This window comes from Amblyomma maculatum, chromosome 1, assembly GCF_055883805.1.
Source record: "Amblyomma maculatum isolate TAMU_Amacu chromosome 1, ASM5588380v1, whole genome shotgun sequence".
NCBI lineage: Eukaryota > Metazoa > Arthropoda > Arachnida > Ixodida > Ixodidae > Amblyomma > Amblyomma maculatum.
In genome coordinates this window covers 72,486,416-72,558,504 of record NC_139344.1, presented here as the reverse complement: position 1 = coordinate 72,558,504, position 72,089 = coordinate 72,486,416, and the positions used below count along the sequence as shown (strand labels likewise).

Below are 72,089 nucleotides of genomic sequence, written 5' to 3'. Positions count from 1 at the left end.
GGGTTTTCTCACATATCAGTTTACATTTGCTCTATGGCCACCACTGTGCATGGTCTCATACCACATTTGCAAAGATTAATTACCTTATCTTTTCATCGTGTGTTAAGCATTATCACATGGGTATTGGTTCTATAATGCTGACGTTGATCCAGTATGAAAGCTCTGAGGCATGGATGTAACACCTGACTTGTTGACACTGAGATCACATGTAACTTAATCTGAATTCATTCCTTTTCTGCTTGGATTGGATATGCTGTTTGCATTCAGAGATTCACTACTCTGCTTTACATCTATGCAGAGTGTTACCTTAGCTTTGCAGGATAAGGTCATAACAGAATGGTTACAGTCTAAGCGGGCAGCTTAATTCATTTTGTGCAATGACTAGCAAATGAGCTGCCAAGCCTTGCAGTGGTGACTAACTGCTAACTATTTCAAGATAAGAAAGAGTGATTTGGGAAGCAGAGTGTGTGAGCTGAAGGTCTCAGTGTGCTTCACAATTCATGAATTCACAAAAATATTGTACACAGTGCAATGAACGGTATGATGGCAGTTTCACAGAGTAACATCCATGTAATTCAGTCTGTTTTACTTTCCTATGCAAATACAAAGAGCCTTAAAAGCCCTTACACACTATAATATAAACCTCGGTACCACAGTGGCAGTTTTGTTTGCAAGCATTGCTGTGCTTATTAATGACAATTACATGGGTCACAAAAATACATTTTAACGAGGTGTAGCTGTATATGTACACTTATTTCTTTTTTAGTTACAGTAATGACACAAACAGCCAGGCTGAGTGTTTTTAAACTGTGGGACTCAAGAAGGACATTTCTCTTTGGAAAGTGTGCAAGATAGTTACAACACTGTGTTTCATGGAACAAAAATTTAATCAGCGGAAAATATGTCGGCTTAACTTGCTCTTAAAACTTTTACACAACACATTAAAATCCGTCTTGTGGAGCTGGCAAAAACACTGCTAAAGGACAAGAACAGTAGGAACCCTTACGGAAATCCCATATCTGCTTCAGATATGGAACATATGCTGCCAAATACAAATATGTAAGGCAACAAATAAGACCTTATCTGGGCCAGATAAGGTCATATATGCGCAATATGTTGCCCTTATATGGCTCAGATTTGGCCATATCATGCAACATATAATCCATATCTGAACGGGTAACGGCACCTTATATTGCTTGATCAGGGGCATATATGGTATCCTCGCGACCTTATGTGGCCTGATAAAGGGCATATATGGCATCGTCATGACCTTATATAGACAGATCAGGGCCATATGCCTGGCATCAACACAACTTTATATAACCTCATCGGGGCCTTAATAATGTAGGCGCCATAGTGATTGCATATTAGCAATATATGGCTTTCGTCTACCTTCTGCAAATATTCAATATTGGCATCATGCGGTCGACCTTCAATTTTTCTACACTCAACATGGCCTGCATGCTTAGTGTTAATTGTATCCAATTTAGAAAATAGCTACGACTTTTATATTTCAAATATGCAGATTTCGCGGCACTGTAATTATTACACCATGTGTTCCTTAATGCAGGAGGGCGCAGGGTTATGGCTACATGCTCCTCTTTCCATCTACTAACTCGCATTTTCATTTAAAATGCGGCGGATGTCCGGTGCACAAACGCATGGTCGGTTAAGTTGAGCGATTCAAAATATCAAGAAAATGATGGCAGTTCAGTATACGGCCCCCTCCGAGCTGTCTAGACGGTGACTCACCCTCAGAGACAGCTGGCGGTGGCTGCGTGGAGGGCCGCACTGGCTAGACAGTGACTCCTCCTCTCCCGCGCTCCCCTCTTCCCTCTTAAACAGCGGCGGCTGCGTCGCTGGCTCGCATTTCATCTCTCCTCCTCGCTGCCACGCTCTATACCGCGTAGGCCGCGAGCTCTCCGTTTTGTGTGTGCTTGCTTCTTTCCCCTCCCCCTTTCAACTCCGTGCGCCTAACAGTGTTGCCAATTTAGCTACTTTGTAGCTAGATTTAGCTACTTTTGGATTCAACTAGCTACCAAGAAAGTTAGTTTAGCTACGAGTAGCTGTTTTAGCTCTTTTCTTCAAAATCTAGCTACAAATCTAGCTATTTTGGTGAAATATAGCTTAAATCTGGCTACATTTCGGAAAATTACTATTCTGGCGTGAAAATTCTTCCCCCAGATGCTGCGCATCATGCTACACATGATAAAACTGACGTCAGGCACATAGCGTCATCTGGTAGTTTTTAAACAAGACGCAAACCAAAGATATCTTGCGAGAAGAAGGAAACACTTGAAAAGAGAGAGGAGGATGCAATACAAGGCGCCACTTAAAGGGTGTTGTTATGCCTCGCCGCCTCTGCCTCCATGAGCTTCCTCCATGTCTGCCTCAGCGGGGGAAAAAAGAAAGCTCACAAAGTAAAGAGAGGCGAGGCGAGGTGAGGCGGATCATGCGGCAGCGCAGCTTCTGACGGTTGTCGCCTATCGCGCAGCGCTTGGGGCTTCGATGAGCATCGATGTCGGGCTCGCGGTACACTATATGCATGTGTGTATGCATTCCTATTATTTAAACTCTTAACGTTCTTTGCACGGCGATCATAAGGCGCCTGGACTGTCTGATTCGACTCTCTCTGCGGATCATGCGCGGTCAGCGCCGAGCCGATGAAAGAGGCCAAGAGGCCCACCGGTCTGAGTTACGCCGAGTCGCGGACTGAAGATATCGCCTGGACAGTCATTAAAGCTTTCATTACTCTCCGTTCATAGGCTTCTGTGTACGTGCAAAAAGTAAATAAATGTCCATTCTTTATATGTTTACAGAGCAGTGATGCATTCCCACCTCGTCTTCCTAAATTATCGGAATCAAAACCTGAGCACATTTATCATTCGTTATTAGTTAGTTAGCACTTGTCATGCGTAGTCACTGTAGTCACCTGCAGGAAACCGTATCTTGGTAGCTGTGTTTAATTTGTACAATAATAGAGCTGCCTATAAATGCGTTATATATGCAAAATATAAAATAAAATTTCTTGGAAAAAATGTAGCTACTTTTAGCTCCTTGCTAGATTTTTTAGCTACTTTTAGCTACTTTCACGCTGCCATCTAGCTACTTTTGCTCATCGACATTTGGCAACACTGGCGCCTAAGCACTTGTCTCGTTCCTTTCGCGGTGGGAGACATCGGAGTTCGGTGCGGCTGGCGGGCGTGCTGCATGTTGTGTATGCTGGTGTGTGTGTGACAGCGCCTGTTCGCTGTTAGCTGTGTGCATGTAACAAAAATGCGACAGCAAACCTACAAGAGCTTCAGTCTGACTGTCGGCACAGAGGAAATTACTGTGTCCCACGGCGGGTGGAAGCTGCCTCCCCAGCCTTGGGAGCGAACCTGATGGTCGATTGAGCTTTTCGAGGCTTCTGCCCTGGGTGGCCCGGCCAAATCTTCACCATTGCGTCGGATCGCACCCTCATCGTGCCGCCTGATCTTCACGCCCGATCACCAAAACCGTGAGCGTGAGACTTCTTGTCGGGAACTAGCACTTGCCAGCCTCAGGATATTGTTCGCTTTATTATTTTGATGGAAAAATTTTCCAATCAGTAAATTGGATGGTAATTGCCAGTATGTGATATTTTTCCGTACATTTCGTTGCTAATTTGTCTTTCTCTCCAGCAATTTTAACAAATTTCAGTGGGTGGATAGGGTCCTTCGTTGTTTATTAATATTATTATTTGCACTACCTAAGTAGCTTCATTTGCACTACCTAAGTAGTGTGTGTTTTATTGCCCTGCGTTTTAGCGGTACCTTTTCCGGGTATCGACAAACCTTTATTCCCTTTCAATAGTCTAGTTCGATTATTAGCCGTTTATTTTATTTAGCTTCGCAAGTAAACCAGCTCAAACTAAAAGCATTTACTGGTTAAAGCTCTGTGTATAAAAGAGTAGAATAAAAATGTAATATCTAATTTAATAGATTAATGTCTTTCACTTTAGCTTCTCGTGTAGACATTATTCTGTTCAGATATCCCATTAGTTTGTCATAGTATCGCGCCTAAATCAGTAGAATCTCAATATTTACTAACGGATGAGCATGTCTTTGACCCTCGGTATACACACGTAATTCAGGCCTGTCTTTGAGCGATTTCATATACGGCAGGAAAAAAAAGAAAACCATTGGTTTCAAAGCTATTTTCCTGTAAGGTTTGAAATAAAATAGGAAATTCAAGTTTCCCTTGGCAAACTTGATTGAGCATGCGTTTAGCTGGAATACTGAAATTGTCTTGTGTGTGTTGTAATAAAGTGTTATGTTGATATGCAGATATATAGATCTATAGTTCAAAACCTACATGCCATGCGGGCTAGATCTTTAAATCAGGAATTGGGTAGATAAGGCATATCTGACCAGATATGCCTTATCTGGTACTCGAAATCAGGAATTGGGCAGATATGCCTTATCTGGCCTAGATCTGTCCTAATATACCATATCTGCCCAATTCCTGATATACCTGATCTGGATTTTTTTTTATAAGTCCAGATATGGCATTTCCGTAAGGGAAAGGATAAATGCAATTGTACTATGTAGCAATTCTTGTTCTCCTTGTTTCTTCATGCAGTTTCCTCTTTTCTTTTCCCACAAGCTATCCCCACAGTGCACTGGGATCAAGCCCTTTAGAATTTACTCAAAGTCGCGACAGGAGAAAGTACAGGAAGCAGTGTGTATGTGTACTTGTAATGCACATTATACTTAGCCATCTCATATACATTGACCTCAAAGTCCCCGCTGGGATGGCGCAGTGGTTACGGCACTCGACTGCTGTTCCCAAGGATGCGAGATCGAATCCCGGCCTTGGCAGCCGCTTTTGGATGGAGGCGAAAAGAAAGGCACCCGTGTGCTGTGCGATATCAGTTCACGTTACAGAACCCCAGGTGGTCTCAAGTTCCGGAGTCCTCCTCTACGGCATCTCTCATAGCCCAAATTGCTTTGGGACGTCATACCCCACAAACCAAATCAAACCATGGGCCTCAAAGTGCTGCTTATTCTCACCATGATCCCAGAAGCATGCACCCCCCTTCCATACAAAGCATCTGATAAGAGACTACAAGACAGCTTCCACCATATCAGTTAAAACCACAGCTGCGTCATGACTGTTTCATTTGAAGCTGACCACAAGAGATGCCAGCAAACCATGCATACCAAGTATTCCGGCTAAATTTAATCAAACCTTAAATTAGGTAGAGTGGTCTAGGCTAGTGAAACCAACCGAGAACTATTCAGAGTTGATTGCCCTAGTCTCCAGTGGCTTTCCATTTGCCATGGTTTTTCTGCAGGTAGTAAAAACTAATTAGTGACTTATTTATTGGCCCCAGGAACAAAGCATTGGTTCTAAAGTTGTAGATAGTGCTGAAAAACAGCTACCCGCAATGTTTTCTTCATGGTATGATTTCCATAGCTGGCTTCCAAATCGAGCTACCATACGACTAGCTGCTCACACATATCTCTCACCCCCATCATGCAAAGTCACACCATGGAGAGCACTTCAGACAAAAGCCGATTTCATTGTCTGAGCCACGTTTTGGGACATTGAAGAGGAACTGCTGTCATGCAGACACTTTATTTATTGTTGCTGTTCAAGACAGAGAAAAAAAAAAGCAAAATAGAAGGCACCTTGGTGCAAACATTTCTGTCAGCTGTTTTGGAAGACAGTTTACTACTTGCTTATTGATACTAATTGTTCTTGAAGCCAATAATTGAAATTTTAACTGTATAGCCTTAATCATTATAAGGTTAAATAATGAAACACCAGCCTAGGCCAGGAACTCTCAACGGCCCGCAGCTGGATTAATTCACTGGGCTAGGGCACATCGATTTTCTGAAAGCTAGGACACCTGGTATATAACACACTGCATGATGATCTTTTATTTGTTTTAGTTGTTTTAATGTCATAGCCACCTTCTGTTTTAAGTACATCACACAATATGCTAAGTACTGATTTCAGGAACTGTAGGATTAAAATAATGAGTTTTATTGCGCAAACAATTCTCAAATGAAAATAAATTGCATTCACCCGACATCAATGCTTTCATAAAGCAGCAGCACAAAGAGAGCCCTGTGGAACAAACGTAGTAACAACATGGCAAACTGCAGCTAATGTAAATACTTGCCGTCCTGGGCACTAATTATCCTGGCATTCTATCCCTACATAGCAATCGCCAATAGATATACATGTTTCGTGCCGAAATCTTCATGCTAATTAGCTTGCATGTTACAGCTCTGAACTGCATCCAAGAAATCAATCGGTTGTGAGTGAGCTGTTTTTCTCTTCAGGCAACGCCTTGAGTCTCCATTTCCTTTTCACGCATCTGTCCCATATTTCATTTTAATTTTCCTTTAGGGGAATGTGGTGGAAGGCAAAAGAGAGCTTGCATTTGTTTGAGGCTAATCATTAGTATATCCTCTTCCATAATTGTTATCTTTCCCGGGTTGCACTAATTCAGGCTCCACTAGATTTTTTTTAGCCTTTTTTCATATTGTATACATGCCCGAACCGTCATATCATTTTTTTTTAATGTTTCTTTCAGCATTCATGACTTTAACGCCTGGTGAATGTTGCCATTGGAGATTCTCGTCTTTTATCCTCACTGCACACATATACCTTGGCATCAAAGGGACCGGTGCGTGCTACTTTTGCAACTAATAGCTCTTTTGGGCTGACTTGCGCCCACAAAACAATAAAGCAAAACGGCGTCGTCAGTAGTAGCAATCGTGCTCATCGGTCTTCGAACCGTAAGTGCACGTTCATTCGACAGTTCTCAATTTAAATTGGGTGTACAAACATCTAAATAAATCAGTGAAGGCATACTAGAAACGCCAGAAAAGTAGACAGACGATGAGGCGGCAGCTACGAACCGTGCGAGCAAAGGCCGATTCAAATTTACTGTGGTGGCCATGTAAGCACTCAAGAATTGTAGTGAAGCGCTACTCATTTGGCAGCTGACGAGAGCCCATGATCACAGAAAAAAGCACGCCATGGTGATCCCGAGGCAAGCGAATAGCGCCGAGGTACAGTGAACTAGAATTTCTAGTTCACTGTAGCCGACGTGCCGAAATCGGTAGCACCCCACAACACGGGTGGCGCGCCAGCTTTGAATTTCATTTGAGGGAGCATGCTATTGGACAGAAGGCGATGCCCGGGCGCGCCAATCGAGACGCTGGAACCGTCCGGCTGAACGGCAGTCAGCAAAACGATCGTACAACACCCCTTCCGCACCACGTCTGCAAGCGGACAGAAAAAAAGGTGTGATCTTACCCCTTTAGGGGGGTAAGCCCACTGACGCACTGGGGAGCCCCTTTGGGTGCAAAGTTACACCCTCGACGGGGGCTTAAGTGTGTCTGGTGTAAAGTTTACGCTACAACGAGGCTAACGTTATGCCATATGGTGAAGTGCAAGTATATGCTTCTGGGGAGTAACGTTAGCCTTTCTCAGAAGGACTAAAGGTTAGGCCATGAAAGTGCAAAAATATGCTCTAAAATCGGGTGCAGGTTTGCTCCCAGCTGGAATAAGCTTATGCTTAATCATAAGGCGTAAACTTACCCTCACAGGGTCTGCTTTTATGCCAGCGTAATGAGCTTACTACAGCACCCCGTAAGTGCATCTTTGCACCCTATGAATGGGCGTAACTTTGCACTTTTACGTTCATATTTATGCTTCGTTTGGAAGGGTAATATTACCACCCAGAGGAATAAAATAAATTCATATTATAGTGTTTTTTACACCCATTTAAGATAATGTTCTTTTCATTCGAAGGGTACGTTTGCGCCCTTCTAAATATAGTCTAGACGCACACTGGTCGATAGTAATTTGAAAACAACCACACTTCGACTGATTGTGCAGTCAGTCACAAGACATCGCCGCTATCGAAGCGATACGAGACATACATTTTCTTTATTTGCAACGCCAGCGACTCCGTTTGGCATATGTGTGGTAATGCTGCCTCCGCTGCAACATTAGACAGCCTTAACATACGCCCTATACAGAAGAAAAACGTTTGGTGAAAAGATGTATGATGTCTTCTTCAGCCGGTCACAGACGCCCTCGCTTCCGCAATGTTGGTTTCTTCGTGCTAGAGCGACATATTTGTGACGGGCCATGTAGCCATTCAGGGTGCAGTTCGCACACCGATATTAGTACATGAGAACGGAAGGCAGGGTTTACTTTTTATTGCGTTTGAAAATGGCAGGATAACCGAGCAGTCTTTTGTCATCGTCGTGGTTGAATCCATACTCCGAGGGAACCTGTGTGAGAGAAAAGCGAGAGAAAAATTAGATGTGAGGGAATAGACACATTTACAATGTATACACATGCAAGCGATGGAAGCACCTCGGCGACTAAACTGCGGCGGCGCGGCAAAAAAAAAATGAAAGAGTGTTGGAACCGCGTCGCGGCTGCAAATACAGCACGCGCTTTCTCTTGCATGGAGAACATTTTTCCAGCACCGCACCCTTCTTGTGGCCGCCAAGCGAGAAAAATCTGACGGGGCGGGTTACCGGGGATCGCTCCTATTTTTTCTGCACAAATTCTTTCGCAGTAGTGGTGCCGGCCTGTTTTCCAAGCAGTATATATAAGTGCTGGGCTACTTTCAGCTAGCATGTGTAGTGATATGCTTGAGGCATCTGTGGACACACCCTGATATACCTTCCCCCTGCACTTGACCTGCTTCATACATGGCAGCCCTGCATTCAACTACTGCTCAGAAAATAAGCCCACTGAACTATTGTGAAAAAATGTTTGCTGGAAATATGCGAGGGAACCTCAGCAAGCCGTCGCGTCAAGGGTACTTCACCTGGCGGTCACAAGAGGGGTGCGCAGCTGAGAAAAGGTCCATTATTGTACAGCAGGCCAGGGCGTCAATAACTGAAGGGACGTTCGTGAAAAATCACGCTCAGAAAACTCCTCCATTTTCGCAAGCATGGCCATCAAAAATGGTAGATGAGGGGGCTTTGTGCAATCGCAGGAAGCTACTGCAAAAATGTCCATTATGAGACATGAAATTAAGCTGCGCGAACTGGCCTGAAGTTCAAAGCTGTGTGCATGATTCTGTTAAGTGGTTTTACTGTAGGAGAAAGGATATGACACAATAATTAACAACGCAAGCTCTCAACGCCAGATAACTCTGAAGGACATGTCCCACAACTAGACCAAACTTAGGTATGCCTAAATAAGAGTGCAAGGAACAACAAGGAAACACACAGAAGAATGGACGGACACAGGCGCTCAATAACAACTGAAATTTTATTTCGGAGCACAACATATATATACATAAAGGTGTGAAGCCAAGGTGATGCTGTGCGATCACCGAAAACAGTCTATAGTAATCGCCCTGGCTCCACCTCTTTATGCATGTTTATATATGTTTTGCTCGGTAATAAAATTTCAGTTGTTCTTCGTCTCACAAGTTATCTGTAGCACTGCAAAAGGCAGAGGAGTCCTTGCAATTGTTCTCCTTCGCCCCTGCACACTATAATAGAGAATTGTGCTTTTATACTGTTACCTCCGCCAATTTGGTGGCAAGAGCCGCGTAGGAGCACAATTGCATATTGCAGTGCGCGTGATCCTGATTACACTGAGGTGCCTCTGCCTTTCGCAGTCCTGCAAGCATCTTGTGAGACGAAGTATAGTCAGCGGCAGTGTCCATCCATTTTGTGTGTTTCCGTGTTGTTCCTTGCGCTGTTTTTGAAGAATGCAGTACCCACTAGCCCGGCATCTCGCACTTGCAAACTTGGGTAACCACGAATATTGATTACGTAAGTGCCATAAGAAGTCAATTGGTCCGAGTTTAGTTAACCACCAAATTAGCTTGATTAAACTGTATCCTGATGTAAACAATTGCAATTTGAAACCACCTTAATATCACAAAATCAGTTTTAAAACTTCTAGTTCACCTTCGCTGAAACACATGCTATACGTATGGGTGGTCACTCAAATGCAGTCACGCCTGCTGATCATAGAGATTGGGACCACTCGAACCTCGGACTCAACACTGTGCTCACTATTGCGACGCATGCTGATTAAACGAGTACCGGCTTAAACCCACAATAAGGGCAGCAAAAAGTTTGAAAAATGGAACTTACAAGCACCATGCGCCGTTTTACGTTGACCGCTGCCGCCGCACCTGCTGCTGTCGCCCATCATTGACATGCGTGATGGAGTCCGAAGCTGGTACACGGCGCCACCGCAGCAGCAGCAACCTTTCAAGTCCATACTTGTTCTCAACGCTGGCCCAGCGAATCTGCTAATGTGAGCTCTCCTCCGCTGCTGCTTTTGGGCAGCCCAAGACTGTCGCAGCACTAGAATATGCGTACCTCTTGCTTTATCCAAGCTCCATGTCATCGCTGATTGCAGTCGTCGTGAGCTGTGCCCTTAACAGAATTCTGCCGCGTCAGTTAATTTAAGATTATGTCTTTACAGGGGGTAGTTCCCTGCAGTGACAAATATTTACAACTCAAGGGCAGTGCAGCCCATAGGCATAAGACTGAGACCGCTCGATGCTTCCGCGTCTGAACAGGACATCGCTTCTGCTGGAATGACTTATGACCCCACGGAGCCTTGAGACGAGTATGTGTTCAGAGCCACCATGTGCTCGCCGTCGAAAAGAGGCACGCATTTTAGGCTCCCTGGGACCTGTCATATTGTTCACAATAAAGTCTTGTGTACCCCGCCTAGGCACTGTGGAAGCTACAGCCAAACTGGTTACCGAAAGTCCGGCGAAAAATGACTTCATGCTGTGAAGAAAAGAGTTCCGGGGAGCAGCAGGTTCTTCTGACTGTTCCTTACCACACCTCCATCATTGGCGCTTGAGATTCAGTGTCCAAAATTCTGATGTTCACTGGAGGGGCAAGCTTATCAGGACAAAAGAGCATGCGTCACTTTTGCACTGTGTCATACGGCGAGCGAAGGAATCAATGCCCAGTTTCCTGAATTCTCGGAACTTGAAAGGATAAGTGACCACGTGCAAGTATCACAGGCTGTACGTGGCTATGCAGCCAGCTAGCTGGTCTTTTGTAAGTTTTCCACTCAGCTTATGCTCGAAGGCATCGTGTCGCACAATGCTGCTGCAAAAACGTGTGTGCTGCATTGAAAAACGCGAAGTGCCTGGTGTGCGGCATGGCGGAAAACATGCATGCGTCGTGTTTCATCACAAAAGCGCCCGAGAAGCGGCGATTGGAACCACCCGACAGCCTGGTGCAGCAAGTACGAAACACGCCGAAGCACTGCGAAAAAAAAGGAGCCCTGGTAAACTAAGAACAACAGAGCTAGCTCTTGGGGCACTTTGTACACCTTAATATTAAAAGAACCTACTGAAATAGGAACGAATGAAAAAATTATGAATGATGACATGCAAAAATAACGTCTCCTGCAATATTAATACTGAGCACGACGCAAGGTGTACGCGTTCTGCTTTCTTCACTTTCCAAACTGATTAGCCTATTTTTGAAAATTGAAAAAAAAAGGAATGAAGAAGGGAGCATGTGTGCAGAACAGTAAGATCAAGCAAATGAAAACCTTGGTAGAGGCAAGACGAGTTATTTACCGCATTCCGATGGCCCGTGGAAAAGTGCACTTATAGGACAGACAGCCAGGTAGGTCGTTTGCAGAAACATAAAAACTCTCTTAAAGAGGAGACCCAGGAATATACAGGGCGTTGCACAATTACCAGCGCGCTGTAGAATGCTCCTCCAAACTAAACCGAAAAATCCTCGCAGCTCGAATTTCGCACAGAAATGGAATTTTGCCGTTACTATTTTTAATATTAAAGTTGTTTGGCGTACTTGCCTGATTCGATCAGAAGTCGAATGTTCCCATAATATGCGGCGGCGGCGATGCAAGACAAGCCACTGCCTCAGCGATAGCACCGTCATCGCCGCCGCATACGATGGGAACATCCGACTTCTGATCGAATCAGGCAAGAACCATACCATCGACAAAATGCCATTTCTGCCCGAAATTTGAGCTATATATATATATATATATATATGGACCATATTACGCCACGCTTCCCGGTCTCCCACTAACATATATATATATATATATATATATATATATATATATATATATATATATATATATATATATATATATATATATATATATATATATATGTGTGTGTGTGTGTGTGGACCATATTACGCCACGCTTCCCGGTCTCCCACTATCTTCCTAACATCACATAACTTCATCTGCAGCGCCTCGAGGATGCCATCCAACCATCGCGTTCGCTGCCTACCCCTTCTCCGGCGACCCTCAACCTTTCCCAACATCAAATCTTTCTCCAGCGACTTCTCTCTTCTCATCAGATGACCAAAGTAGCTGAGCTTTAACTTTAAAATTTGACCCTCCAATGAGCAGTCAGGGTTTATGGTCGACAATATCGACTGATTTGATCGTCTGGCCGTCCAAGGAACTCTCAAGAGTCTCCGCCAGCACCACCAATTCAAACGCGTCAATTCTTCGGCGGTGAGCCTTTTTCACAGTCCAACTCTCGCATCAATACATCACAACTGGAAAGACCATAGCACGAGTTATACGGATCTTGGTTGGCAGTGTAATGTCTCTGCTCTTTACTAGGCGGTCAAGGCTAACCATTGCTCTCTTGCCCAGAAGCAGGCGTCTCCTAATTTCATGGCTGCAGTCTCCTTCCGGGGTAATCTTGAAGCCCAAGAAGAGAAAATCTGTCACAGCTTCCACTTCTTGTCCCTTGATGCTCCAGGACTTGATAGGGGAAGACGCCATGATCTGTGTCTTTTTAATGTTCAATTTTAGGCCTATATATATATATATATATATATATATATATATATATATATATATATATATATATATATATATATATATATATATATATATATACGTGTGTGCGTGTTCATTTGTAAACTAAGAATGGCCGACTGACATACTTTCCGCGGTACAGTAAATACGGGTGAAAAAAATCCTTATTTTCAGTGTAGCTGGTCGCATTCAACAAAAAAACGAGTAGAAAGAAAAAACTTTTGATGAAATGTGTCCTCGAGTGTCACAGCTTTCAGCTGCCCACCAGCCTGCCTCTAGTTAACGCTATAAAATTAAATAATTTCAAGCCAGCATGACACCAAAGCTGTAGACGCGATAGCGCCTTTAACACGGCGTGTTCATTCCGCGAATTCTTGCCGTTAAGAGACGCAGAGTTTTGCAATGTGATTAACGCCTTTAGTTTGCTTTGTTTGGAGGAACGGAAGGTGCTGTATCTGCCTCACTTCTCGGTGAAAGGCGAACTTTAAAATGAAAGGCATAAAACCGAAGGTAGAGCTGCCCAAATTTTTAACTGGCGTGCGCATGACGACCTCCTTTTCTATGCTCCTGCGCCTTAATAAGGACAATACTTGCCAGATGATCAAAATTACGCAAGAGCTTGGTGAGCCATTTCTTATACTTGACTTTTCGCAGGTTAGCTGCTCTGTAACGCTCAGAATCACAGAAAGTACTGCCGTCACGAATGTCAGTTAAGATTTCGGCAGCTGTACATATGTCGTTGGTTCCAATCTCTGTCGCAAACTAACCTTCAACATGACTAGCAGATGGATGCTAAATGTGACGCGAAAAGGGTATGACACCACCCTGAAAGCTGTATAAGGAACCGATTTTATCAAGATTTTAATATAAATCAGAGCATATATTTTTCCACGAGTTGCGAGTTTCGGCGACGACCATGGCAATGGCGATGCCTTTTCGGCCGAACGAGCTGTATGCGCTTCAGGTAAAATCAAATATGTGCATAATTTTGTTGCTGAACACAACCAGCACCTCTTTCTCTCTTTTCTTTTAATCCACCTTCCTTCGAAGCTTCCCAAGCTTCCCCTTAAGGTGTGGTTCAGGATTCTACCAAGAAGCGTGACAGATACTGTGCCTTTTCTTTCCTTTAAGCAGCTTAGGAATTACGTTTGCAGAACGGCCCGTGACAGTTCGTTATGCAGTCGGAGTGGCTCCACTATAAGCCTGAAACAGGCTGTGCACTGCCAGAGCATTACTCCCACAAACAAAATAAAAGTATCTGCAGTTTCATTACAATTTAGAAGCAGTTTTGCAGTCATGACGTCACCCCATAGAAACTACGACACACCTGCAGCTTGCAGTTCCTAACTGGGGAGAGTAAACATGGAGAGGGACCCAAACGCAGCCAGAAAAAAAAACGGTGGCGAAGGTGGCACAAAAGGCGTCCCCTCTCTGAAAGCGACGGTGCAGGACATGATGGGACAGAATGCTGCACGAGCGCCCCATCGTGACATGTGCCCAAACTAATCAAACCGCTGTCTAAGGGGCACGAACACACACACGAACACACAAACGCTGGTAGAGAGGGTAAGTAGGGTTACAGTAGGGTGCAAGTTTTCTAAGAGGGGGTAAGTGAATAGGGACCTGCTTCCAGCAGGTGCAAAGTTACCCCCAAGGCCCTCTAAAGGGGGTAAATGACCATGCTATGCCCTTTTTACCCCTTTCGCACACCCTTTTTTCTTAGAGCCGCATATGTGCGGAGCGGGTCTAAAAAGCAACCGTACAGCGGCCCTGACGGCGACGCGACGCAGCAGGCCGCACCCAGTGCGCTTCCATCGAGCGGCCGTGGTAGGACATACATAACATAAATCATTAAAAGAGTGTCGCGCCGCATCCCAGACCTTGGATTGCTTAACCTGGGCAACATACCCACAGCACGAGCCCCTTTCGCTGCTACATGTTCAATGTGATCCCTCCATGCTAGATGGTCATCGTAAATCACCCCTGGATACTTCAAAGACTTAACTTGAGGAATCATTTCCTGCTTAAATGTTACAGAAAGATTTACCGGATCCTGAATTTGGAAAACAAGGAAAGCGCATTTTTTAAAGTTTAATGAAAATCTTAAGTTACATAACCAATTCTGAAGGAAGCTTAGGTACGATTGCAGGCGCCTGTTGAGGGATTGATTGTCAGGTGCAGCCGTAAAGAACGCGATGTCATCCGCATAGACATACGTGCGAACGTCTTGATGAGTGGGAATTGAACTCATTAAAATGTTAAAGAGCACGGGCGAGATGAACTGCCCCTTAAGGAACACCTCTGGTTTGGTGATATCTGCCAGAATGCACACCATTCAATGAACAGTAAAATTGTCTGTTTTGTAGGAATGTAGATATCCACTCAATTAAATATTGTGGAAAACGTAGAGTTTCTAATCTGTGTAATAAAATTCGGGGCTCTACACTATCATGAGCCTTCTCTATATCGAGAGTCACCAATGCAGCATGCATTTGTTTGCGCCGCGCAAGAAGAATTCGACTCTCAAGGTCGGTATGCGCATTCCATATGGAAAATTTTGCGCGAAATAAGATTTGACAGGGACTAAGAATATGTTTTTGTTCCAAAAACTTGGTAGCCCGTTGGAGAACGACCCTTTCAATTAATTTTACCAAGTTTGATGTTAATAATATTGGTCTAATATTGCCCAAAGTATAGCCACCACCATTATGTTTCACTAAAGGAATCCCTTTGGCTAGTGTCCAGTCACCATGGTATCCAAGAATGAATAATTGAGTAATTTACCAACTCTAACAAGGAATTTGGAGATACCTCAAAGAGGATCTTAAACATTTTTGACGTTACTCCATCAGGGCCAGGCGCAGCAGCTCGCAATGTGATTACAATCGAAGAAAGCTGCGAAAATGTAATTTTAGGGACATCCTTAACCGTATCTACTGGGCCTACAAACATAGGGGATTTGGAAAGTGTTGACAAAAAACGCTTTTTTAAACCTTTAGCGATGCTTTCTACTGTTTTGAGAGCTTCTTTAGGAGTCGAAACACATGAGGGCAAATTTTCTGAGGCAGGAATCTTTTTCCGTGATTTTAAAAACCTGAAAAGTGCACGTCGGTTATTAGATTGTGAAAGGTAATTGAAATGCCCAGTATCATAATTATCTTTCGCTTGTGCGACTGTGCGTTTAAATGTAGCTGCAAAAAATTTATAATCATGACAATATTTGGGGCACTGGTTGTGAAGGAGCCTCTTCTAGCAGCCTTTCTTCTTCTATAGTCACGCAAACAATCTGCATTCCACCATTTTGTTGATGTATTGCCTTTTGTTGCACGCACTAAGAATTCACACTTCTTACGACAGGATGCAATAGCCTGGAATAATGTTTGCGATTTTAACTCTTGCGTAGCCTCAACCACTGACTCAAGAGACCAAATCAAAAATGAGTGAAACTGGTTATAATTAACGTATGATCTCAACTGAAATATCGGCGGAGTTAAACGGCAGTTAACCTCAAAAACAATAGGTATATGGTCGCTAGAGGTGCCACCATCAACTGTCGACCAATTGAGTATAGAAACACTAGTGCTGGAAAAGGTTAAATCTATCGCAGATTGACATGTGAGCACGTACAAAAGTTGGTAAGCCAGAATTCATGCAGTTAAGGTTACTGTTTGAAAGCCAATTCCACAGACGCTTGCCGCAGGGATCCGTCTTGTAACCCCACGCAACATGGTGCGAATTAAAATCTCCAGCCAAAATAACCGAATTTTGACAAAAAACTAGTAAGTGGTCTAGAGATCTGGTGTCCTAAACACCATGAGGGAAATAAACATTCGCTAATGTAAACGGACTGAACTCTCGAATTTCAAAATCTGAAGCCAATTAAAGAAGAGATCTACAGTTCCACTGAAGAACTTTTAACGTTCCTATGGTTATGTAATCCGGGCAGCAGCAACAGCCTGCCCCAAAATGGTTTCCTTCGATTTAGAGCCTAGCCGTTGCTTTTTTGATTTTGCCTGTGGGCGAGGCGATGACGGGTTTGACAACGGGGATCCACTGCGCTTTAGGACTCGCGTATCTCCCATATCTGCATCATGAGCCACGTCTGACTTGTCGGATTTTGCATAGGTGATGCGGAAAGAGATTCGTTTTGCGAGCAAGACATTGTAACTAAAGAGTGCTGCACTGATAATGAATGCCCAGGTGCCGTAGGAGAAACCGTAGCAGTTTGCATAACCTGAGAAATGTGAGCTGCCAGAACGTTGGATATGAACTCTGTGACTTTTGTCACAATCCTATCCCCCATTTTGGTCATGGTTGGTTCCACAGCAGTTATTATATGGCTTTAGACATCGAGGAATCTAATGATGCTCCAGAACGGGCTGACACACCTGGATACCCATGGGCTCTCTCTTTAATTTCTTGAATTGCCTCACGCCTCGAGCAGCGTTTTCGGCCAATAATCTCCAGAATTTGCATTTCATGCACTCTAGAAGGACATTCCAAAGAATTTGCTGAGTGAAGTTTGCCACAAAGACAACATTTGACATTTTGATCAGAGCATAAATGTGATTTATGGGCATCGCCGCATTTGCAACATCGCAAAGTGGACTTGCAACCGCCAGCAGTATGGCCATAACGCCAGCAGTTGTTGCACTGCAGAGGCTTTGATGGTAGGAGATCTACTCGGAATATTAAAGGCCACGCTTTAATCTCTGATGGACAGACTTTGCCTGCAAAGGTAGCAATTACCGATTCTGTCGGCACACGAACATTATTGACCTCCCTGCTACAGCGATAGACCGCAACAACGCCTGCCGCGGAAAGAAGGTCAAGGGTTTCTTCTGGACTTAATAAGGAATCCACACCTCGGACTAGACCTTTTCTGCAGGCCAGGTGCGAAGGGATAAAACTTCTTATCTCATAAGATGCAAAAGTAGAGCAGTTTAACAGATCCTTTATACATGACAGGTCTGGTGAACGGCAAAGAATCCCGACGCGACCAAATTGGCACACCTCGGCTATTCCTTCGTAGAAGGAAGTGGTTTCCTGAAGGGCAGCTCGAACAGCTCCTGGGTTGTTCATTTTAATGGTGCCACCATCCTTAGGAACTAGTGCCACAGGGATGTTGCGGACACCGGAGCTCTGAAAAGGCTCCAAGGGCAGATCATCGGTCAGAAGGGAAGCCGACCAAAGGAAGCGCCCTTGGCCGGGGGACTGCGTCGACATTACCTTAAATTGACAATGTCACCGCGTGCGTTAGTCAACAGAGAACAAAAGACGCAAAGGGAAAGCCAAAACCAGGACCAGCAACCCAATACTTAGCCGATCAGCGTGTGAGCAGGCCACGGACACCTTCAGCTTCACCGAATTAATTACGCCGAATTACGCCGGGACTCTCGCAGGTTTCGGTAAGTGACGAATCTTGCGTCACTTTTTTTTTTCCTGATCTCGGAAGGGCTCACGATTCAAGCATTTCTGATGCAGGACGTTCTTGTCCTTTCTCGGCGTTTTATTTATTTAATACTTTAACATTGATATAATTAAGATTAGTACCGTGTAATTTTCAGAAGCTGCATGGATACACAACAATTGTAACATATCTTATATGTGTCAACAAAGAAAGGTGACAGAAAAGAAGCAGAAGTTAAAAAAAAAAGAAACAATGTGGCACACAAAGAGCAGATGGGCTCTCCGAATGACACTTTTTCAAAACCGAATCGGATATGGATCGGGCAGCTTTGACGCCGAACTGAATATGAATAGCGTGCTGGAAAACGAAACTAATATGCCTATAAATGTGTGATACTCATGTGCATATTCGTACAGAATAATATACAATCTTCTCACCCAGAAGGCCAACGATGCTTTAGGTGCCTAGCTGCCGTGCCTTAATAATGTCTGCTATCATCACAGCTTCAACAGCGTGAAAAAATGAAGCGCTAGCAACGTCACTGCTTTTCTGCCTTATAGTTTAAGTGTTTATATCTGTAGCTGTCAATATATGTAACACTGATGGCAAGAGCCCCAAGTCAGTTTATCAACTCTACAACCATCATGTTCGAAAAATTACCTTTCGTTATTGAAGGCGGCAGGTTATAAGTATAGCGCTTCATATATGAGAGGCGCACAAGAATGCGTACGAGCCATGACCTCCGAGGGAATGCATAAAATCAGTGCGCAGTGCCGCGTCCTGCAATCTCAAAGGCTATTTGCGAAAACGCCATTATTTGAGTGCACCCCTTCGCGGCCATTAACTCTTCAATCCGCGCAGACCAATTACGCTGAATGCGCCCTTTCTTCGATAGAGTCGTTGAAAAAAACCACAGTGCATCGACATTTGCGCTTGTTATCTATTATTCGAAAAGTGTTCTAGAAAGTTAATGCCACCGTAATTACTCGAATATAACGCGATGTGTTTTCGTGATTTTTGGATCTCAAACTCTACCCTTGCGTTATAATCGAATACTGCGATACGGTTGGCCTAAAGCGGCGCCGGGGTGCAGCCATATCGAATCCGATACCACTCGGTTTCGGTTTCCGCGGTTTGACAATGTTACGTTGGCAACGTGGGTATCAGAGAAGCCATTTCAGCCAAATCCCAATCCATCCAAAGTCAAAAACGTTGTGATTTTGCTTGTAGGATCAGAATTCTCGCCTCTATGGTGCACTTGTCGCATCTTTCACCATGAATTAGTGCGGTAACATCTGTTATCGCATTTCGCGCGATGGCAACGTGCCGTGCACAGTACGACGCTCGCTTCAAAGGAAAGCTATTCTTATAGCAGAAGAAATCGGAAATTCTATGGCAGCTCGATGGCTAGACGTTAACTAATTATACCATACATGGGTGACTGATGCAGCGGGAAGCGATTTTTAAATACGAGGCTGAACGCAAAGGCTTTTGACGACTTTGTCTGAGAGGACAAGAGTGAAAAGGAAGACTCGGTTTCCGACAACTCAGCCTCCGACGACGATGACGAATGAGCGTTTTTGATGAGACTGTAAAGACCTCAACCATCACTGTCAGTGAACATGATCTGCTCAAATTTCTCATCTCAGTTCAAAAGAATATAATCTAAGAAACTGTAATCCCCGCCTGGTCCTGGCGAATCCCATTTGTGGGTGTGCGCAAGTTTTATGAAGGCAACAGCCACCAAAATGTATTTTAAAGGTACATTTTCAAGTGCTTATCTCGCGTTACATTTTTGTTTTTATTTTTTCACAATGGGCAATATGCAAAGTTGCACCTCGCGTTACATATGCGGCCGCGCGTCATTCTAGTGAATACGACATATCCCATTCATTTCTAATTAGTTTGGACTGGTACTAGTGAATTCGTAAAAACTGCCCGAGTAGAAGAATTACTCATTTGAGAGTCGAGAATAGCGAACATTCACACAATTTCAGCGCTGCCACAAGTCAAAGACAATATATATATATATATATATATATATATATATATATATATATATATATATATATATATATATATATATATATATATATATAGGCAGATCAATTAAGGGGAAATGAGGGTGCTCGTTATAATACTTGAAGGAAAGAAGCCAACAGTCGGCGAGGCCAAGGAAAGCGTAGGTTATGTTACTCTATGTCTTTTTTTTTTTTTTAATGTTTACTTGGATAATCAAAGAAATTAGTAATGTAATCTTGTTTAGGGGAAGATAATTAAACACAAAGTAGCAGAAAAAACAACGTGCCGATGGTGGGATCCGAACCCACGATCTCCGAATATCGCGTCCGGTGCTCTTCCAACTGAGCTACATCGGCCGCTGTCTCCCCTGCTACTTGCTTGGGTATTTACGTTGTCTGTATACGAACCTTGAGAGTGTTCACCAGCGCCACCCTCAGCCATAGCGGCGGACGTAGAACGTCCTTTGTTACCGCCAGCGTCACGTAGAACGTGACGCTGGCGTTACCGACGCTGGCGTTACCGGCGCTGGTGTTACCGCCAGCGTCACGTTCTACGTGACGCTGGCGGTAACAAAGGACGTTCTACGTCCGCCGCTATGGCTGAGGGTGGCGCTGGTGAACACTCTCAAGGTTCGTATACAGACAACGTAAATACCCAAGCAAGTAGCAGGGGAGACAGCGGCCGATGTAGCTCAGTTGGAAGAGCACCGGACGCGATATTCGGAGGTCGTGGGTTCGGATCCCACCATCGGCACGTTGTTTTTTCTGCTACTTTGTGTTTAATTATCTTCCCCTAAACAAGATTACATTACTAATTTCTTTGATTATCCAAGTAAACATTAAAAAAAAGACATAGAGTAACATACCCTACGCTTTCCTTGGCCTCGCCGACTGTTGGCTTCTTTCCTTCATATATATATATATATATATATAAAGATAAGAGGCGTAGGAATTGTATCACTTTACAGCGGGCACCTCAACCGCGCCTTGAGTTTTAGTGGTCGTACTGAATGATAAAAACTCAAGGTCATGGCCTTACGGTGTGACACCAAGGTGGTCAGCTAGGTTACTTCAAGCGGTTCGATGTTTTGGGGAAATGACGGCACGGTATATTTGTGCACATTTGTCTTGTGGCTCCTTGAAAATCAATGGCTAGCCCACGCTGACACTGTTGCTGCGTTATAGAAAAAACACTTGTCACATTTTTCTTTGCACAAATGAACTGCATAAGAATAGTTTCTCCGCCTGTCACTGAATGTGAAATGAAGGTCAAATTTAGGCCCACGCGAAGCCCGGCTCTACCTAGAATTCGGAACATAGAGTTCAAAGGTTTCAAAATGCTCAGAATGAAAAGACAATGCTTAATGATGCCAATTCAGAAATTTTAGAGCGGGAATTGAACCATTATAATTGCAATTATTTTAAAAAATCAAGAATTGTAAAAAGAAGTTTCATAGGTTGTGGGTATCCTACTTCCTGGGCGACGCGGAGCGCACAGACGCTGCCGCTTGTTAGCTCCTTGGAGATTTGCGGGGTCACTGCTATAGGGAGGGGGCAGCATTAACACTGCTGAACCCTCCCGAAGGGAGCTGCTCCGAGAACTTCTTTCACTGAACCTTCTCTTCTTTTCTTTCCGTGGTGGTCTCGCCTCCCGTATGGCCCACCTCCCTGTCACATATTGGGCTCTTGTATCGACGCGATCGCTACGCGCGGGAAACGAACGGAGAGCCCGCCACCGACTCGGGGAGCAGCAGGTGCGTGCGTTTTCCGCTCCAGGTGCCCCGTCCTTGGCTGGGGGCCGCGGATTGTGAACGAGAGGACCCTGCATGCTTGCTCGAGTTCAGCATGCCCGAAAAGTGTCCGGCGCTCGCCTGTAGCCACCATAGCTTGTGCTGCGCCGACGCTTCCGAGACGGGAGGGCCTGATTTGGAACGGCTCTCCGTTACCACCGCTCAGTGCCAGTGGCGACGCGCGTTGACCCATTGACATGCGACCCGTGCCAGGGAGGTGTGCTCTACGCATCCTTTATCTTCGTCATGTGTCGCGCGTTTTGGCCCCTTGGTTGGCCGCGCGGCCTGTGATCGCCCTTAGCTTTGTCGCGAACGCCTCGGTAGCTTTTGCATTGTGCGCACGCGACGCTGCTCTCGGGTTCTGCGGCTGGGCTATAGGCGGTCGGGTTGGGTTTTAGTGCAGTGTTTGTAATGCAGCGTTCTGTATAATAAACATTGTGCTTATAACTTGTTCTCTGCTTCCTTCGTAGCCTCGGCGCACTCAGGCCCGAAACCACGGTAAGTGGGGGAGGTTTCATACTGGTACTATAACAGCACATAATTTCAAAGTAATCCCACAAGGTGTCAAAATCCTCAGAACTAAAATAGAATGCTGGATGTTGCTAATTTAAGAAATTAACGTATTTGCTCGATTCATTATTTGATATATTTGAAAAACGAAAAATTCGAGAAGGGTTTCAAGGTGTCAGAATGCTGAGAATGATGCTTGCCGAAGAAAAATCTAAAATCTGTGTGTATACACTTAAATAATTGACATTATTAAAAATTTTAAATTTTAAAATTTAAATAAAATTTCAATTATTAAAAGTTTAAATTTTGTAAAAGGTGTTTGAAGTTGTGAGGAAGGAGTGCCGGCATAAGCGGGCAAATCCCACGAGGGGGGGACGAAGGGATGTGTTCGCGTGTAGGAGTGCGGATCTTGGAGGCCGAGTGGTGTGCGTGTGTGGAGGGGCGGACCTCGGAGGCCGAGTGGGCAGTTGCCGGGAAGCGAACGAGATGGCGCGGAGCATACAGATGGGTGGTGAAGAAGGGACTCGGAGGCGGGACTGCGCGGGAAGTGGAGCATCGGGTGCGTCGGGATAGAGGGGTGTTGGAGGGATAACGGTGTTGTGGTCGAACATGACAGGTGGGGGCTCGTCCGGGATGAACATAGATATTGTCACGTAGTGGTGACGAGGTCGACGACACAAATGAAGGGGTCGATGATTGCACTAAAGAAACTCTTTATTGGGCTGATTTGCGCCCGCAAAAGAACTAAGCAACTCGGCGGCGGCGATAGAAACAAACGTGCTCGTCGATCGTCGAACAATGAATGCCCATCACACTCGTCAGCGCTCAATTTAAAGGCTGGACAGAACAATCTAGATAACGTCGCAAACAGCTACCAGCACGGGCTGGAACATTGTGGAAAGACACCCGAGTGGCCGGAACCTTTGAGACAGATCTCGGTGCATCTTGCGCTACAACGAAACTGATAAAGGTGTGACTCGCGACATCGAGCGTTAACAAACAAAGATTACGGAACTGATACGCGGTCCAGAATCAGAGTGATAAGCCTGTATGCCGGCGGCTGTTAAAAAACAACAAATACAGTTTTGAAGGTTTCGCGGCATTACTCCCCCCTTAAAAAAAACATCGCCTCGATGTTCCAAAACAAAGAAACTTAAACATAAACACTGCAAAGTTTAAACACCACAGATTCTTTAACGCGCGTAATATGGCTTCAGTCGTACAACATGTACAATTTCTGGTCGTTCGCGTCGCCGTTGTGATGCTGACGGTTCGTCGGGAATGACTTCATAGTCCAGTGGTCCAACGCGGCGAATGATTTTGTACGGCCAAAATTATCGACGCAACAACTTTTCACTTAATCCGCGACGGCGAATTGGTGTCCAAACCCACACTTGGTCTCCTGGATTGTACTCTGCGTGGCGTCGTCGTAAATTGTATCGTCGGCTGTCGGTGCGCTGTTGGTCTTTAATACGCAGCCGTGCGAGCCGTCGGGCTTCCTCTGCACGCTGCAGGTAGGCGGCGACGTCAAGGTTGTCCTCGCTGGTTACGTGCGGCCGCATTGCGTCGAGCGTCGTCATGGGCTCCCTGCCGTACACAAGCTTAAACGGGGTCGCTCTGGTCGTCTCCTGGACTGCCGTGTTATACGCGAAGATCACGTACGGCAAGATGGCGTCCCAGGTCTTGTGTTCAGCGTCGACGTACATGGCGGTAATGTCCGCGATAGTTTTATTCAGGCGCTCCGTAAGGCCATTGGTCTGGGGATGGTACGCAGTTGTTCGTCGATGGCTTGTATGACTATTCAAGGATGGCTTCCGTCGACTCTGCCGTAAACGCCGTTCCTCTGTCCGTGATGAGCACTTCTGGGGCGCCATGTCGCAAGAGAATTTGTTCGACAAAAAATTTGGCGACTTCTGCCGCGGTACCTTTTGGTAGTGCTCTTGCTTCGGCGTAACGGGTAAGGTAGTCAGTGGCCACGATGATCCACTTGTTACCCATAGACGAAGATGGAAAGGGGCCGTGGAGATCCATCCTAATTTGTTGAAAGGGCAGGATTGGTGGCGGAATCGGGTTTAATAGTCCTGCTGGTCTGATCGGCGGCGTCTTGTGTCGTTGGCACTCATGACACGTCTTCGCGTAGTGGGCAACTTCGGCAGGCAGTCGCGGCCAGTAATACTTTTCCTGGATTCGACGCAACGTGCGCGCAAATCCGAGATAGCCTGCTGTGCGCTCATCGTGCAACGCCTGCAGAATTTCCTGCCGGAGGTTTTTAGGCACTACAAGAAGCTGCGCGGTCTTGTTGGTTGCACAGTTCTTTTTCACTAGGAGGTCATTGCTTAACGCGAACGATGATAAATGTCACCTGAACACACTAGGAGGGGAAGTGGTCTTTCCTTCTAAGTAATCGGCTAGCGCTTTCAGCTCAGGGTCTGATCGCTGTTGTTCTGCGAAACTGCTGGCGCTTACCGGTTTTAAAAAGGCGTCGTCGTCATCGTCCTTCGGGGGAGCGTCGACGGGAGCGCGTGATAAGCAGTCTGCGTCGGAATGCCTCCGGCCCGACTTATAGACTACAGTCAAGTCAAATGCTTGAAGTCGTAGGCTCCATCTGGCAAGGCGGCCGGAGGGATCTTTCTTTCAAATTAGCCAGCCAGCAGAGCGCATGATGGTCGCTAACAACCTTGAATGGTCGGCCGTATAGGTATCGACGAAACTTAGAAGTAGCCCAGATGATCGCAAGGCACTCCTTCTCGGTCGTCGAGTAATTGACTTCGGCTTTTGTGAGGGACCTGCTAGCGTAGGCGATTACTTTTTCCTGTCCGGCACTCTTCTGCACGAGAATGGCTCCTAGGCCCACACTGCTCGCGTCGGTGTGAATTTCGGTCTCGGCGTTTCATCAAAGTGGCCAAGTATAGGAGGGCATTGCAGGCGGCGCTTAAGTTCGTCGAAGGCTGCTCCTTGCGGCGTTTCCCATTTAAAAGGTACGTCAGCCTTTGTAAGCTGCGTCAACGGTTCGGCGATCCGCGAAACGTTTCTGACAAATCGTGGATAATAAGCGCACAGCCCAAGGAATCGGCGCACAGCTTTCTTGTCGGCAGGCGGTGGGAATTGTGCGATTGCAGCTGTTTTCTCCGGGTCTGGGTGAATACCGTCCTTGCTAACGATGTGACCTAGGAACCGGAGTTCTTCGTAGGCGAAGTGACACTTCTCTGCATTTAGTGTTAGTCCCGATGACGTGATGGCTTCCAGCACTGTCTGTAGTCGTTTTAGGCGGTCTTCAAAGTTTGACGAGAAGACAACAACGTCGTCCAAATATACCAAACAAATTTGCCACTTCAAGCCTGCCAGGACTGTGTCGATTACTCATTGAAATGTGGCTGGTGCGGAGCAGAGGCCAAATGGCATCACCTTAAACTCAAAAAGACCGTCCGGTGTGATGAATGCGGTCTTCTCGCGATCTCTTTCGTCAACCTCAATTTGCCAATATCCGCTTTTCAGGTCCATCGATGAGAAGTACCGTGCATTGCAGAGCCGGTCGAGAGTGTCGTCGATGCGGGGAAGCGGGTAGACATCCTTCTTCATTATGCTATTCAAGCGGCGGTAATCAACGCAGAAGCGAAGTGTGCCGTCTTTCTTCTTCACCAAAACGACTGGTGTCGCCCAGGGGCTGTTCGATGGCTGGATTATGTCATCACGCCGCATTTCCTCAACTTGATCACGAATGGCCTGGCATTCTCGCGGCGGTACACGATAAGGGGTTTGGCGCAGAGGTCGGGCGTGTTCGTCCGTTATTATGCGGTGCTTGGCCAGTGGTGTTTGTCGTACCTTCGATGACGTTGAGAAGCACTCCCCGTAGCTTCGAAGCAGACTGAGAATCTGGTCTTTCCTGTGGTGGGTCAATGCAGGGTTGATGTCAAATGTGGGCTGACGGAATACGTCTGGTGCGTCTTCCAGCGTTTGGTCGTGGAGGGCGAATACATCTTTGAGGTCCGCTAATTCGTCGAGAAAAGCGATCGTCATACCCTTGTTGAGATGCCGGTATTCTTCGGTGAAGTTTGTTACCAGAACCTGAGCTTGACCTCTCCGGAATTTCGCGATGCCTCTTGCGATGCCGACACCTCGTTCTAAGAGTAATTGGATATTTCCTTCGACGATGCCTTCAGCGGTTTAGATGTTTGCGCTATCTACGCAGACTGCGATGCTTGATCGGGGCGGTACGGTCAATTCTTCATTGAGGACGTTTAGAGCGATTTGTTGCGTCGACGTCGTCTTAGCAGGAATGGCTTTGTCTGCAGAGAGCTTGATGAGCTTGGATCGCAGGTCGATGATAGCCCTATGTTCATTTAGGAAGTCCATGCCTAAAATCACGTCGCGGGAGCACTGCTGCAAGACCACAAAGCTGGTGGGGTAAGTACGCCCATTTACGGTTATTCTTGCAGTGCATCGTCCCGATGGTGTAATCAGGTTGCCACCTGCGGTGCGAATCAGCGGGCCATCCCAAGCTGTGGTAACTTTTCTGAGCTGAGAGGCTAACGGTCCACTAATGGCTGAATAGTCGACTCCGGTGTCTACTAGGGCAGTGACTCTGCGACCGTCAATATCAACTTCAAGGTCACTTGTTCGCGTCCTCCCATTGCGCGTGGGACTTAGTATCTGATCTCGGCTCCGTCGTTTCTTCAGGTCATGGCCGGGGCATACCGTTGTTACTTCGCTGGGCGGCGCTGTCTGCTTGCAGTCTGGTCGTATTGTCGTCGATGGCGTCGTGTGGAGCGGCGGTGAAATGGCTGCGTCGTCGTTAATGGTCGTCGGCGGCGGAGGATGTTCGTCTTTTCGCCGTTGAGCAACCTCACCTCCAAAGTTTGCTCTGTTTAGTTTTCCCTGCGCGGGCTTGGGGACCTTCCGGGCATACTCTCATCACAGGTACGGCCTGGCGACGCAAAGCGGGTCCTGTACGGCGATGGAGATCTGAACCGACGGCTTGGTGGCGCAATCTCACCGCTACGCAGATAGTTGTCAATTTCTTGTGGTCGTTCACCTGGGCGTGGTCGTGGAGCGTAGACTGCAAATCCGCGGAGACCGATTCGTCGGTACGGGCAGTGACGCAGAATGTGTCCGGCCCCACCGCAGTGGAAGCATAATGGCCGGTTGTTTGCTGTCCTCTAGGCGCCGCACTTCCTGGGGCTTGGGGGTCGTTGGTAGGCTTGGCGGGCGGCCAAGGGGCGGTTTTCAGGAACAGGACAGTAGCGGCGAGGGCTCGGAAAGTCATCACGTCGGGGCGCAGGGCGACGTAATGCACCAGCGTAGTTCATTGCTATTGCCTCTTCCGCTGGAACAGTCGCAGCCGTCGCTTGAGGAACACCCAGCGCCTGCTGGACTTCTTCACGGACGAAGTCCGCGAGCGTCGCCACCTGGGGTTGTTGCGATGATGGTATCAATCGGCGGAGCTCCTCTCGCACGATCTTCTGGATGAGGTCCCGAAGGTTCCTTCCACTTGCAGATGCGCTGGGGTAGTGGCTTGAGTAGTCTCGCTGAAGTGGTCGCTCTTAGTGGCTTATCCGGGTGTACAATGTCTTCTCGATGGCAGACGCTTCCGTTTCAAATTCCGGCACAGTTTTTGGCGGATTTCGGGCAAGATTTGCAAAAAGCGATTCTTTGACGCCTCGCATTAAAAATTTGACTCTCTCACCTTCAGTCATGTTAGGGTCGGCGCGCCGAATGAGGCGCATCATCTCTTCAACGTATGCCAGGACAGGCTCGTTAGGAAGTTGAAGTCTTGACTGAAGGAGGGCCTGGGCTCTTTCCTTTCGGACGACGCTTGAAAAGGCAGTCAAAAACGCTTCCTTGAAAATGTGCCAATCCTTAATAGCTGCCTCATGATTTTCGAACCAAACTCGGGCATGTCCTTGAAGAACAATGTAGACCTGCCCGAGTTTCGCAGCGTCGTTCCTGCCGTTGAATTCTGTCACATGGTCGAAAAGGCCCATCCAGTCTCCAGCATCTTCATCCGGTCGTCCATGGAAGCAGGGGGGCTCACGGGGTTGGACGACAACAACCGGTGCTGTAGGCTGGGCCATTGTCAGCGTCGATGGCTTCCGAGATCAAATGGGGTCAGGCAGCAGACCGTGTTCGGGTTGTAGGCATTGAAGTCGGCGGCTGGCTCGGTGATCTGTAGGCTGGTCTTCCAGGGCGACAGGAACACGGCTTGGGTCTTCGCTTGAAGGATCAAAGGCAGCACCTCCACCAGATGTCACGTAGTGGTGACGAGGTCGACGACACAAATGAAGGGGTCGATGATTGCACTAAAGAAACTCTTTATTTGGGCTGACTTGCGCCCACAAAAGAACTAAGCAACTCGGCGGCGGCGATAGAAACAAACGTGCTCGTCGATCGTCGAACAAAGAATGCCCATCACACTCGTCAACGCTCAATTTAAAGGTTGCACCGAACAATCTAGATAACATCGCAAACAGCTACCAGCACGGGCTGGAACATTGTGGAAAGACACCCGAGTGGCCGGCACCTTCGAGACAGATCTCGGTGCATCTTGCGCTACAACAAAACTGATAAATGTGTGACTCGCGACATCGAGCATTAACAAAGAAAGATTACGGAACTGATACGCGGTCCAGAATCAGAGTGATAAGCCTGTATGCCGGCGGTTGTTAAAAATAACAAATACAGTTTTGAAGGTTTCGCGGCAATATGGACGAGGAGTCTGTGAATGTGCCCGAAGAGCTTGCATCGTCTGCTGGGGCAAACCAACGGGTCTATTATGCAGCGCGAGCACATTGCGGCGGCGGTACGACGAAGACTAGCGGCGGTGGCTGCGCCGGCAGGTTCAGTGACGACGGTAAAGACGATGGTGGCTCTCCGATTGCCCGAAGAAGTGCGTACATCAAAACTACAGCAAGTAGATATAGAATGCGCTGGAGTGCCGACAACGGGGATCATAGCGGTAGCGAAATTACGGTAGTCAGGCAAAGTCTCGTGCCTGACGAGTTTCAGGAGCCTTGCGGCAAGATAAATCTTGTGTCAGCATTTGGCGAAACAGTAGAGGCAAAACTAGTAACCCTTGCGGTCGGTGTGAGGTGGCGACCGTCAGTTATAGCACAGCCGTTGGCTGCAAACCTCGTATGCGCACTTACCAGCAAGCTCGCGGAGGGAGTAGACTGCCTGCTTTCACGTGAGGATTGGGAGCTGCTAGTTCAGTCCGGCAGCAGTGACGGATTGTATGTCTCGAGTGGAGCTCATGGCAAGAGACTGCCGGCACAGCTAGTGCATGCTTCATGGTGGGCGAGCAAACCTCCGATTCATCCCCAACGAGCGATGGAGCTCCTTTAAGTGCAAGCCAGATGCGCTCAATGCGTATCCCCTTGGATACACCGGGTCGTCAGCTAGTTAATCCCTAAATTCTTGAAGTTTCGAGTCATTCTGCTGATTCTGTTTCAGCTTTTCTTCATCAGAAACTGAAATAAAAGCTGTGGTCCTTACTTCAGAGACTGCTTCTGAGCGCACCCGACTCAAGGCATCCGCGTTTGCGTGCACTTTTCCCGCTCTATGCTCTATTTCAAAGTCATAGCCTTGAAGCTGAAGGTTCCAGCGTGCCAGTGGCAGGCTAGGATCTCTGACGTTCATAAGCCACTTAAGCGGTTGGCAGTCTGTCCCTATTTTAAACTTGCGACTATACAAGTAACAGCGAAAGTGGCTGACCGCCCAAACAACAGGCAAGCATTCTTTTTCTGTTGCGCTATAATTTTGTTCCGCCTTATTTAGCTGACGACTTGCGAAAGCCACCGGATGTTCCTTTGTTCTAACCTTTGCGACAGTACTGCTCCAACCGTGCTCTATGACGCATCGGTATGAAGGATAAACTCTTTCCTAAAGTCAGGGTACTTGAGTATTGCCGCTTCAACGAGCTTTCTTTTCAGATTCTCGAAAGCAGCCTGTGCTTCGGCCGTCCATTCGAAATGTGTGTGCTTTGCTGTTAGCAATGTCAGTGAATTAGCCATTGGAGCAAAGTTCGCGATGTGACTTCGATAATTTTCTACTAAGGCCAGAAACTCTTGCACCTGTCTGACACAGCTTGGGTTGTGAAAGCGAAGAACCGCCTCAACTTTCTCCTCATCTGGTTGCACGCCGTTGGCAGACACTACATGACCGAGGGACTTTCGCCATCAAAAATTGACACTTCCTCGGCTTCAACTTCAGCCCGGCGCCTTTCAGTCTCCTCAGCACTGCCTCAATATATACCATATGCTGCTCAATCGTAGAGCTATAGATAATTGTGCCATCCATGTGCATGTGACATATGTGGCCAGTCAACCCCTCTAGCACAACGTCGGCGGTTCACTGCAGGACAGCAGGACTGTTTACTGATCCCACGGGCATTTTCGTCCACTGATAATGACCACTGGTCGTGTTAAACGCCGTTTTTTCTTTATTATAAGGATCCATCTCGATTCGCCAGAAGCCAGAGACCAAGTGCACAACCAAGAAGTACTTGGCCGATCCCAACTGTGGCAAGGTCTCTTAGATGTTTGGCAGAGGATACGGGTCCACTCTGGTGACACTGTTTAGTTTCCTGGAGTCAACTACAAAACGGAATGACACATCTGGCGTTTCAACCAATAGTGCAGGCGTACCCCATGGGGACTTGGAATGTTCTATGATTATGGCTTTCAGCATATCTTGCACTTGCTTGGCCATCTCCTCGCGCTGCGCATACGGAATGCGGTAGGCCCTTTGATACACAGGACATGCGCCCCGTGGTCTATGTGTTGTTTGATTGTCCCACATTGCCCGAGGTTAAAGTTGCCTCAAGAAAACATTTCAGTGTATGCCTTAATTGACTTCCTCAGTTGGGCCAAGTCCTCCTCGGGTATGTGAGACACATCAAAGATAGACATGATCTCATCATTTTTCAATGGCTGGCAATGATCTGTGACCGCAAGTACTTTTTCGTCCTGTGGTTCTTCCACAGCGCACAGATATGTAACAATATTCATATTTCGGGGAAAAATTATTTCCTCTTTAGTGAAGTTTCCAAGGCGGACGGGAACGCGGCATCTTTCGTCTGGCTTTACTAGAGTCGCGGACCCTATCAATCTATGTGCCAAAACAGTATCAACCTCGACGACGCCAATCTGGTCTATTCGCGTACGGGATTCGCCAGCTTTGCCCAGCAAACAATTTGCGACAAGGCCGGTACAGTGCAAGGGCACGTCAGCCTCACGGATATGCGTTCGGGCGCATCATCTAGGACAGCTAGCGCTTGAGGGACCGCTCTCATGGATTTAGCTCACCAATTTTTAATAGGAATTCGGCACTCTTGTAGATCCAAGACCCCTTCAGTTGTTAAAATATTAATTTTCTGGGCCGATATGATGTCCTGTCCGATTATATGTCTACTGGGATTGCGGGCCCATCCGCAATCACAGAACAGTCATGAAAAAAAGTTCTGTTTCCTAAGGAAATTTGCAAAGAAATACAGCCGTGGACGTCGATCTTACCCCCAGTGATGCTCACAAAGCGCCCATGCGAGCTTACCACGCTAGTAATTTTCTCAGGGCATCACTCTTGCAATCGCTTGAAAGCCCGTTCAGAAATGAGCGAAATGCGAGAGCCCGTGTGAACTAACATTTCAGCTTCACTCCCGCTTATGCAGCACTGTACTATCGGACCAGTTTCCTTCGAATATCGTACCACTGTAAGAGGACCTCCAGAGATCGCGGTACCCTTGTTTTGTACACTCTCTATCTCACAGTCTACAGCGGATCTACTCACCGAAACCTCCCAGTTCCTTTTCTTTAGCCCCTTCCGACCCGCAGTCAGAGGGGCGACCTACTCGTTTTTTGGAATGGACTGTTTCGCGGAGTGTACACGCTCAGCGCAATTACGAGTAAAGTGACTAATTCGACCGCACACGAAGCATGCCCAACGTGAATAACACCGCCCATATGGAAGAAAGAAGCCAACAGTCGGCGAGGCCAAGGAAAGCGTTGGGGATAGTAATTTCTGTGACCATCCAAGTAAACATTAAAAAAAAAGACATAAAGTACCATCCCCAATGCTTTCCTTGGCCTTGCCGACTGTTGGCTTCTTTCCTTCATGTATTATAACGAGCACCCTCACTTCCCCTTAATTGATCTGCTTACCGCCCATATGGAGCACTCGATGACTGTGGTGCAGTGAGCAACCTCTCAATGTTCTCTATTTTTTTTAGTTGATAATTATTGCCTCAGGGCATCAGTAGGATATGAGATGAAGGATGAATGAATGATTAAATGAATGGAAAAAGGTTGGCTGATTTTATGAAGTCCAGAAGTGAGCGATGATGAGGTCCCTGCGTCCAAGTGACGTATGAGGCAGGATTGGTTGCTGAAAGGCCAGCTATGCTCAAGTGCCGGATTCGTGTTGGTTTGAGTGCTGGGCAGTCCCACAGCAAGTGGTGGATGTCGGCCTTGGCATCTTCGTTTTTACAGATCGGGCATCCTGGGCGAGGATATAAGTGTTGGAAGTGTGACCACTAAATATCGACTAAAAAAATTGTTTCATTTCTTCTATCTCTTTGCGAAACGAGCTTTCTTCCTTGTCGACGACTCGTATCTCAGACATGCCGCCACTGCGGAGTTCGTTTATTCCTCGTTTACAGCGCAGGCGACCGCATCGTCAAACATTAACGGATCACGTGACATGACAAACCGCCGCACACTGCCCCTCAGCCCATTCACAAACTGCAATCTCATTTGATCCTGTAGCAATTCTTTCTTCATTTTGCATTTCTCGTCATTTACTTCAAGTTCATCAGCCATTGTTGCCTGCGCTAGCTTTTGTACTCGCGTTGCGAAGGATCGGAAGTCTTCGCTAGGAACCTGTCGCGCACCCATACACCGCTGCATGCACAATCTCAACAGCTCCGTGTCAAACAACTCGATCATAACCTCTTTGAACTTGGAAAATGTCGCCTCCCTGGCCGCTGCATCATGCCACACAAACTCTTTGGCAGCGCCTGCCATCTTACACTTACAGAGACACAGCACATGACTATCGGCGCAAAAAGCGATGCTGACAACTTGCTCTACGGTATTAAGAAATTCGCGAACAGGTTCGGTACCATCAAACATAGGGATCAAATGGCTAAACGCTAGTACACTCGACCCACGTGCCGTGACCGGATCTTCAGCTTTTGCGTTCATTTCAATGCCAGTCTAGCCAGTCGGTCGGATTCCATGTATCCTTCCTACTCTCCGTGGCAAAGAGATCCGTTTAAGAGCAATGCCAGACCCGAAAATACCGCTGGCACCATTGTAATGTCCAGGTCATAGGGCTCTTTTCGGGGTGGAGAGCAGCAATCACATACGAAATAGGGCCAGTAACAGATATAATCAGAAACTGATGCCACTGCTCACCCGACGGTCTTGAGGTTGCGCCTGGACGCCACTGCGATGATCCGGTGCTTGAGGTGGGAGATGATGGTCATAGCCGCAGGCAGCGCTGATGATGACGGTGTACACGGCGAGCTCAATAGACGCGCCGCCAGGACTAGTGAGACGTCTTCGTATCTTCAGGCAGTCATCCCTCGGGATACGAGGCTGGGTTGACCAGCTCTAGAGCGCCTCTCATTCATCTCTGTCCCATTCCTTCTGTTGCTTTCCTTGTCACCTCGGGTCCTTTCTTCCCGTTCCCGGAACCCTTGCCATCCTCGCAACAGCGCACGTGTAGCCGTCATTAGCGCGTCGTCCCCGCATTCCAGCGTGTCGTTGAGCGACCCTTCTATTATCCGGTGTTCGGACAAAAGGTGACACGAGCAGGGTAAATTGTGGAGAGCTCGGTGGTTCGCGGAACGTCACGCAACCCCTATCCCAAGCTCCGGCACAGGCAATTTAGCCATCACAAAAGGCAGAATTCTTACCGAGTCGGTGCGCGAGTCGCACCGCTCGTGCATGCCAACAGGTGTCGGCCTTACTGCGCTCGGGTTAGTAACGACGAGGTAGTCTTTGACGAAGACTCAGATTTCGGAGCGATCGAGTGCACGCCTCGCCCCTCCTCTGCGCACCCAGGTTCCACTTCGGTCGAACGCGAGAAACTGGCACATTTGGGCTGTCAGAAGCGCACTGAAATCTCGAGACTATTCGGCGGGTATTCTGATCATTCACCAAGACCCCTGGGGCCGCGGTGTTAGGACTGCACAAAATCGAGCTTCACGGCGGGTATCAGCCAAAATGCGCTTTCCCTTAGCGAGTGCCTGAACTTCTGAGGGAAGAGGTAGGCCGACAGGTAAATGAGTTGTTAGACCTGGGCCTCAAATATTCCGTAGAAAGCGACTATGCTCCTCCCGTGGTGTGCGTTGGTAAAAAGGACAGTTCAGTGCGTATGTGTATTGATTACCGCGCGCAAAACGCGGCCACGCGCACTGATGCATTCCTGATGACACCCCCGCAGGAGCTAATCATGAGGGTTGGCCGCACCAAGTATATTACATGGTAGACGCGTCGAGGCTATTGGCCAGTACCAGTGGCCGCCAGAAGCCAACACTTGGCGGCCTTTGTAACCCACGAAGGGCAGTATGCTTGGCGCGTTAAGCCATTTGGTTTGAAAAACGCTGCCGCAACCTTCCAGCGAATGATGAATACGCTGCTATCGAGGCATCAGGCCTATGCTGAGGCATACCTTGACCACATTGCTATTTTATCGGGCTCTTGGCAGAAACACCTGAGGCATTTAAAGATTGTGTTTGGCTTACTCCGCAAGGTTAAGCTTAAGGTCAGCCCCGAGAAATGCCAAGTAGCACAGGCACAGATAAAGTACTTGGGTCATGTAGTGGGTGGTGGTACTCACGCGCCGGATCCCGAAAAGCTAGCTGCTATTCTGAACCTCGTGCCACCTAATCCGAAAAAGCAGCTGCGGAGCATACTGGGGCTATGTGAACACTACCGCGAGTATGTACAGACCTACGCTGAAGTCGCTGCACCACTCACGTCGTTAACGAAGCGATCCCTTGGACACCGGAAGCGCAGCGAGCTTTCGAGAAAATTAAGACTTCGCTTTGCGAAGCAACAGCGTTAAACACTCCTGCCAAGCAAGCCATATTGGCTCTTCACGGATGCGTCCGATGTTGCGGCCGGCGCTTGTTTGGCGCAAATTGGAGGTTCTGGTAGAGAGGAACCGATCGCCTTTGCCAGGCACCGGTTCACGCCAACTCAGACCCGCTGGTCAACAATCGAGCGTGAGGCTTTTGCCATCATCTGGTCGCTTAAAAAGGTTGATCACAGGGTGTTTGGAGCTTAGGTTAACGTGGTTTCTGACCAATCCTCCGTCCTATCTGACGACGAGCACGACTCATAGGGCAAAGCTGGCAAGATGGGCGCTGGAATTACAGCGCTACAATGTGGTAGTCACACATCGTAAAGGCGCCTGCCATAGTAAAGCAGACGCACTGTCTCGCATCCCCAACTCCGGGTGGGGAAAAGAGCAACGAGATTATTGAGCAATGGCCCCTCAGTGGCGTGAATGTTCCCGCCCCCCGCTGAGTTTTGTGATGTGAATGGTGACGCGTGCTACAACTGTGCGCCGCGGATGGGTGCTTTTGTGCTGACACACGGGCTATAGCAAACTCTGCGTAGCCTACACGTGCTCTTGTGCAATTTGGTCAATTTCGGTTTTATTCATTTACATGTCTCATGTGTGGCAAATTTTACGGCACACTGCTGTGCGCAATGCGAAATTTTGCATGCTGTCATGAGGAAATTTCGTATTCTCAGTGCCGTTGTTTTGTATTAGTTTTATTTACCGACTTCGAGTGTACGGTTTTCCTCAGTAGGAACGGATTTAGGTGCGCTGTAACCTGGCGAAATGGTCACCTGAAAGAGGATTGTGGCGGCCTATTTTTTTGTGTGCTAACGACCGGATTTCAAGCTCATTTACACTCTTAGGAGGGACGTTTTAAGGCCCACTGTCCACCCTTCGGTCGAAAATATTTTCTTCCCCGGTGACTGTGAAAATTCGCCCCTAGAACGCAAGGCCGCAAAGTGTTTTTGAAAAGAGTAACTAATAACGCAGTTACAGCCACCGCAATCACCCGATTCTGTCATGCTTCTCTCCTACCATTCCCTCGCAAACGTTTTTCACTCTCCTGCCCGAGGTCGTCTAGCCACCGCAAGACAAATTCCCCTTCCTCCTCCGCGTTTGGCGGGAGGTGAGGCGTGGCACTCTGCGAGCGCGAAAAAAAAACGACCGAGGGAGCGCGCGCCGCTGGATTCAGTCTGGCCGTGGCGAGGGAAAAGCGCGCAGCGAGCGGTAGACACCCATCTTTCTCCCGTCAGTCAGCGAGATGGACCAATGTACGTAGTTCGCGGTAAGTACGTCATTACTGTGGCCCGTCGGGCCAACGCAGGAAACGGAGAAGCTGGCTTCCCAAAGGAGAGCATGAGAGAGCTTTGAATTGTATTTTTCATGCTTTGCGGCGCGCGTGTCACTGTAGCATTTTGCACAGACTATCTCCGGTATCTGATCGAAACACTGGGCTTCTTTGCTTAAAAGGGTCTTCCCTGGAGAGTGGCCCTTTAAGGCCGCAATGAAAAGCGACTCGCGCGTGGAGTCGAGCTGATGGTCGAACCCCCGTGTCGATGGCTTTTTTTTCTCATTTTCTCCGCTCTACTCGGGCTCTAGCCGCGCCATGCCGGGCGCGCAGAAAGCTTGCTTTGTTTTGTCCCTTCGTCCCCCCCCCTCGTCCCCCCCCCGTCTCCCCAGTCGTCGCGAGGAAACGACGGCAGACGCCCCCATACCGGCCGGGAACAAAAGCGGAGCGCTTCTGCGAAACACTTTACGACCGGCTCGCCCAGCGATCCCCCGCTGCGGCGCCAAACATCGGGTGCAGGGAGACCCCGATAACGAAGCCGTTTGCCCTGCCCCAAAGTGAGTCCGACACCTTGCCCCCCCCTCCCTCCCCGCAGTGACTAATCCGGTGCGAGCAACGGCGACGGTATACTTCTCTGAGACAATGCCGCCCCCCTTCCTCAAACGGGATGGCTGGGTGACCATGTCCCCAGACCGCCCGCGGCGTTCCTCCCGAAGGGTGCAAGCTGCAAGGTCGCGTCGCAAACACGCCGGGGAGGGGAAGGGAAGACAGCGCCTTGTGAGAGGGTTTGGGGACCAGCGAGTGGAGAGTGTGTTTTGAATGTTGTATTTTTATTTGATGTAATTAAGGACCTGCATCCATTATTATTCCCAACCCACAGGGGTTGTGACATGCATTTCAATAAGTTGATTGGCTGCTTCATTTTCGGGGCGGATCACCTAAGGTGACCACCCTCAGGTCTTTGTTGATGTTTGTTATCAAAAAGCGGTCCTCGGACCAAGTTGAGCAGTCGAGATTGAGGCTCCGTGCTTAGCACTTATCTACAGCCCTAGGCCTTTAACCGAAACGCTCGGTAGGGAAGTAAGGGTTTGTAGAGTGACTTCTCTGTGTGAGAGTCTTTGTTGTCTGTGTGATTCTTGTAGCTGTAACTTACAGTTTGCCCATGATACAATTTTTTTTTGTGTAAATATAATTCTCCTCTTGATCATCATCTGATCATCGTCTACGGCTTCTTCACTGCCAAATGACTACGTTTGGAAAGGCTTCAGCCCCTCTGAAGATTGGCAACGAACGAGCATAAAACTAGTCACACTTTCAGAGATAATGACGCCCTGCTGGATATATGTCTATCCCGTTGTTTCCCAAAATCTGGTGTTAATTGCAAATAGCTATAAATATTTTGAGTGAGGATAGTACAGCTCTCGTTTTCATTTTATTAACCTTTGGAAATTTATTTTCCGTCAACTTTCTCAAGCATTCCAAAAACTGATCCTGATGTAGCGTTTCATTTTTTACTGCGTCTTTTGCTATGAACGCAGTGAGATCAGGAGAGAGCATAAAATGCATCCATAGGGCATGTCAGATATATAAGTGTTTCTTCACTGTCAGGCTACAGTCCTGGCCCATGCTTAGCGATGCATCAAGTATGAGCGTAATGATAGCCTAATGCCTCTGACGTCAAAGCAGCCAAGTATCTGCGTTAAAAAGGCTATTGTTGAACAATTGAAATGCTTTCGAAAAATTTGTAAATTAGCGACATCTGTTTGTCATAGAATGTATTTGTTAGAACTTTATTTGTCGAATTAGTGTTGTTTCATCTGATCTTTTTGTCTAAAGCCAAAATGGCATTCGACGAGGATTGAATGCTTTGACAAAAGACGAAACATTTTTGGGTGGATTATTCTTTCTGCTTCTTCTCGGCCTCCACAAGCGTCTCTCGCACCTGCCCATCGTCGGGTTTCCTTGTCACCCTGGTCATCTCGGGCCCTTTCTGTGCGCCTGTGCGCTTGTGCAGCCGTCGTTATAATGTCGCCCTTGCATTCCAGCGCGTCATTCGTCGACCCTTCTCGCCGCAGGTTTTCGGACAAAAAGGGAATGCATTTAGAACGTTGATTAGAAGTCGCTGGTTCCCAACTTGTCGCGCAGCCATGACCGGCACAGGCAGATAGCCGTTACAGTGTGACCTGTAGCATTTTCTATCTGGCTGTTCTTCTTGTTTCATGGCGAGCGAAATAAAAATAGGTAGCCAGAGTGGACCCTGTGCTGGTCGCACCTTCGGCCTGGTAACGTTAACTCTCCTCCCTCCAGCAACCACCAAATACCAACAACAATCACGCACTTCTTGCAGCGCGCGACCCGCGAAGTTGCCAGGAGAGCGTAGAAAAGGCCGTGGACACCTCTCCTCCCGGGGGAAGTTTTGTGCCAGCCGACAAAAATCCCCCCCTCTACGTATCCCCACCCCCGAGGGGCCCTCGGGCAACCAGTTCAGGTGCCCAAAGGAGGCTAGTTTTCGCAACATCCAGGTCGAAAGGGGTGGGTTTCTCCCCGACCTGATGTGAAGCGATTACAGCTTTAAAATGAAGAAAATTTAAAGTGGAGGGAGCTCCTGGACGGGAAGGATGGGTAGTGCCCCTCGCTATTAGGCGGTTCAAAACGTGCGGGTGGAATAAGATAAAGAAATGCTTCTGTGTTAGTACGCAAATTTCCATCTTAGATGTGTTCGCCGACCATATGCTGTTAAGCCCGGTTCACACTGCGGGAACACAACAACGGCATGGACAAAACAGATCCGCCCGTCAAGCCGGAGACTTGTTTCCCGAGGCACTTGTTTCCAAACAGCTTGTCACACTGCACAAGCAGCTGTGAAACAAGACAGGTAACCGGGGTGTTACATCGGTGTGATAGACTTGGGCACCGAAAACTAAATGCAAACAGCACCCGTTAGCAGTGTTTGGCTCGTTCGCTGGCCGAGCGAAAATCCCAGCGACAACACATCACCCCAGCATGCACATAATCATGATTGATCGTTTTTTAATGGTTTTCGTTCTCGCAAACAGTACTTGAAAAAAAAACGCTCCCCTTCATAGCTTTGTTGCCTGCCGCGGTACCTCGTCTTGCAAGCAGTAGAGCGGGGTGCCGTAATTGGTACCAGATGCGATGGGGTCGCCGTGGCTCCCCTCCTCTTTTGTGCGCCGGACATGGCCGGACACCAGAGTCACCCGCGGCTACGCTAAAGGCAGCAGAGGAGCGTCACCGAAGTTATTTTTTCGGTGTGACAAGGGAGTTCGCCAAAGATTCCTCCGTTCTGTGTGCCCGGGCGACAAAGACGTACTTCCGGACAGTTCGTGTTCAAGCAGTGTGACAGGGTAGCTGACATCATGCGAACGCGCTGTCGCCAGACAGAGTCGACCCAATGTTTCCGCAGTGTGAACCAGGCTTTCCGGCCCATCGCTAGTATGGGGCCTGTTGTCACGAAATCGACGCACATTCTACTGAATCAGCGCGGCGTGAAAGAAGCTCATGCGTAGCGTCGCATGGAGAGTTCGAGAATGTTGTAGAAACGTCTCCTTTTCCGCGCGAGAAGAGCCCGCCGCCTTGCGCGCATCGGCGCCTCCCCCTCCTCCACTCGGAGGAGACGATGGCTCACGCGGCCATAGAAGCAACCAGATAACCTTGAAATGTTCTGCGGAAGCTAACCAATGACGACGCGCGTCTCCACGGGAGGGGGAGAGGTTGCTTGCAGAGTTCCGTGTGCGCGCCTGCCTTGGCGCGTAGTGACAGACAGACGCAGCGCGCCCCCATTTATCCAGGCCGCGTCGCTCGAGCCCATGGAGGAAGGAAAAACTAGGAGGGGGCGCGCGGCAATATCCGTGAAGCCTAGTCATAAAAAATAAAAGGCAGCGAGTCGGCCCCTACCATGGAGGAAGGAAAAAACTGAGGAGAGGCCCCATGTACCCCAGATGCATTGCAAAAAACGTGCCGAAGTCACGTGCTTTTGTTTAGCCTAGATATGGGGCAAATCGCAACAGCGTCAACATTGCTATGGGACAGCATGGCTGTCGGCGTCGGCGCGTCGTCTGAAGGCGCGGAGAAGCGCTCAGACGGGGAAGGGGACACAGGGACTGCAAAGGGAAAAGCTGCCCCATGTGTAGGTGGCGCCACAGCATTTTCCGGTCGCAGGCCGGCGTCGCGAAAAGTGACGTCACGGCCTCTCAGTTTTTTCCTTCCTCCGTGGCCCCTACGTATTAGACAACGTGATAGCGTGCGGTGATATCTACTACCGCGCGCATGCGCGAATCGGTGCCGCGCGGGTAGCTCGGGGTCCGCCGTGCGCGCAGCACAGTCATGGAGGAAGAAAAAAACTAGGGAGCGCGCGCAACCTCCGCAAGCCAACCTCCTCCGACGCCACTCCCTTCTCTCTCTTGCGCGCAGTGATTCTTGGGAATTTAGCCAACATAGCTGCCAGACTCATAAGCAGTCGGGTACATGGTATTTTTTAGTGACTTTGGATGGCCCAATGAAAAGCCTACCAGAGTGGACTACCGAAAGTTGTGCGTCTCGTCGTAACACATAATTTACATTGTTTAAAAATGTTGTGTTGTACTCCGTGTTCATAGGCACACTGGTGAGAACTGCAGGTGGCCTTTTCATCTTCGGTTTCTTTAGGGAGACTACGAATTCGACCTAACTTAGCATGCCTGGGGGACTGGCTTCAGCATAACAATGTGTATTTGAGGTGTGAATTTCCTAAATGAAAAAACGAGTTTCGTCTTGAACAATACATGCACATACCCTGACAAACAAATGTTTCGTTTCTCGAGGAGTGCGCATAAAGGGATACTCATCGTTGGAGCGACAGCCCCGAGAGATATATCCGTGTAGTTCTAGCATCCTGGCACGCAGCATTTCATATGGCAATACTTGTTGTTGGGCTAGTTGGTTTAATTTCACGCTTGCGGGACTCGGCACACAAAGACGGAGCACAAGAACACAAAGGACGACAGGACGAACAGTTCGTCCTCTCGTCCTTCTTGTTCTCGTGCTTCGTCTTTGTGCGCCGAGCCCCGCAAGTATTTCGTATGGAGCAGCTGAGGGGACCGAGCCATACACGCTAAATACACGGGCGCATTGTGTGGCAGCGGCAGCCCCTACGGGATCGGCCCGTCTAAAAGTCAAAAGTTCCATCCACCGCCTGCTCGCAGCGCGCGCCTTAGGTTTCTAGCGCAGGCGTCGCGTAGCGAAGGCCACGCTAAGGCATTCCTTCAAAGCGAAGCGTGCGAAACCACTACCGAAACCAGCTACCGGCTACCTCTTACCGTATCACGTGACGGCTAATTTCCCATGATGCTTTTCATTATATTTTTTATGACTAGGCTTCACTTTTCCGCCGCGGCGCTCCCTCTTAGTCTTTTTCTTCCTCCATACACACAGCCACGCGCCCGCGTCATGGCAAAGGCGCGCACTAAAACGCACCGACATCAAAACATGGGGTCTAACTAGGAGAGCGAAAAAAACGGGGGAGGGAGCGTCTTCATCGGCACTGGGCTTGCGAAGGTTGGCAGCGTGACGTCATGCTCCCTCCTAGTTTCCTTCATGCTCGAGCCAGCCAGCCAGCCAGTGAGAGCGAGTGTTGCAGCGTGCGTTCCAGTGCTACTGCTTGGCTCCCCGAGACAACCCGCTGTTTGGCAAGACTGCGATATCAGTCAGGGAGCGGCGCTCTTCTACAGGACAGCCACATCGGCATCGGTCTGCGACAGTGCCCTGTGAACAGTTTGGTGTTTGACTCTCATGTATTGTTCAGTGTTGTAAAGCCCCTGTGCTCTCTTTAGTTGCTTGCTTTGCACTGCCTTTTTGTGAACATCTCGAACTGTGTTTTAAGAGTTAGTGTGAATTCCTCTGTACTGTTTCTTGCTGTGTATAAAGTTTGTTTTGTTCGTTAATTCTTGCTCCAACCCTTACTCTGGCTTGAACCGGCGAAATCTGGGCACCAAACGGCCGCCCCACTTCTGTCACTACAGGTAGTTGACTTCCGGCTGTGCTTGCCACGCAAGACAAGGGCATCTCTGAGACATGAACAGCTACTCCCCCCCTCGCTCTAATGGTGTCTGGGAGTGTGCGCACCAACGGTGGCATATCGTTAATGATAACTTATAATTATTAACAGGTGACAATTATTCTGGCGTCCGCTACAGGGCGTTTGGTGCATTCAAGCTCAGAGAACGAAGAACGAGTCGGAAGGATCTATGAAAAGATCGTAAACAGAGTAGCAACCGAGCGATAGCGAGTAGTGGTGCTACGCGGAAGCGGTTGGGCGAGGTTCGCTAAGCAGACTTTAGGCTGTACACCTGAGCAGTTCGGGCTTCAGATATGAATCTTAAATAGTTGATTGAAGCTGGCACCCAGCTGGGGTTGCCTGATGTAGAACTGCGAAAATGGGTTATCCAGAGAGAAAAAAAGGAAAAGGAGAGAGAGAGAGAAAAAGGAACGGGAGAGGACTCGAAAGGAAGCCGAGGAAGAGAGAGTGACAAAAGAGCACAAAGCGGAATTTTAACGGGAAAAGGAATTGGTTACTCTGAAATTTCATCTCCAAAGTTCAGGGAACAGCAACAGTTCAGCTGAAGTGCATAGCCCCAGTGAGGGATATAGCGCCTTGCGGATAGACACAAGTAAATTGCTTCCGAAATATGAGCGGAGAATTGAGACGATCTCGACGCTTCGAATGGATCACCTCATGCGCTTCGAAAGGATCGCCACAAGCACAAATTGGACAGATGGTGAATGTGCTACCATCTTGAGCACATGCTTTAGCATCGAAGCAGTAAGCATGTTCGCAAGACTTTCTCCTGAAGATTCAGGCGGCTATGGTAAGGTAACAGTTGTCTTGCTTAAATGATTTCGATTCACTACTCACGGGCTCCGTGAGAGGTTCAGGACTGAAAAGCCCATCAATGGCGAAACCACAACGCAGTATGTGGCGCTGTTGAGTCACCACTTAGACCGCTGGACCAAACTATCAAAAATAAAAGCAGTGTATGGCGCGTTTCATGAGCTAATGAAGAAGGAACAATTCTTGAGCAGCTGTCACCCTGGTCTGTCGTTGTACTGGAAAGAAAAGCTAATACCCCGGAAGAAATGATGACACCTGCGGACCAATTTCTGGCCCAGGGAGGAGCAAATTTGACCAAAATAAAAATATAAATGCTGACAACCCTGAGAAATCTGTCTTGCGTAATGCCCGAACTAGCTCAAAGCCACCACCGAAGTGCTTCCTGTACAACGAAATGGGACATTACGCATCTAACTGCCGGGGTTAGTTCGTAAATAATAACCCAATGGTGTGTTTAACATGTCAATGAAAGGGCATTCAAATAGCCACATATGTCCGGACATGGGCAATTCCACTTCCTAGGCAGCATGCGCAAACGCTCCATCAGAGTACCACCTGGAAGAAGGGGATGCTGACGGCTTTGTGGAACTATAGAGTGACAAGAAAGTACCACTTATGGGACCACGGGCTGATATTCTATCTCAGACGACACCTGTTGTCACAGGGAAAGTAGCAGGAAGATCCACCACGGTGTTGCGAGATACTGGCTGCGACACGGCAAAGATAAAAAGGGAACTTTTGAACTTACTGGGAAGAAAAGGTCTGTATATCGCCGATGGGATGATTAGGGCTCTGCCCGAAGCCTCAGTGAAGGTACAGATGCCCTACAATAGTATGGAGGTAACAGCACTATGTGCGGAACGTCCCCTGCACGACTTTATTTTGGGGAACATTGCAGGAGTAAGGGGTGACGAAAGACCCAGAAGACTTTCTCATCTCTGAAATGGAACCGTCAGCGACGACGGAAATCAGGCAGAAGAAAGGGACTGGAGAAGATAGCGCCGCCGCCGTGACACGAGCTTAAGCCAAAGTTCAGGGAAGGCACCTTTCCTTACTGAACACTCCCGATGTTCCTAAAGAAGCGGCTGAAGACCGAAGTTGTGAAGAACAGGAACGAAACGAAACGTGCCTCATGCAACTGGGCAGAACATCTAATTTTCGAGACAGGAAAGGTAGCATCGAGTTTCGTAAGGGCAAGGGGACCTGGTATCGCTTTTATACCGAAGCGACAGGGAGGCAATTGCGACAGCTGGTACTACCAGAGAAATACCGCAACACAGCCCTGTGGACGGCACAGGGCGTCATAACGGCCGGTCGCATCGGATGTGAAAAAAAAAAACGAAATGAATATTGAAGGAGCTCTTTTGGCCTAGTATCTGTGCGGAAGTGATGCGATATGTCGCTTCATATGGTAACATCCAGAGGGGATCGCGTACCATGTGACCCTCTCGGGAAGGCGCCTAAAAGGCTAAGCCAACTGCACACAACTCCGTATCATCCTATGGCTAACGGAGTAGTTGAAAGATTCAAAGGGACCCTCAAGATGATGTTGAAGCGATGTGCGCAGAAAAGCCCAGCGATTGGGACCAGACATGGGCATCATCACGAGGATGAACCCTCATGAGGGCGTCCTCACCCTCACCTCGTGAGGATTTGACTCAGTGAGGTAAGGGGGAGGGAGGATCGGCGTGGAAAAATTCGTGAGGACGAGGGTGAGGGAAGACAGAGGCTGTGAGGCGAGGGTGAGGGGTGAGGGCAAACCTTCTACGAAAGGCGTAGTTTCTGTAGTAAGAAAAAGCATGCGGCAACACGAAAGGCACGAGTGACCACCAACTTTCTCCTCCACTGGGAATGTGTTCTTTAGAAAACAGATGTAATGGAACGGAGCGCAGGCGCTTCAGCTAAAAGAAGCAGGAACGAAAGCCACAAAATTGCCCCGGCGCTCGTGGGGGAGAAAAGTTTAAAAACGACACTAGGGAGCTGCTGGGAATCACTGAGAGCGATGTCGGTGTTCCCAGCCTCACGAAACACGAAGCCACCTGCGAAATACACAGAACGGCCGTTTCTAACTGCTTACGTTTCTTTGCCATTTAGGCAAGAGCAGGTCCAGAAAAAAACGCGTCCAAAAGATATGGAACGCGCAGTAGAAACGAGGTGAGGTGACCTTATCTGCTGCCAACCTACCACAGGTTTTTTTTTTTATTTTTCCTCCTTTAGGTAACATGCATGAGTAGCCGACGCATGAGCAGTGTCTCTTGACAGTGTTTCATGACTGTCTGATGTGTAAGTGTATGTGTGTGTATTGTGTAAGCGTATGTGTGCATGTACGCGCCTGCCTTGGCACGTAGTGACAGACAGACGTGGCCCGCCCTAATTATTGAGGTCGCGTCGCTTGAGCCACACAGCCAGTGAGGGCTGCTCGGATCCCGGGGTCAACCCGCTGTTTGGCAAGCCTATGAGATTTTCGAGGGAGCGGCGCTCGTCTACAAGACGGCAACATCGTGACTGCAGATGTCGGTCTGCGACAGTGTTTGCTGAAAAAATTGGTTTTTGTATATTTGTTTGACTCTCTCGGGTATTGTTGACTGTTGTAAAGCCCCTGTGCTTTCATTAGTTGCTTGTTTTGCACTGCCTCTGTGTGAACCTCTCGTACTGTGTGTCGTAGGTGTAAGTGTGAATTCCTGTGTATCATATCTTGCTGTGTACAAAGCTTCTTTTGTTCGTTAACTCTGACTCCGGCCTTTGCTCTGGCGTTAACCTGCGAAAGATTGGCACCAAACGGCCATCCCCCCTCCTTCTGTCACTACAGGTAGTTTACTTCCGGCTGAACTTGCCACGTAAGTCGAGGCATCTCTGAGAATGCAACAGCTACCCCCCTCACTCTAATTTCCCTCTCAAGCACGCAAAATAAAGTGCCCTTACGGCGAGTGTCACTTACGAAAAGTGCACTCTACCACTGCTAAACGGTGTAACATAAGTGCACTTGCCAAAGTGTGCATTCAGGTCGAATTGCGTTCGCAAAACAGACTTTGAGGGCCGAGTGCGTAGCCTCGCCGGCAGAAATTTCTTCGTCACAAATGTATTATGTAATAGGATACGTATACAAGTTGACTTTATGTGTTTTGTACATATTTTCATTTGAGGAATTATTTTATAATAGCGACGCCCAAAATATCACATAACAAAAACATGATATAACCGCGTATGCAACTTCCACATTAAGCATGGTGCGCCACTGAAGCTACACCATTTTCAGTTAGGAGGCGGTTGTTATTGTTCATGGTGTTTGTTGATAGGGTGTCTCCGAATCATGGCCTAGTGCCAGATTTTAATAATTTTTCGAGTGTTTTACTACTTTAAAACGCAGATCTCTGAACTTCGTTCTTGGAGGTTCCAATTTCTTTTTTAAAATATGTTTTTCAGTTGCCACTTTTGTACCAACGAGTGCTTATGCAAGTGCACTCTGCTTTTCCATTTAGCACAGCATAGCGTAAAGTCTCTTTCGAGCTGCGAAGTGCACTCCGCGTAAGTGCACTTTAACTTGCACGCTCAACTGGGGTATAATGGTGTTGAATTATTCCGGCCAACCTCTCTGCTTTTCCTTTCAATAAATCCATATATCTATCTATCTGGGAGTGTGCGCACTAATGGTGGCGCATCGTTAATAGCGTATAATTATTAACGGGTGTGTGAACGCCAACTCTTGACAAAGAACGACGCCCTGCAGGGCCAGTCTGCGAGCCAGGCGAAGGGAACGCTGCAAGCGAGGCAGCGATGTGCAACCCAAGCCGGCCAAGCCACCCGAGCTAGCCACCATACCCGAGCCGTCTGCAGGTGCAGAGAACGATGGAGAGAGAGACTGTGAGGAGTACGAGAGAGGAGGACGTGCGCCTGCGCGCGGCGTCAGTGGCGCCGTCGCGCCAGAAAGGGAAACGGGGTGTTGAACACGAGCGAGACAAGAATGCTGTGGCCATGCTGACCTAATTTTGTAATTATAAGTTTAATAAACCCAGTTTCATTTGTTGAATCCTAACAATTCAGAAGAGGGATAGGCAACGTACGCCCGAACGAAGCAACCGTCCAGCCCCACCATGTCAGTCACCCGCAACGAAGCATCTTCAACGGATTTGACGAATGAAGATGGCGGACGACCGGGCAGCGATGGCGGGAACGACGCCTTAGGTCAAAGCGCACTCTACGACACGGTAACCAGCGGCAACTTGCCTCAGACACCCCAGTCAACGAACAACGTGGCAGGAATCCTGAAAGCCAGCATTCAGGCAGCAGTGAGAGAAACTATCAATTGAATTGCCTTGCTTCAACGCAGCAAGCAGCGGTTGCAGCCATCATCGGCGCGGCCGAGACTGCTCGGTTGGTGCCTTCGTTTGATCCAGTGTCTTCGAGCTCTCCGGCGGCAGATGCGTGGATACGACGCGTGGACGACTTGGCAGAAGTCTACCATTGGTCCGACCTGATGACATCTGGAAATGCACTCTCGAGGTCGGAACGGCCTGCAAAAACATGGTACGACTCCCTCCCCTTCGACAACAAAACCTGGCCGGAATGGAAAGAAGAAATCAAGCGCGCCTTCCCCGTGACAGCGGGATCGCAACGACTGCACAGGGAAGTGGAGGAGAAACGACAAAAGCGAAGGGAGCCCATCGAGTGCTATTACTATGAAAAGCTCTCCAAAGCTCACCATTGCGGCCTCATAGATGAAGCCTGCATTGAGTACCTCATCATGGGGCTTTACGACGACGAGGCCATTAGAGCAGTGAGCGTACGCACGTACAAGTCACCAGAGGACCTTCTTCACTGCCTGAAGCGCCTCGAAAAAAGGTTAGGCAACATCATTTCCAAAACTTTCAAATCAGGTGGCCTCCCAAATGTTCATTTTCCCGCCATCTCCGACGCCCATAGTAACAAAAGCGAACCGGTGCCGATCTACCACGGCCGCAGGGACGCTTCACCGGGGGCGAGGAGGAAGCCGCCATGGAATGCAAGGAGAGAACCACTCTGCTTCAACTGCAGCGAGTACGGTCACGTGTCCCTCAAATGCCCGGCATCGCCGCGGACGGCAAGATGCACTGCGTATGGACGAGTGGGTCATCAAGAACAAGACTGCAAAGCAAAAGCAGAGAGAGGAGCGCGCGTTGCTCAGAATATCGTGGGATTTGATCTTCGAGCCGCTGAAAAGGCGAACGAAAAATATTTCATGATGGCGAAGGCAAACGGCTCCGACATATCATCATATGTCGATCTCGGCAGCCAATGCGTAACTCTGCGGAAAGAGGATGCAGACCGAATCGGAATCGCTTACTCGAAGTTGATAAAGCCGTTCAGCATAGGGGGTTACGGGTCAGGGCATGTGACACCGTGTGGAGAAGCACGCGTCACTCTCACGGTCGACCAAGCTACTCCTGTGCATTGTTGCGCTTACGTAGGAACTGGGACACAATCGGAGACGACACAGAACAGATGTGCGCAAACTATCAACAGTTGATAGTTTGCGCACATCTGTTCTGTGTCGTCTCCGATTGTGTCCCAGTTCCTACGTAAGCGCAACAATGCACAGGAATAACAACCCCCAACTAGCCCAATTTGAAACTCTCCTAACGACCAAGCTACAGCGGACGTTCCTGCGCTAATTGTGCTTGACGCGTCACAGTCCATACCCCTAGCTTTTGCAACTGATTTTGCAACCCGCCTCGTCAGCCAAGACGCATCAATCCCATGGCTCCTCGAAGTGGACGACGCTACCCTCCTTTTGTCAAGAAAGGAGCACCTCCGGCGCCGCACACGTGCACTTATCCCTCCGTGTGCGATATCCCTTCCCCGCGGTCTCAGAACCCGTGCAGAGGAGTTTGCGCTTAGGAGGATCCGGGTCGGTGTTGCCCTTACACCAGCTGTAACTAGGACGTGGTCATACTTCCAACACTTATATCCTCGCCCAGGATGCCCGATCTGTAAAAACGAAGATATCGAGGCCGACATCCACCACTTGCTGTGGGACTGCCCAGCACTCAAGCCAACACGAATCCGGCACCTGAGCATAGCTGGCCTTTCAGCAACCAATCATGCCTCATACGTCACTTGGACGCAGGGACTTCATCATCGCTCACTTCTGGACTTCATAAAATCAGCCAACCTTTTTCCATTCATTTAACCATTTATTCATCCTTCATCTCATACCGTACTGATGCCCTGAGGCAATAAATATCGACTAAAAAAACCACACGTCACAATTGTGAGGCGGAAGAGCACCGTGCGGATATTTAAGAAGTACGAAGTACGATAACGTGGACGATAGCAACGACAAGCTTCAGTCAATTGAAATCCCAGTGCTCCCAGAACGACCCGTATGCCTTTGGGCGAAGGAAACAACGGTGGTATCCCACAATACGCCGGTTTCGTTAAGCTGCACGCCACAGGCAGCGCACCATGCTTGGATGTGTTCGTTGACGTTCAGCTCGGATGCCAAGAAGGTCGAAAGCATTGCATACCAAGTTGTATCCTCAGCGCTGATGGGGTCAATGAAACATGCGTCCCGATCATGAACATTTCTAATCATGACTTGACCATCAAAGAGAAGGAGCGGAGCGCACAAGCGGAAATTTGCTACCCGGACGATACGCCACTGCGAGAGGGTGAGTTGGACAAAAGTGTTGTTCAGCTTTTAATGATGCCTAGCGAGAACATCAAAACAGGCCCAAATATCACTCCTGCAGAGCGAAAAAACTCGAACAGCTTGCTTGCGAATATCGAGACTGCTTCGCAGGCATCGTTTCAGAGATGCTTGCTTGCGAATATCGAGACTGCTTCGCAAGCATCGTTTCAGAGATCAGCTGCACGAATGCCGCTGGAATGAACATTGAGCTGACATCCCCGGATCCAGTGAAATTTCGCCCCTACCGACTCTCCTACGCTGAACTGGCACTCACAAAGGAAGTGATCGGAGAAAGTAGGAACGGGCAGAGAAGCAGGCCCGGAGAGAAAACAGACACTTTCACACAGCAGGTGTCTGGTGTCTGTCTCCCGCAGTGTAATCAGCCGTTGCTTTTTACGCTCGTCAGTTCAGGGAGAAAGGGTAAAGAATTCATGTCCGAGCAAGCTCAGATGAGTCAATCTCAGTGGCGCTACAGAAATCTTCTCCACGTCCAGTTGACGGGCGAGGGCGACGCTCTCTCCTTCGATCGCCGGGCTTGGCCAGCGTTTGCACTCACAAGCACGCGCATACATTACGGCACATGTAACTTCAGCATGTCGGGTCACGTCCGCGGGAGGAAGCAGTGCTCAAGTCGTTCCATAGAAACCGTAGCCCAGATTCAGACGGCCTGACAACTGAATTTTACGTCAAGTTATGGGGGCAGCTCGGGAAGTCTTTCACCGCCCTTCTAAATAAGTTCCTGGGTGAGGGGATGCTTTCAGGTATTCAAAGGGAAGGACGGATCACTCTCCTTTGTAAGGATGAATCGAGATGCACTCACTGAACAGCGAGCCTGGCGTCCCATCACGCTCCTGAACGTCGACTACAAGCTCATAGCCAAGTGCCTGTCCTCTCGTTTAACTTTCTTTCTTCCAGATATTATAGGTCCCTATCAGGCTTGTAGTGTTCCTGGTCGCTCTACTCAACTTCATGGCTTTGCCCTCAGGGACCTTTTCCTTTGGGCTCAACACAGAAATCTTCAGGGTATTCTTTGTTCCTTTGATCAGGAAAAGGCATTTGATGTTGTCATTCATACATACTTGTTCCAAGTCCTGGAGGAAGCTGGTATAGACTGATTTCCAGCGCATGGTCAGAGTTCTGTATTCCAGGCCAGTTTCAGCCGTTACTGTGCTAGGTCGCACGTCAGAAGCTTTCGAAGTGGACCGTGGAGTTCGACAAGGATGCCCTCTATCTCCTGCCCTCGACGTGCTCGCATTTGAGCCCCTCCTACAAAAACTCTCTCGTGACAGTCGGATAGCTCGTTTTCTGTTACCGTCAGTTTCTCCACCAGCTCCCATCTTTTCCTATGCAGATGACTAAACTATTGTCCCGGACGAGGCTTCTGTCTCCTCTGTTCTGGATGTCATGGAGGTGTACTGTAAGGCGAGTGGGGCTAAGGTTAATAGGTCGAAGAGTGCCACCCTCTATTTCGGTTTTGCACCATCCAGTCCTCAGCCTGTTCATGGTCTTCCCGTGAAGGCTGAAGTCTACCTCCTTGGTTTTCACTTTAATTCGGAAGGTCTTTCAGATAGGAATTGGTCCTCTGCTCAAGATAAAATTGAATCGAGCGTACGAGAGTACGAGCTCTTGTATCCGCTCACGGCTCGGGCCACTATCACACGGTCTCTCCTGTTCTCGGTGCTGCAGCACGGATGAAGCTCCGCCTGGAGCGAATCCTTTTTCGTTTCTTGTGAAGTGGAGCTCCGGACAAGGTCAAAAGACGTGTGGTAAAGCTGCCTAGGGACAGGAGAGGCCTCGACATCTTCGTCCTGGGCATCGTAGCCTCAGCCTTGCACGTCAGGTGGACCCAAGTGACACTGGACTCGGGCATGCCTCTAACTCGAAGCCTGACTTTGTTTTTTCTGAGTACTCGACTCTGCCTTTTTACCCAGACCACGTATTTTCATTGCGTGCCACGGTCGGGCTCTCTATCCTCTTTTTATGCTCAGGCAGCTACAGCCTTGAGTGTCTGCGTAAGGCGGAGGCGGACATTGATGTGGTTTCGGTTCCCCCTAAGAAACTGATTAGACTTCTGACTCCAAGTCTCCCTCCTCACCTCCATCAGTATGATCTTATCAATGTTAGGTCAAGCTGGCAGTACATCCCAGCGGTTTTGGAAGCAAGCAAAGCATCTTTTTTGTACCGCTTTGCCAGGGGAGTCCTCCCCATTAAGGCTCCAGCGTTTCCACGGGCCAGCTTGCGACCAACTTGTCTGATTTGCGGTGATAGAGAGGACACTGTGTAGATATTCTCGCAGTGTCTTCTTCCCGAAGCGCTTCTCCGTCGTGTAGCTAATCTCTTCCAGCTTCTGGGTACACCGTACTAGACTGTGCGGTACCTGAATCTGTTGCCAGGCGTAGCCGTTAACCAGTTCGTCCTCCAGCTCGTGGAGTGTGCGTACCAAGTATGGCTGGCACGCTGCGCGACCGCATACAACAGCAGGGTTCCGGGCCTCCATGAAGTAACTGCAAAGGTACGGAAGGAGGTCTCGTTCTACCTGCTGCGGGAATGTCGCATTCTTGGCGAGCGGAGGTTCTCAAAGATTTGGTGCGGTCCGCCTGTGATTTTCTCGGTTAAGGGGTAAACACTCTCTGAGTCACTATGAATTCATTGCAGGGAATGGTCGTCCTTAATGACACCCGTTGTGTGGTCAAGTCCGCCTCGTTGGCTCAATGCCACGAAGGCGCTGCAGGTTGTCTTCGCGTAAGATGCTACTCACTCTTGTGGGGGCATCGCGAGGCGAACCCCTTTGTCCTAGTAGAGCCCTCACCTCGAACCACGGAGTAAGATAGACAGGAGCACCGACTCCGCTCTTTGGAAGGGCGAAATTTTGCTGTCGGAGAAAGCTTGGTGGCAGGATCCGACAAATGACGCTAGTATTTATTACCGACATTACCGACTCTGTTGAAGCGTGCCGCCGCCGCGCCTCCGCTCCGGCGGTGCCGTGCTGCCGCCGTTTGTCGCCTGCTTCTTGTCGCTGCACTTGCGTATCGCCTGCATCGCTGCGGGGATATGTATCGCCTGCATCGCCGTGGGGAATATATCCCTTGAAATCGTGTTGTCTACATCTTTGAGCTGCACTGAGGTGTCACCTGTTGCCTGCCTCATTGCTGGCATATATCTCTTTCAGTCCCGTTGCACTCATCTGCTTCATACAGCTCACAAATTTTCCCCCCGATTCGGATCACTCCACAGCTTTCAGTTCTTAATTTTTCTGAAATATGGTGGGAATTGCGCCCTTGACAAGGTGAGCCCGTTTTTCTTCATTAAGTAATACGTTTCCTTTATAGCTGCTGTAGTATTTTAAAGAAAGAAATTCATCCTTGAAATGCCGCGCACACACCCTGTGCTTTTGAGTTAATTCCTGGCCAATCTGCGGAATGTTCTGTTTCCACTGCTCGAAAAGCTTTGAATCAGTTGGCGGCCGAAACAAGGGGGCTTTTTCGTTTTCTTTGCCGTACCCTGAATTACATCTAACGATGAAACACTTCATCGCCTACCCTACCATCCGCATATAGAAAAAGAAGCAGTGCACAGTATGCGCTCCTCACACGTATGTCTTGCTGTGTGCCGTTCCGTCTGCGTACTGGTGATCTCGCTGCATAGTTTGTCGTGTGAATGCCCTTGTCGACTCATTTTCAAGGGAATACGCCGACGACAAAAATAAAAAACGCTGACAGAGCTTTATTCTAAAGTTTTATTTAAAAAGAGATACAGATTGGTGATGACGACGATTCCACTTGTACGTTTTCCGGCTAGCAGATGACGCACAAAGCTACCCCTCTGTCTGCTCTCCGCCCGTTGTACGCAATGCTCGCGCGGTCGTCTGGATCGAGCTCTGGTGCATTTCGTTTCGCAACACTGTTGACAGATGGCACGCATATTCGTCTCTTTCTGCAAGAAGGATTGGGGAGGAGGAAAGCGTGACCAAATCCGCGTCGTCGAGGAAAGGGGAGAGGAGGGAGAGAGCACAGTGCGAAGCTGAGAGCCGGACGCGGGCTCGGTGGTCGTGTGGCAAAATCAGCCTACGCCGAATGCATTGCAGCGTGCCAGAGTCGGCGCTCCTGTCTTATCTCACTCCGTGCCTCGAACTAAAAAGCTCTCCCAGCCCCCACTTGGCCAGGGGGGGGGGGGGGGGAGGAGCCTGCCGGAGGTGTTGAATGGATGATGACAGGCTGATGAGTTTTGTGTGACTCTGGGGCACGGCACTTACGGGTGTCAATGCCCCTTCCCATCTGACAACGGCAGCGTTGGGCAGCCGATTGCACGGCGCTGAAATGCTCGCTGCTTTGACTGATGCTATGCTGGGACCGCGTCGGTTGTCGCACATGTCGGTGGAGAATCGTAACAGACTGCCCCGCCGGTGGAGGAAGATCCCAAAGGGCAGGGGACTGCATCCACTGTCCAGAGGGATTGCTGCGATGGCTGCTACCCGGGGTCGTCAAACTCGGCTTCTCTTGAGCCCAGTTAGCCAGAAGGCTTCTTTCACACGTTCTGGTTCCCAAAGCAATCTGAAAAATGTCTTCGGGAGAGTTTTCCATCATACCCACAAGCGCCACAACTACGCTGAAAATCCAACCGGTTAGGCAGCAAGCACGGCACAAACTCCACCAAGTTACGCCAGACTCCTTCCCTCTTATACATTCATATATCTAAAGGGGTAGATCAGCAGCACTTGGAACGCGTCCACAAATTTGAAAATTGCACTTCAAAAGGAATTTATGTATTCATTTATTCTTACTGTTGGCCAGAGGACGTTCCAGGGTGGTTACAAAAAAAATTGAAATGGCACAACTATAAAGCAAGAAAAAAGAGAATTTCACCGGGATGTCATCTTTCTACAGCTGCAAATTAAAACATACATTACAATTAGAAATAAATGTACATATCGAAAATAAACACACCATCAGTTGATTGTTAGCTCGTATTTCGAGCCACTGAAAAGGGATCATTCACACTGGATTGAAATTCATTTATAGTATGTGCTGTTAGTATTTCATGAGGAAGTGGGTCCCACTCCTCCATTGTTCTCGGAAAAAACGAGTACTTATATGTATCTATTTGTGCTGACATGGATTAGATTTGGTCTTGGTGGCTGCTTTTGACTGTTCGAGACATGCGCTGCTTTATGTACTGTTGTGTGTCCAAGTTGAATGTGTTGTGGCGAATGAGATGAAATTTTAACCTAGCTATTTTTCTCGTTGAGAAAGTGGCGATAGGTTACGTTTCTCGAGCATTTTAGTGACTGAGTCGGTTGAACGATATTCGGATAAGATGAATCTCGCTGCTCTTCTCTGAACGTTTTCAATTCTCTATATGTGGTTCTTCTTGAACGGGCCGCACACGACTCTCGGTACAATAATGTAGGGCGGACAAATGTCATATATGCGGCTAATTTTGTTATTTCAAGAGTGAGTTTCAACTTTCGTCTTAAGTACCAGAAGTTTTTTTTCAGCTGCACAGCATATGTAATTTATGTGTGCTTTCCAGCTGAGGTCATTGGATATGGTTACAACCAAGTACTTGATGTGATTAACACGGCTTATGGGCTTACCATCTACCTCATAATCGAGAGAGCAGACATCTTTAGTCTTATTTGTCACTCTCAAGTACATAGTCTTACAGTAAACTTCCTTTCGTTGTTTCTTGAAGTTCCTTTTTTTTCTTCTTGTTGGTTATGGTCCCGTCTCCTTGCTTCGCCGAAATAATTGCAATGGGCCGAATTAAATTTACAAACTGATTTAATTAAGATAATGGGTTGGTTAGATAAACAAGCACAGCACAGTCGAAATAAAGAACAAATAAGACATTGAGTTCGGTCACCCTCCGGCTTAGGATAGTCTGTCGTCCCAAGCGAGTGTACAGGAGAACGTCCGTCTTTTCCCTCGCTCGGGCCGCAACTCCCGGGCTAACCCTCGCACCTCGTCGTTTTCGCTAGGTCCCACGTTTCCGTGAAAACGTCCTTGGTGCCCCCCCTGTTCACACAGATTCGTGGAACATCATAGCTGAGGTCCAGTTCGCCGAAGCGTCCCAACCCCGGCCTTTCCACCATTGGCATTCCACTCTCGAGGGCGCGCACGATATTTACGACCTTTTCTTACACATACAAAATAAAAAAACACCCTAAAAACATCCAGAGAGCGCTCAACGGGGTCCGCCAGCGGCTTTCGGAGCCTCGCGCGCTAACCAACAGGCCAAAAACAGAACGGCCGAACGCTTTTCAATGCGCGATACCCTCGCCCCTCAAGAGAGACATAAAACAGACAACGCACACAGGCAGGAACACTTTACACTGTAAACAAAAACAAGAAAAAGGTCCCCCCTCCCTGGTTACGGGCGCCGCCGCTCCACCCGCGCGCCTCGCGGGCCGGCTCTCCGAAACGGGAGGAAACACACAAACACACACAAAAAGAAAACCCGAGCAAACATGCACCATTGACGACCTCACCCGCCCCTCCTAAGATCGTTGCAACAACTTCACTGATTGTTGCATGCGATAAATAACACAAAGGTCGTTCCAACTTCATTACAACGCACAAAAAAGAAAACGCCACTTTCCACAATTAGATACTGAGACACTAGGGCAACCGCCGGATGCGAGGCATCTAGCATGGCCCCATGCAAACGCGTCCCACACGAAAACCTTTTTCAGAGTGGTCCTTCTGTCTGCCCTCGGAAACCACAGTGGGCGGCAACAGCTCTGGTGGCCTGCTGCGCCATGATAAGAGGGGCCGATGATTGGCAAGCGCATGGTTGATTTCGCCGTAACGCACCCGTTTTTCGCCACATCTTCCGTCTGTGTTTTCGATAAATCCTAAAAATATAACAGAAAGATCAAAATTCGCATCGCCGAGCTCACTCAGCGAGCGGCAGAATACGCGGCCCAACTCGCCGACTCGAACTGGGTAGACCGCTGCAACACGGCGGCCAGACAAATGTCGAGCCGGAGCACGTGGCGCCTTTTCCGTGCCCTAATTGACCCGACTCAAACCCGCGCCGAGACACAAAAACATCTCCAACGAACTATTCATAGCTTCGATGGAAATACATCAAAATTAGCATCCAAACTGCGCGATCAGTATCTTTGCACTAAGCAGGACCCCGAAGGACCCGCGTATACTCGTATGCAGGTTCAGAGAACGCGGATCTGGATCAACCGTTCCAGGTGCACGACCTGAAGGCGGCCCTGGCTAAAATGAAACGAGGAACGGCACCGGGCCGGGACAAGATAACTGTGAAACTGCTTGTCAATCTTCCCGACCCTGCCTACGAAACCCTCCTCGCTTTCATAAACTCATCTGGCTTGGTGAGGCACCTCTACCAATTGAATGGAAGACCGCCCTGGTAACTTTCATTCCGAAAGCCGGAAAAGCCATAAACACAGACAACCTCCACCCCATCTCCCTCACGTCTTGTGCGGGAAAGCTGATGAAGACCATGATGCGGGACAGGCTGTCTGGGTTTCTGTAAAATAAACATACATTCGCAGACACCATGTTCGGTTTCCGCCCGCAAAGGTCCGCTCAGGATGTTTTGCTTCAACTCGACCGAGAAATTCTCAACCCTGTCGAAAATCCCTTCAACGATAAGGCAGTACTCGCCCTTGACTTGAAGGGGGCTTTCGACAATGTCACACACGAAATCATACTGCAACATCTCTCCCAGACGAACTGTGGACATAACACATTTCAGTACATCAAGCAATTTCTCTCAGATCGGCAATCTTTCATCCGAATACAAGACGAAGAACACGGCCCATATAAACTGGGAACGAGAGGCACCCCACAGGGCGCGGTCCTCTCGCCATTACTTTTCAATCTGGCAATGATTAAACTCCCGGCTCAGTTGGCGACAGTCGAAGGCATCCAGCATGCGCTGTACGCCGACGACATAACCATCTGGGCCAAACACGGATCAGTTGGAGACATTGAGGCCAACCTGCAGCAAGCGGCGCAGATCGTAGACGCTTACGCCCGCCGCTGCGGCCTTCAATGCTCACCGTCCAGATCCGAATTTGTGCACAATCGCCCGTCGCCTAAGTGCACCACAAAAATGGAACTATCCCTAGCCAGCGGTCCGATACCCGAACACGATGAGATTAGAGCACTTAGCCTCCTTATCCACAAGCAGTGACGGGCTGATACAACACTGGCAAAACTGCGCAAGGTGGGGGACCAGGTGGGCCGGATGGTGCGCCGGGTTTTCAACGCGGGGGGTTACGGTGCTCAGACGCTTTGCGGCTGGCGTTAGCCGCCGCAGACAAGGACTCACGAGTCATCATCACTGACTCGAGAGGGGCCTGCAGAAATATTAAACAGGGGTACATTCCTCTGTTTGCGCACCGCATCCTTCAAAGCAGTGACTACCTCGGGGCCCCGGCGTCTCGAACGATTGTATGGGCTCCAGCTCACATGGGCCTCGAAGGCAATGAAACGGCCGACACCGCCGCCCGCGCGCTCACTCTCCGGGCAACGCCTTCAGACCCTTATGATATGGATCTCGAACCCAATCCGGCTCTCACATTTCGAGAAATTACTGAATTATTTCAGTTCGGCCATGCAATTTATCCTAAGCCTTGTAAGGGCCTTACAAAGGTGGAGGAATGCACACTCTTCCGCCTTTACACCAAAACGCTGCAGTGCCCGGCAGTGTCGGCACGGGCGCATTTATGCCGCTGGGATAGTCGCGGGTTTTCTTTTCGCAATTTCGCAATCTTTTGCGTTTTCTCTCCTTATGATGATAGCATTCTTTCTCGCGCCTGCCTTTCCACGTTTTTCGTCGGCAGCACTTGAATACTAGCTTTCTGCTTTCTTTCGGCGCGAGCTCTGGCAAGCTAGCGGTAACCGGAGCTAGTAGGACACCGGTGTCGTCAAAGTGGTCGAAGTGCGGCGCCGCGTCTGCATCGCGGCCACCAGCGCATGACCCACTTTCAGTCAAGTTCGAACAACAACCGCTCATGCCAGCCCCTAAGCTAGGCATTTCCTCTGGCAGCTGCCACTCACGTTACCCGGGTCCTCCGATGAGCCGCATTGCTCAGCGCTAACCGGCGCACGATCAAGCTCTTTCGACAGCTGGGGCGCTTCGGACTGCGTGAGGGCCAGGTGTGCCACGTCCGCGTTCGCACTAAGGTTGCTTTTCTCGTGAATACAACCTAGTGTGGTATCGGGGCACGAACGATTCTGACTCTACTCTGGTCGTTCGCTGTCGCCTTCGCAAGCCTCGCTCTCTACAGCGGACGCGCACTCATCGTGTGTTTGCCCTGGCTGAACACAACTCTTGGACTGCGCAGTTTCCCTGCTCGGCACTTCGCTTTTCTGCGTGGTCTGCTCTACCACACAGTCAATTTTGGAAACCGCATTTTTGTCATCTCCTAGCTCGTTTCCATCTCCGTCGCGTTCTCCACAAGCTTCTGCTTTTGACTCGAGAGGCGGTTCAGTTACGGCCAGTTCCCCACTTTCATTTGATGGAACCGTATCACCTACAGCTACTTGGGTCGGCGGGCAGTTCACCTCGCTTTACGGTGTCCCTGCAGATTTCTCGCCAGTGAAGCCGACGCCAACAGTCTCAGCTGCCAGTGGCTCGACCAAGGTAACTTGATACTCTTCTGTTCGAGGCTCGGTCAGCTCGCTGCTGCGGTCGCGTTGCTCGGCCGCTTCCCAAAGCTGTGTCTACGTTGCAAGTTCGATTCGCTCCAAAACTTCCGCACTGTATAGCCATTCGCTTACAGCGGCTTTCAATTGATACGCCAAATCAAAGTACGCTTGGTACAGTTTTTCTCGCGCTTATACCTCTTCCGAAGATCTAGAGGCGACAGCTGATAACATATTAGCAATGACTCTTTCAGTTCATCGTAATATTTCAAGCGGTCACCAAAAAAGCGCTTGATTTCTTCAGACGCTTGAGTGGGGAGAAGAGCTACTAATCTATGTGCCCAACTATCTCGTTCAAAGCGCTTCCGTCTGCACACTTTCGAAGTCTGCCAAATATTCTGCGATATCCTCGGTAATTAGGAACGGTTGCATACTGTCTCGCGATTTCAAGCCGTTACACTGAATGGCATTTAAAGTTTTAAGTCTTTCCACGCTCATTCGAACTACTGAAATTTCCAGCTGCATCAGTTGCATTACGCGGTCAAACCACTTTTCTTTCTCCTCGCGCTCTTGACGTTCTAGCCTTTCACGCTAAGTTCCTCTTCTCTTTCTTTACGTACCCCTTTCTTCAATGATCTCAAGGCATTCAGAAAGCTCGTCATCTTCAGCTTCCAATGCAAGAATAGCCTTTATCACTTCTGGTTTTCTTCCGAGAGCTGCCTTTTCTACAGCCCACTATTTCCTTGCTCGAAATTAACCCAGCAGCAACGACAAACACAATTACCAGCTCTATTTTCTACACTAACAAAAGGCTGGCAAAACTCAGTAGAAGAAATTCCCGCATTCACCAAACCTCGCAGCCAAACATCCAGCGCAGTCGTTCCGCTGCAGGCAACCAATCATCACACAGGGTTCGTTGCATTGCTTCCGGCTTGCCGTTGAGCTGTTTGTTGCACGGGTCATGCCTGGGACATCTCAGCTCTGCCTACCAGTTGATGCACCACGGTCAGACCTAGCTCACCTCACCGACCACGGTTACGGCTTGGTTGTCCCACCGCTGATCACCAGTTGTTTGATGTGGCTTGCGGCCCCATCGGTAGCGTTGGCCTGGCGGCTTCGTGACTCGGCGGACGGCCTCAACGGTCCCGGCAAAGACGAGGCGTCGACTAACAAAAACAACGTTTAATTCAACATCCCATAGGACTGGGCAGAGAAGCAGGTCCGGAGAGAAAACAGACACGCTCACTAAGCAGGTGTCTGGCGTCGGCTCAGCGACGTCTCTGAAGTCTCTCCAGCAGCGGAATCAGACGCTGCTTTTTATGCGCTCGTCAGTTCAGATGGAAAGGGAGAAGAATTATGTCCGAGCAAGCTCAGGTGACTCAGTCTGAGTGGCGCTACAGAAATATCCTCAACCTCCTGTTGACGGGCGAGGGCGACACTTTCTCCTTCGAGCGCCGGGCTTGGCCAGCGTATGCACATACACGCACGCACACACATTACGGCACACATAACTTCAGCATGTCGAATCACGTCCGCGGGAGGAAGCGTTGGGCGGCCGATTGCACGGCGCTGGAATGGCTGAAATGGTCGCTGTTTTGACTGATGCTACGCTGGGGCCGCATCGGTTGTCGCACATGTCGGTGGCGAATGGTAACAGCAAGAAGGGCAAGGCGCAGTATCTGTCACACTTGTTTTTTTTGGACACTTGCACCGCGCCGTAAGAGAAAGGAGGAGGGTGGGATTGAAAGTGGAAAGAGAGAAAGAGGAGCCGTAGGTGAAGGACTATTAAGTAATTTCCACCACCTGGGGATCTTTAACATGCTCTGACATCGCACAGCACACGGACGCACCTTCGTTTCACCTCTATCAAAACGCAGCTAGCCACCGGCGGTCGGGATCAAATCCAGGTACTACGGCACAGTAGCCGCGCATTTAACCACTGCACAGCCGCGGTGATGCTCACACGGTAAAACAAAAACCTGATTTCGTAGTGTAAAAGAGCCAATTTTTCTAAACTAACCTGTCAGTAGGGCCACCTATACAACGATGCGTATTCACTACGGTTTTTTTTTGTTCGTTTTGCGCAACTTTCGTAAGTGAAGTTTATCGTGAAACGATGGCGATAAGCACTTCCGCGACTACAATACCCATGGTAGTCTGACAGGCAGTTAGCGCTAGTAATATATGAAATGCAAAATATGGCGGAATCCGCGTGCCTCACCCTTTCCACTATGGCAAGGAAGGCAATGTTTTACCGTGTGCGTAGAGGGCCCGAACGAAGCGACGATAAGCCGCAATGATTATGAGCGCGAAGAGGATGCTGCAGAGCTCACGCGAGAAATCATAGAATTTTTTTTATAGCGCACGTGTCCAAAGATGAAGCCTTTCAAAGATTTAATTACGTAGTAATAAAATGTTGCCGCTCTCACTACGCGAGGGTGTTTTCGCACATGAGTCGATTGTCTCTTTGTTTTCAATAATTTGCAAGTAACGAATTTTCTTTTTCTTTAGGTGTAGAAGATTTCGCAATGGTCGCGTGAGCATGTGTAATCGAGTCCTACATTGCCCAAAACTAGTTAATGGAGGCCTGTCTAATGCAAGTGCACGCCTTATATACCTCTTTTTGTTGTTGAAATCCTGTAAATATGAGGGGAGCTTCTTATACCTGGGAAATAAGGTAATCGAGAAGAGTAGTTAAAATACAAAAATGCTAATTCACATGTCACAAAAGCTCTTTTCTTTTCCCAGTGTTTTGAATGGTGTATACCAGTGAAAGGCGATGCGAAAACTCAGAGACCTAACAACTGCCTTTTTTCTTCCCTCTTGATACTCCCAGACAGTAGCGTAGCGAGAAATATTTATTTCGGGAAGTGTTGTACGCTGGCGGTCGAAACAATGCGACACAACAGTGGGAGATGAAGAAGTGCAGATGCAGCGCTCACAAAATTTCGGAGGGTGGGTGTTCTGTCATCGAAACGACCCCCCCCCCCCCCCCCCCCCCCCCCCGCCTACACCCCTGCTACCACAGTAGGCTTTCGGCGATCATTGACATCATCTTTTGTGTTCCAATAGCTGATGTCAAAAAGACGCACTCTACCCATGCCGTTACATTCAGGGTCTACTGATTATATATATCGTATATCTGTGTGTGAGGTGTGGAAAACGATACAAGTAAACAATGCCATAACGCTACAGAGACAACATTGCACCACACTATTTAAAGAAATAATGCTAATAAGTTTGAAGTCCCACAGATTTCGTCAAGTTTCTACTTCTGACGCGAAATTCGGAGCTCGCGTATTCGGATCCCACGGGCAGAATTTTTTTTTGTACATCTAGTCAGTTTTCTCCATTGACAATGGATTATTATATAACATTGATCCACGCCAAAATCCGCTCCCGCTCATTTCCAAATGCTGAAGAACCGTGCGCTAGCAACGGCGCACGCCCAGAGGCACCGGATAGGTTCCTTCGACGGTGAGGACGCCCTGTCGCCACACAGTATACCAGCGCGGCAGACCGGTGGCGTGCGCGAGCACACGGCGGCGGACCGGCAAGCGACTACCGGACATATTGGCTAAATGGGAGCATATGAAAAAATTTGCGCTTTCAACAAAATTGCGCAATAATTTTGCCTGCAACTTCCATAGAACCCACACCTGCGATAAATCGGGAGCTCAACAGCCCGTGGTATAGACGAAAGTGTCTACAGAAGAAATTTTGAGCACTAAGAAAGGAAGGTTCCTTTCTCTCGTCCTTCCTGCACGTTTGCAACCACATAATAAAGGCAACACTCCCCTTCTACGCAGCTCCCTACATTTGAATTCATTCCTAATTTTAAAGCTGAAATAATCGCGTCACAACACGCCACGCGCTCAACGCTAACGAACGTAGAGTCGGCCCCTAGTTGCTTTTGCTCTGTGCGCATTTATCTCACACTGGCGCAGTGATTGGCGAGCTACCGGCAAAACTGCTGAAGCGATATATATCGATGGCCATCCAGGCTCCACTGTCGGCTCTGCCGCATTTCATAGCACGTTACGCAAAGAGAGGCATCTTTGAGCGATGTTGCACTTGTCGTCCACGAAGTAATTGTGACAGATACAGTGCCTTTCCTTCCTAAAAACCATTCCGTTATAGGTCATTTGAAGGGGCAATCAGGCTTGGAAATCAGTTCTACGTCTTTGTTTAGCTCTCTCCAAAGACAATTTGACAGATACTGCGCCTTTCTTTCGCACAAACTATACTGTTAAAGATCATTTTACACTTTTCGAATGCTGCGCTGAAGGCCAAATAAGGATTAAAAATGACATCTACGGCACGGTTTAGATGTCCACGGAGAAAGCGTGCCGGACTCTGCGCCTTTCCTTTCTAAGCTATTCGGTTAGAGGTATTTCCAAGCCTGATTTGTTTGTCATTCAGCTCTACGCTTGGAAATGAGGAATGGTTTGTAGGATGGAAAGGCGCAGTAACTGTCACAATTTTTGAATGGTCAACTGAGCCGCGTCGTAAGGAGAGTGAGGAAGGCGGGAGTGGAAGCAGCGAAAGAGGCACGCAGCAGAGGGCTGCGGAATGATTTCGACCACTTGGCTGACCCCCTGGCTGACATCGAACAGCACATATACGCCACCGTATATCGAGACAACCCTCTGTGATCAGGCTCGACCCCTGTTACTACGATTCAGAAGTCGCAAAGTTTCCTGATGCACTGTTTCATAGTTTTGTTGGCTATCGCAGAGATTTCTTCCGCCAAATAGCTTTCACAGGCCCTTAAAATCGTATGCATTTGGCAACCTCCTTTGCATGGCTTAGACTCTATGCATGATAGTCCATCCCCCCAATTCCCAGATGCAACTGCCACCATGTAATAACCTCTGGGCGATGATCCGGCTGCATCAGCATAGTAAACCGCAGAACGGGAACCGAACTAACTTCTTCGGCGCACGGCTGTCTTTCTTCCATCACGTGTTTCCTTCGTCATATGTGGGAGCCGCACCACCCAGAGTTTGAGAATGTTGGCGCTGATGCGATCCTCGGGAAAGCGACATACGCGCCGTATACCTGCCCATCAGAACTTTAAACAGAAACTATGTGCCTTAGGGGTCCTTAATTCAATTAAAGAGCTCAGGCAGACAGCCCCGAACCGTCGCCTGCGGCCCAACCTGTACATTCAACACGAGTGCGAATCTGAACACACCAAGGGGACAAAATTGTTTATTTTAAAGAGAAAGCGGCCTCAAGTGACAAAATTGGCTCCCTTCTCATGATTCTCATGCATGGTTCCGCATGCAACTCAACTCGAAAGCCACGGAAGCAACTTAACTCAAAAAGCCGTTGAAGCATGAATGCCAACAAGGCCCATGTCAGTTCTTCTCAACTCCTAACTCACTGTCAAGTGTTAGTTCTTCTGTTTCCTATTGAGCGTGTCGACAACATGGGCTAATGCATGTCCTCACTAATGAACCATGGGAAGACGTTCCCGAACTGGTGTCCCCTACAGACTCTGTGGAATGCTCCGCCACGTGTTCGTACTCCGTGTGCAGTACGGTACGCCTGAACACACTGGCCCAGAGCAGAGCATCTTTGACGCGACCCATGGCGATGCGCCCATATTCAAGCCTCTTCCAGAGATGGTGCCTAAGTGTGGGTGCCACCAGAGCAGTCAGCCTGAGTGCGCAGTACAGGTGGACACGAAAGTCCATCTCCTCGCAGACACTAGGGATGACCGCCCGACACCATGGCCAGGTCTTCTGCGTCTGGACGCGGTTAAGGAAAGCTGCGATGATCATGATGGAGTTTCTGACGGTCTTCGGCAACTCTGGAGCAAGGATGAGCCAGTTGTTGATGTTTAGTCCTGTGTGATCTTCCACGGCGAACAGAAGCTTGATAATGTCGAGACCAGCATACCTGACCTGGTTCAGGTACCCTTTTTCCAGGAAGGTAATATCAGCTCTGCAAGAAGTATTTACCGCGCACTGATTAACCGCGCACAGGAAGGAAAATAGGAGGAATAAAATGTGAAAGAAACGAGGAAAGACAAAGACCGAGGAAAATGTAAAGGAAGAAATAAGATGTCAAGCTGAACTTAGGAAAAAATCCTAAGTGATTCTAGCAGGGCGAACAATTCGCCCACTTTTTAAGTTTCAGCTCTACAAAGCACGCCTCAAGGGCTGGTCGCTGGCAAGGCAACAGAAATGGTTTCCTATGTTCATGGAATTAGCTAAATGTGACTTACGTGAGCTATTACGTTTTGCCCTTTAACTTTATCTTGCTTTTGCTAGCATAACCTTCATACCCAATCTTTTATTCACAGCTTCTTTATATTGCACATACTCACTAGCATGCAGTAGAAATCCATTACACTATGTCAAAGGCCATCCGACGTAGAAAAAAAAAGGGTTTCAAACTAAAGGATACGGACTTCTCGATCGGGGAAGATTTCTCGCCAAAAATAAGAGAAATACGCAAAACGTTGTGGGAAAAATCTAAACCTCACCGTGATAAAAAAGCAAAGGTATCACTAGCATTTGACAAACTTTATATCAATAGCCGCATATATGTATGGAATGATGAAAGAGGCGACATAGTTCCGTTAGGAAAAAACGACGCCGTGAGCGGACCAGTCACCCGTCGCAAGGCACATTCAAAGATGTAACCATATTAAATGTGAATGCCTGAAGCATCCTCAACAAAACTGATCATCTCGAAAACTTGCTTCTAGTACTTCTAGTATGCGAACCTGATATTGTAGGCATCACTGAAACTTGGCTGTCGACAGATATCTCGAACCGAGAAATCGCCCCTCCAAACTATTCCGTAATTCGTAAAGATAGACAGACACCTGGTGGTGGTGTAGCATTGGTAATAAAAAAGTACATTACTTTCGTCGTATTGTCAAAAGTTGAGGATGCTGAGGCCATATTTTGTAAGGTGTCAACCAATGGTGGTCATATTTTTGTAGGATGTGTTTATCGAAGCCCTTCATTGGGGCATGAGAGCATGTTTTGTTCAAGAGTTCATGCAACGCCCCATTCGCAGTAGAACTTCACGTGTGATACTCATGGGTGATTTTAACCTTCCTGAAATGGATTGGACTCACATGAATCCCTCATCCCCTGCATCTCATGCGATAGTCGATTTAATGCTAAGTTTCAGCCTTCGCCAAACAGTGACATGTACAACGCGAACACAGGATTCATCGAAAAGTGTGCTTGATCTGATATTCCTCAGTGAAAACTTTCCCTTGGACAAGACACAGAATAACATAATCAAAGGTATCTCCGACCATGACATTCCGATTTGTATTCTACCCCTGGGAATTACCGACATACCTCGAACTGCTTTAACAATAATACCGAAGTTTAACAGAGCTGACGATGCAAGCATCCTTACCTATCTAGAACACGAACTTAACTCATTTTCCGCATTTTCCTTTAGTATAGATACTGATATCAACGCTCTTTGGCTCATGTTTAAAAAGATTGTAACTCCATGTATATCTCATTTTGTCCCCCTGTTAACAAAAAGGCCCGCAACAAAAAATACCTGGATTACTCGTGAAGTCATTCAAGCAAAACGTCGTGTTAAGAGGCTTCGACAAAACATTAAATCGAAAGGAACAACAGCTCTTAAAAAAACTAAACTAACAAACGTTATTTCAGACTTTAAACAAAAAGCAAAAAAAAGCGAAACAACACTACTTCCAGGTTACACTTCCAGATTTCCTCACCAATAACCCGCAACGGTTCTGGAAACATTTTGGCGGGGATAAAAGCAATGCCTCTCATCTACCAGTCGGGGGGAAGGTTAAAATGGCAAATGCGCATAATGATTTTTTTCTCTCAGTGTTTACAGTCGATAACTGCTCCATACACGTTACAGAAATATATGATGTTCCAAAAATTGATCCTCTTGTCATTACCGACGCCGGCATTTTTAATCTTCTTCTTGGCCTGGATGATAAGAAAGCAACCGGTCCCGATGAAATTCCAAACACCTTTTTAAAACGATACGCCGAACCATGCAGCAAGTTCCTAGGTCTCATCTACCGTAAATCCCTTAGTACCTGCAAACTGCCAGATGACTGGAAAATAGCCAAGGTATTACCAATCCATAAATCAGGCAGTACTTCTTTAGTATCGAATTTTAGGCCAATATCACTGACTAGCACTGCGTGTAAATTGTTGGAACATATAATTTCTAAACACCTAACTGAGTTCTTAGAAAGCTTTAACTTATTATCACGTAATCAGCATGGGTTTCGCCGCGGCCTATCTACCATTACTAAATTAACGGAAGTTGTTCACGACCTCGCTTTAAATATTGATAACTGCAGCCAAACTGACATTATATTACTCGATTTCGCTAAAGCATTTGACTGCGTGTGTCATTGTAAACTAATCGCAAAGTTGCGAGGCTTCATTGGTGACAGCGAAATATTGGCTCAGATAGAGGACTTTTTGCATCAACGGTCACAATTCGTATTCTACCACCACGTGCAATCCAGATCGGTAGCAGTCACATCCGGAGTTCCTCAAGGCTCTGTTCTGGGACCCCTGTTATTTCTCATCTTTATTAACGATATTACTGCCAATATTAATTGTAGGATCAAACTATTTGCTGACGACTGCGTAATATACAGAGAAATAAGAAGCCACGAAGATCATGTCATTCTTAACAGGTCATTAGAAAAAATCGCTGAATGGTGCAATAACTGGCAGATGTCAATCAACACAAAGAAATCCGTAGCAATGGCAGTAACCAGGAAAAAACAGCCTTCTAATTTCGTGTATAAAATGAATGACATTCCACTTACCTTTGTTAACAAACACAAATATTTAGGTGTCACACTGACTTCAGATCTTAGATGGAACGAACACATTAGTAACATCACTGCTACAGCATTGCGCAAGTTATTTTTTCTTAGAAGATGTATTCGCCTAGCCCCTGCACAAACTAAACTTTTAGCTTATAAGACTTTTATTAGACCAGTACTAGAATATGCTAACACCGTCTGGTTTCCCCAGTCTCTTACTAACATTTCGAGGCTTGAAAGAATACAGCGTAAAGCACTAAGATTCATTCATAACAAATACAAGCGAACAGATTCACCAACCGAACTAGCTGTAATATCCGGGCTCGAAACGCTATCAGCAAGAGCAAAGTTGGCGCGATTAAAATTTTTATATCAGCTACTACATAACGCAATTAACATCGACTTATCACAGTATGTTTCATTATCACATAAGCGAGAGTTAAGAAACCATCACGCGTTCACGCTTACCGAATTTTCATGTCACAGTGATGCATTTAAACATTGTTTCTTCCCGTTGGCAACAAGCGAATGGAATTGCCTGCACTCATCTGTTACTAACGCTGATTCATTTTCAAGTTTTTGTTCCAAACTACAGGCCACGGTGTGAGCTGACATTGTTCGGTTACAAATTTCGCTTTCTTTTTTTGTTCGCTTGTTTAACGCGGTCGACAGCCTGTTATCCCATTGTTTCGTTTTTGAACTTGTATGTGTTCTTTATTTGTGAGCTGTTTGTGCAAATTTGATAACACATTTTCAGTTTTTTGTGCTTTAAGAATTGCCTAATACTGTATTTTTGTAGAGCTGCTTTAATTCTTGTCATGATCATTTTGTCGATATTATGAATGTAATGCACACCTGCTATGGTCTCAACTAGAGACTGGCAGTATTTTCAAATCAAGTAGGGTTTTATATTTATTGCAAATAAATATAAAACCCTGCTTTGATAGAGTCATAAGTACCGGCGCCTATACGCATAGCGTGTTTGTCTCGAGATACAAAGATCCCGGTTTCGAGTATCACATCTTACAGGAAGCTCTCCAACGCGAGTTGGCAACTTATGCTTATTCGGCCGTGTCATATGTGGGCTCATTACGACGTACAACTCACCGGCCAATCACTGCCCTGGTATATGCTCTACTTGCCAAAGGCGCGAGCTCGTGCTACTTGCAGGCATCATATAGCATATATATATATATATATATATATATATATATATATATATATATATATATATATATATATATATATATATATATATATATATATACAGAGAGAGAGAGAGAGAGAAATAATATTGTTCGCGACACTACACTAGAGGTAATTGAAAATGACAGCTTAATATGTCCGCGATAAATCCTAATATACTTTGCGAATCACAAGACGGACATATACGAAACTGAAAAATTATTATTGCTAATGAAAGGTACTTAAGAGAGTTAACTGCTAAGCTAGCTGGTTGTCGGACATAATAAGAGGCTTTTCAGCGCGACACAGGCACACACCAGAAAACAACAAGAAAAAAAGCGCCCGTGATGGCCTTTTTCTGGTGAGTGCCTGTCGCGCTGAATACCCTGTTATAATGGAAGGTAACATGTTAGTTTACCTACACTATTTCCCTATGGCGTCTGCTTTCAGCTCATGAGCCTCCGTTTTTTGATCCTATAAGCCTTAGACGGGTGAAAATAAGTCTGCTATACCTGGGAGCGGCCTCCGTGTTGAGGTGGTATGCGTACTGACCGACGACCAGCATAGCGAAGAATGGCCTGATCACACTTTTGTCAGAGTTAATCCTGGCGGCGAGTTCGCACAGAAATGCTGGCCCGGGGACGAACATGTCCGCGTCGAATGACGTCGGCACAGAAGCAAGCAGCGCCTTCTTGAGTCGGTCGCGAAAATAGGCCCGCCCATGCCTGGGGAACTTGTCTGCCATGAAGGCGAGCGCAAGACTACAAAAGCCGATGATCAGACAGGCAGGGCGAGTTGGCTGGTGTCACCCTTGCGGATAAGATCCGCCAGGTAGCCGATAATCCCGGCTGAAGTGGGCAGTGGCTCTACCGGTTCCAGTTCTCGCGTGAAGAGGTCGGGCAGTCGGTCTGGGTCTAACCCACTTGCCATGTTGTTTATGTCCGGTATGGGCCCGTCAGCTGGATGGCTCACTAAGTAGATACTTTAAAGCAAAGGCTTTTTTGGCTGCGTCGGCGATGGTGTGGCCGCAAGACATTCCAACATCAGCATGTCGAATGATTCCTGCCACTCGTCGAAAGCGATCACACGGAGCCACGAAGCGTAGATGGAGCGTCGCGTTGCATCGTCCGGCTACCTGATGCTAATCAAGACCTCCGTGCGGTTCTTATGGCGACGAGGTCGCTTCACCGGGCCGCAGAGCGCATAGTGGGGTCTGAGCGCGGCTTGGTAAGCGCTTGAATGCTGGAAGCCTCCCCGCTGCTTTTTGAAGCTGCAAGAGAAGAATCATTGTTGTCCTTGAAACGCAGGCTTTAGTTTCTTGGCGCCCCCTGCGAATTGTGCGGCAAGGCAAGCACGTGGCATTGTAGCGTCAAAATGGCGGGGAATTTGAATTTTTGTTGCACTTTTGGGCGAAAAACAAGGCTAACGACGACAGAGGCAGAAATGAACACCGTAAACGTTCAGCCAACTTTACTTGACATGGATTTCTACTATCAAGTTTTACGTTCACTGAAATGAAAACCTTAATATAGCATCGTTCTGACTCCGTCTCGTCGTTAGCATAGTCTTTTGTCGCGCGTAATGTAAACGTATTCTGAAGCTTATTTCTTCGGGTACGTTTATGAACATAAAGGGCCTTTGAGTGATAAGAATCACGTGTATCGAGAGAGTTCGCTAGGGGCATAAATGATTGAAGCTGTCCTGCACCGAAAACCAGGTTTTTATTAACGCACGATTGCATGCATAGACGCTTCACGACAATGCAAATCTTGGAACTGTAGGAAGTTGCCACCGTTCATTCGCCTTTCATGGTCTTCATGTATAATTCTCGTAGTAACAAAACGACCTGAACGCAAGTCTGGAAACTAGACGCGGTGAGGTGTAAGCGATTTCGCGAACAAGCAAAGTACATATATCAAGCTGTCGGGTGGCCTCGGCCGGTAGCCACGGTGCGCCTTAGATGGAGCGGCGCCGCTGCCGAGTGGGGGCGCTGCCATCTCCATGAGCGTCT

The 72,089-nt window shown here is 48.1% G+C and overlaps 1 protein-coding gene across 1 annotated transcript; it reads right to left on the bottom strand.

The window, feature by feature from the left end:
- Positions 1-17,144: 17,144 nt before the first annotated feature.
- LOC146202786 (uncharacterized) lies at positions 17,145-70,823 on the bottom strand. Its single transcript, XM_084602041.1, has 3 exons — positions 70,591-70,823; positions 65,535-66,030; positions 17,145-17,954 (listed from the first exon to the last, which is right to left on the bottom strand). The coding sequence occupies exons 1-3, from the start codon at positions 70,821-70,823 to the stop codon at positions 17,145-17,147; spliced, it is 1,539 nt and encodes a 512-aa protein (XP_084458167.1).
- Between the last annotated feature and the right edge of the window lie 1,266 nt (positions 70,824-72,089).

What these genes read in the sequence shown, in the direction of transcription:
- LOC146202786 (XM_084602041.1), bottom strand. Translation starts at nt 70,823, where the DNA reads ATGGCAGACAAGTTCCCCAGGCATGGGCGGGCCTATTTTCGCGACCGA. An exon ending in AACACGGAGGCCGCTCCCAG is followed by an intron (nt 66,031 to 70,590) that starts GTATAGCAGACT and finishes TACTTCTTGCAG; the next exon opens with AGCTGATATTACCTTCCTGG. An exon ending in CGTCTTCCCATGGTTCATTA is followed by an intron (nt 17,955 to 65,534) that starts GTGAGGACATGC and finishes GAGCCTTTTCAG; the next exon opens with AGCTCCGGTGTCCGCAACAT.